Source organism: Trichosurus vulpecula, chromosome 5 (assembly GCF_011100635.1).
Source record: "Trichosurus vulpecula isolate mTriVul1 chromosome 5, mTriVul1.pri, whole genome shotgun sequence".
NCBI classification, from domain to species: domain Eukaryota; kingdom Metazoa; phylum Chordata; class Mammalia; order Diprotodontia; family Phalangeridae; genus Trichosurus; species Trichosurus vulpecula.
Genome location: NC_050577.1, coordinates 186,845,517 through 186,917,605, shown reverse-complemented (window position 1 = coordinate 186,917,605; position 72,089 = coordinate 186,845,517). Strand labels below are relative to the sequence as shown.

The window sequence follows — 72,089 nt, the reverse complement described above, 5'->3', positions numbered from 1 at the left end:
AAAATAAAATCAAAAAAAGCTTTATTTTTCTGAATATCAGATGCTCTTTAGCAAGCCTCCTTTGACCTCTAGGTGTTAACAGCCATTGAACTACAATGTAGACATACTTGAATGAATATGCAATGGCTCAGAAAGTATTGTCAGGGATGAAGTTTGTCCTGACCTTTTGACACAGATTCATTGAGTGTATGTATTTCCATGATGTCTGTGACAAAGACTTCAGCTACTTCACAGTACAACCTAGAATGACAGACTTCCCTAGGGACATACAATACGTGGAAAGTCAAGAAGCATTTATTAACTTCTTATTATGTGCCAGGCACTGTGCTAATACAAGATGTACTTAGAGGGACACCTAGGAAAAGCAATCCTCTGAAGTCATGACTGTTACAATGGTCCTACCAGACTGAAGAGCTTTCTTGTCATTTCGGAAAAATCAGATTTGTAGTTGTAGTGTAATCAGCCAAAATAAAATCCAGCTGGAAAGTTCTGATTCTGTTTACCTGAAAATTTGTCGCCTGCAAATTGAAATTACTAATGAAAATTAGCTATCTCCAGAACTTAGCTGCATTGACAGTATGAAAGCATGGCAAGGAAGTTAGGAAGATGTTTTCTGGCCCCTACTTGATTTCACTGACATGTTGGCAACAATTTGGCATGGGGAACGATGGTAACCCCTAAAAAGGGACCAAAACTTTCAGCTCATTTAAGCCAGATAAAAGACCAGACTCCTCAATGATCCCTGAATTTTGGGGTCTTGATTGAGTACCAACTCCCTGGCCATGAAGACTTCCTCTAGCAAGCACACATAAGTAATATACCAACCTGGCTTGAATACTTAATTCGCAGTTGCTCTTAGACATTATTTTCTTTGTTATAGAAATATATTGCTCTTCCTATGCATTGTGCTTTGTCTAGTCATTGGCATATAGGAACATAGATTTAGAACTGAGAGGGAACTAATACCCTATAGCCCAATCCCCTCATTTTACAGATGATGAAATTGGACCCTAGGGAAGTTAAATGATTTCCTCAGGGTTACATAGAGTTTGGAATTGAGCATAGGTCCTCTGAAACCAGTCATTGCTCAATCTACTGTAATACACTACCTGTTATTGTACCATATTGCTGTCCCTGACTATGGTACTACTAATCTGGCTTCCCTGGCTTATTTTTATCATGCATTCTAGGAATAGAAAGTGATCACAACAAAAACAATGGCTACCATTTGTAGAGTACTTTACAGTTTTTTTTTATTTTTCACACATTGAATTGATTCTCACAGCAACAATCTGTGGTAGACACATCAAAGGTTCTGTTAGTACTTCAATAGATCTGAAATCTCATCAACAGGAGGATTGCATCCAGTAGTAGAGACTTCAGCATAACTGCACCTTCTTGCCCTCTGTCCATAATCGACCATAATCCTCAACAAGAAGTCCATATAATATTCTGGTAGCCTTTTGTTTAAATCTTTTAATATTACAATTGTGACAATACACCAGTCAAAAAGTGCCTACTCAGTAGCAGGGACTGTGCTAGGTCCTAGGCACAAAGGGACAAAAATGAAAGCAGTTATCACTAAATGACCAATTAATCTCCATTTATAGTCATTACTCTCTTTGATTACACTTTATTTTGCATTACTCTCTATACAAAGTTCTTTATTTCTAATGTGCTTCAGATAATTCATCTATCTACTATGCATCTTTTCATTGTCCTCTATTACAACACATTTTATGGATGAGAAAACTGAGGCTCAGTGAAGTCAGGGGTTATAACCAAAATAGCACAAGATAGTAAATCTGATACTCAAAATTAAAAGCCACTATGCTGGTTTTGGGGTTGTTGTGAAAAAGTATTTTTCACGTTTTAAAGTTCTAAATAAATATAAGCTGGTACATGTGTATGAGTGACTGTAAGTTATGATAATAATGATGATGAGAGTAACAAGATAATAATAATAAAAAGAAGTAGAATAAGAAGATGATGAAGAAGATGAAGAAGTTGAAGAAGAAGAAGAGGAGGATGAAGAGGAAGATGAGGGGCAGGAGGAGGAGGAGAAACATATCGCTTCATAAGGCAATAGTAAAGACTAATGAAAATATTTGTCACTGGTTTGGTGATCATGGTGAAAGCAAAGAACAGCATTATGCACAAAGACAGAGGGGAAAGTAAAATAATGAAAGAAAATGAACAGATAAAGGAATTTCAGGGTTCATTAACATGGAAGTGGAATGCCTGAGAGTTATGGCAACTTTGTGAAGGTATGTCCATCTCTGTGTGTAGCTAAGGTATACTTGAGGAGTAGGTCATGAGATCTGAGTACATTGAAGAGGTAGGAAGTTACAGTATTCTAGAGGATACCACTACGTACATTGATGTTTCTTAGTATAAGAACATGAGTTGGGAAGAGAATGAAAGAGGAAGAGTGTACTATAGGTCAGTAGATCATAGCCATTCAGTAAATGAATTATGTGGTCAATTTCAATGGTGCAAACTTTTAATGTTGCAATGTTGCCAAGTGATGGTTGTAGAGGGAAATTATTTTTTTTAAAAAATATTTGCTTATTTCATTTATTTTTAGTTTATAAGATTCAGTTCCACAAGCTTTTGAGTTCCAAATTTTCTCCCCCTCCCTTCCCTCACCCCTCCCCTCTCCCCAAGATGGTATGCAATCCTATGTAGGCTCTACATATAAATTCACATTATGCATATTTTCACATTAGTTATATTACAAAGAAGAATTATAACCAATGGAATGAACTATGAGAAAGAAGAAACAAAACAAAAAAAGAGAGAAAGCAAATAGTATGCTTCAATCTGCATTCAAATTCAGGATTCTTTCTCTGGATACGAATAGCATTTTTCATCATGAATAAACGGAAATCATACGATTCCCTTAATAGATGCAGAAAAAACATTTGACCAAATACAACACCCATTCCTATTAAAAACACTAGAGATAATAGGAATACATGGAGTCTTTCTTAAAATGATAAGTAGCATCCATCTAAAACCATCAGCAAGCAATATATGTAATGGGGATGAGCTAGAAACATTTCCAATAAGTTCAAGTGTGAAATAAGGATGCCCATTATTACCACTGTTATTAAATATTGCAGTAAAAATATTAGCTTCAGCAATGAGAGAAGAAAATGAAATTGAAGGTATTAGAACAGGCAATGAAGAAACAAAGCAATCATTCTTTGGAGATGATAGGATGATATACTTAGAGAATCCTAGAGAATCAAGTGAAAAATAATCACTTGAAATAATAAACAACTTTAGCAAAGTTGCAGGATATAAAATAAACCCATCTAAATCATTGACATTTCTATAGATTACTATGAAAGCCCAACAGCAAGAGATGGTAAAAGGAAGTCTATTTAAATAACTGAAGGTGTTATAAAATATTTGGGAGTCTATCTGCCAAAACAAACACAGGATCTATATGAATACATTTATAAAACATTTTTCACATAAATAAAGTCAATTCTAAATAATTCTAAAACTATCGGTTGCTCATGGAAAGACTGAGCTAACATAATAAAAATGACAATTCTACCTAAATTAATTTACTTATTTAGTGACATACTGATCAAACTAGTAAAAATTATTCTATAGTTAGAAAAATAATAACAAAATTAATCTTGAAGAACAAAAGGTACAGAATATCAAGGGAATGAGATGGGAATTAATGAAATGAAATGCAAGTGAAGGTAGCCTAGTTTTACCAGATAAAAAAACCAGCATTATAAAGCAGCAATCATTGAAACTACTTGGTCCTGGCTAAGAAACAGAGTGATGTAGCAGTGGAATAGATTGGGAACACAAGACACAGTACTCAATGATTATATTAATCCACTGTTTGATAAACCCAAAGACTCCAGTTTCTGGGATGAGAACTCACTATCTGACATAAACTCCTTAGCAAACTGGAAAATAGCATGGCAGAAACTAGGCATAGACCAACATTAGGTCAAAATGGGTAAATGATTTAGGCTTAAAAGGTGATACTATAAGCAATTAGGAGAGCAAAGAATAGCTTACCTGTCAGATCTATGGAGAATGAAGAATTTCTTACCAAACAAGAGATAGAGAACATTATGAAATGCAAAATGAATATTTCAATTACACTAAATTAAAAAAATTTTACACAAATAAAGCCAATGAAACCAAGATTAAAAGGGAAGCAGAAAACTAGGAAACAATTTTTACAGTCAGTATCTCTGACAAAGTCCTCATTTCAAAAATATGTAGAGAACTGAATCAAATTTATAAGAATAGAAGTCATTCCCCAATTGATAAATGGTCAAAGGATATGAACAGGCTATTTTCAGAAGATTAAATTAAAGATATAGATAGTCATATGAAAAAATGCTCTAAATAACTACTGATTAGAGAAATGCAAATTAAAACAACTCTGAGGTACTACATCACAGCTACCAGATTGGCTAATATTACAAAACAGGAAAATTATAAATGTTGGAGAAGATGTGGGGAAATTGGAACACTAAGGGATTGGTGGTGGAGTTGTGAACTGATTCAACCATTCTGGGGAGAAATTTAGAACTATGCCCAAAGGACAACCAAGCTGTGCATACCCTTTGATCCAGCAATAATACACTACTATGTCTGTATCCCAAAGAGATCATAAAATAGGAAAATGACCCTCATGTACAAAAATATTTATAGCAGCTCTTTTTGTCATAGTAAAGAATTGGAAATTGAAGGGATGCTTACCAATTTGGGAATGGCTGAACAAGTTGTGGTACGTGAAGGTAATGAAATACTCTTGTTACATAAGAAATGATGAGCAGGCAAATTTCAGGAAAAAAAAAAAACATGGAAAGACTTATGTGAACTGTGTGACTGAAGCAAGTAGAACAAGGAGAACAATGTACACAGTAACAGCAACATTGTACGATGACCAATTTTAATAGACTTAGCTCTTCTCAGCATTGCAATGATATAAGACCATTCCAAAGGCCAAAGAAGGAATACGCTGTCCAATCCACAGAAAGAACTGTGGAGTCTCAGTGCAGATCAAAGTGTATTTTTGTTCTCTCTTTTATTTTCCTCTTTTCTTTCTTGTGGTTTTTCCTTTTGGTTCTGATTTTTCTTTACAATATGACTAATATGGAAATATGTTTAATATGATTGTACACATATAACCTAAATTAGACTACATGCCATTTTGGGGAAGGGGAAATGGGGAGGGGGAAAATTTAGAACTCAAAATCTTATAAAAGTGAATCTCAAACACAATCAATAAATTAAATTTTAAAAAGAAGTATGCTTCCCTGCCCCCAATTTAAGATGTGTGTCAGACAATCCCTAGCCTTCCTCTCCTCTGGTACAAATTCTAAAGTTGAGTGGTTGCTCTCCATTAATACTAGAGCAACCAGTTCTTCTCATTGTTGACCATCAGATCCAAAACAGAATTTCTCCTTTTTGGGTGCCCCACTTTTGAAAAATGAGATTGTCCTCAAGGTTAGCCAAGAAATTATAAGTTGCTCGGGTGTCGGTAGGGAATTCTACAAAACCTAATGCAATCAGCTACATTAAGAGAAGCAAAACCTCTAGGAAGAGGGAAATTATATCCTCACAGTTCTCTGCACTAATAAGGTTTTATTTGGAGCATCGTGCCTACTTCTGGCTACCACCAATTAAGAAAGATGTTGACAAACTGTAGATTGTCCAAAAGAGGACAGACAGGATGGTGGAGGACCTTGGGTACAGAAACTATTCATGGAAGTTGCCAAGAGACCAATTTAAGGTCTATGTCAAAAAGAAAAAAAAAAAACCTTCCTAAAAATTGGAGCCATCCAAAACTGAAATGGGCAGCCTGGAGAGGTGGTGCGTTGCCCCTCTTTAGAAATGTGCAAGCAAGGTTGGATGGCAACTTATTCGATATGTGGTGGTGGAGATTTTGTTCACATAGGGGTTGAGCAAGAAGGCTACTGGGACACCTGCCAACTCTCATATTTGGTTTGGAAAATAAAGATCCTATTATAATAAAAAATAAAGATAAGTCTCCCTATTTTGACCAAAATTTCCTATTAATTTTGAATATTGAAGGCTCTCTTGAATGTCTCCGCATTTTTACCCTGTGAATAACTCTTTGCTTAGCCCCAGAAGTAAAACCATTCTGCAATGGTGTATAAAGCATGTACTGAGCTGGGGGTAGTTTATCTACAGCTTTAGCTGGCGTTGTTAAAGAAACATTCTGAGACAAAGACTTGTCTAGGGTTCTCTAGCATCTCTTCTGTTATTGTAAGGGCAAGCAAAGTGGGCCTTTTACTGGTTTATTTTTGTGTGTGTTTGGGAGTGCTTCTCAGCAATAAGGCAGTCAAGTGCCTTTGATTGAGTCTTGCCTTTGTAGGAAGGCTCAAACCCTTTGCTATTTAGGTCACAAGAGATGTGAAGCCCTTGAGAGGTGTGAAGTACTCTGATCCTGAAGAAGTATGTATGTACTCTGAGATTAGCATTTTGTTTGGAGACTCACTCATTGGAATAGCATTGGTGTGGAGACTCTGGGTAGTCATTAAGTAGCCACACCCCCTGCTTTGAAAACCTATATGTTGGTACTTCTCTCTCTGGTAACTATGTATGTATAGTTTTGTTCAAACAGATAGAAACCTGTCTGTTGATTTGTGTTATTTTACTCTGTTTATAATTTCTGCTTGTATTTGCTCTGAAGTTCAGGTTGTTGACTTTTTCCCCTGAACTAAATAAATGATATGTGTATGTTTAATTAAAATGACATTGTAAACCCCTTAAAGTTGTTTTCCTTAGAAAAGCAGATCAAAGAACCTGTGCTAGTAGCCTAGTAGTCCCCCATCCCCTGCATGCTGGTGCTATTGACTTTACACAGCCACAGTAGTGGCAAGTAGCATTGTTGTTACAGTTATCTCTCTTTTTTATAGTCAAAGAAAAACAGTTTATTAAGATTCATCATATTGAGTAGACTCTTAAGGAATCTGAACATTGGTTATACTCTTAAGGAATATGAGCCTTCGTGGTACTTGTACTGACAAGAGGCCCAGATTGAATCTCAGCTAGATTGAATCTGAGCACCTTCATGGTGGCAAGATCAGACTTATATACAGAAAGATTGTGAGAGGGATCTATGTTGGCCAAGTAGTCTGGGGTGTTGAGAGGAAGGGTTTAGGGAAGAGCTTGATGGGATTGGGGTGACTGGTGAAATTGGGGTGAGGTCAGACTTCAAGAATGGTGTTAAGGGTGGGAAATAGCTGAAGGTTACCTAGAGATGACAGACAATAGAGGGCTAGTCTAGTTTAAAGGTAAGGGATTTGGGTATGAATATTTTGATAAGATCCAGGGGGGGATGTAGCCAGGGGCAATATTGAACAGACAATGGGAGGTAACAGACTTGAGTATGAAAAGTTTATGGTCTCAAGTGATTACCAGATCAAAAGATGCAAGGTGAGGTTCAAGGGGGTTCCCAGAGCCTATATCCCATCATTCCTCCCTCAAAAAAATGGGACTCAAATTCTTTTGGGGTAAGGGGTAAAGATCTCAGCTTCTGAAACTGCTTCCTCCTAGAAAGGGGTGTAGAGCTGTCCCTGCCTCAATGGGGCCCATTCAAGAGTTAATATAGTGGTCAATTGAGTTTTCAAAGTGTCAAAAATTTTAGCCTGGTCTGGCCTGCTGTAGAGGGAGTGAGCCAGGGCCTTGAGTAGCAATTAATGGCTACAGTCCCTCCCAGACCTTGGGTTTAATTGAATATTTTTTAAATCATATTTCATTTTCCCCAATTGCATGTAAAGTCAATTGGTAACATTCATTTTTAAAAATTTTGAGTGCCAAATTCTCTCCCTCCCTCCATCTCCCCTAGACAGTAAGCAATTCGAAATAGATTATGCAAATTATGCAATTATGCAAAACATATTACCATATTAGTAATGTTTTAAAAAAAACCCACACCCAAAGGAAAAAAAAAACAAAGTGAAAAATAACATGTTTAGATCTGCATTCAAACTCTACCAGTTCTTTGACAGGAGGTGGATAGCATTTTTCATCACAGGTCCTTTGGAATTACTTAGGATCATTGTATTGCTGAGAAGAGTATTGTTGTTACTGTGTTCGATGTTCTCCTGGTTCTGCACACTTCACTTTGCATCAATTCATGTAAGTCTTTCCAGGTTTTTCTGAAACCATCCTGCTTGCCATTTCTTTTTTTGTTAATTTCTTTTTTATTATTTAATATTTTGTTTTCAATTTTGCTTTCCACAAGATTTCGATTTACAAATTTTCTCCCCATTTCTACCCTCCCCCACCCCAAGATGGCATGTATTCTGATTGCCCCTTTCCCTAGTCTGCCCTCCAGTCTGTCACCCCACTCTCCTCCATCCCTTTCCACTTACTATCTTGTAGGACAAAATAGATTTCTATACACCATTGCCTGTATATCTTATTTCCAAGTTGCATGTGAAAACAACTTTTTTTAAACATTTGTTTTTAGAACTTTGAGTTCCAAATTCATCTCCTTCTTCCTGCCCCACCCACCCTCCTTGAGAAGGCAAGCAATTCAACAGAGGCCACACATGTATCATTATGCAAAATACTTTCATAATAGTCATATTGTGAAAGACTAACTATATTTCCCTCCATCCTATCCTGTCCCTTTTTATTCAGCTTTCTTCCTTGACCCTGTCCCTTTTCAAAAGTGTTTGCTTTTGACTACCTCCTCTCCCAATCTGCCCTCACTTCTATCACAACTCCTCCTTATCCCCCTCCCCATACTTTCCTGTAGGGTAAGATATCCAATTGAGTGTGTATGTTATTCCCTCCTTAAGCCAAATCTGAAGAGAGCAAGATTCACTCATTCCCTTTACCCTGCCCCCTCTTCACTTCCATCATAACGGGTTTTTGGCCACTTTTATGTGAGATAATTTACCCCATTCAATCTCTGCCTTTCTCTTTCTCCTAATATATTGCTCTCTCACCCCTTAATTTTGTTTTTTTTAGATATCATCCCTTCATTTTCAACTCACCCTGTGCTCTCTGTCTCTATATATATATATATATATATATATATATATTATATATATATATATATATATATATATATATATATATATATATATATATTCCCTTCAACTCCCCTAATACTGAGAAAGGTCTCATGGATTATACCCGTCATCTTTCTATGTAGAAATGTAAATAAAACAGTTCAACTTCAGTAAGTACCTTATGATTTCTCTTTCCTGTTTACCTTTCCATGCTTCTCTTGATCCATGTGTTTGAAAATCAAGTTTTCTATTCAGATCTGGTCTTTTCATCAAGGATGCTTGAAAGTACTCTATTGTATTGAAAATCCATATTTTTCCCTGGAGTATTACACTCAGTTTTTCTGGGTAAGTGATTCTTGGTTTCAATCCTAGGTCCTTTGACCTCTGGAATATTATATTCCCAGCCCATCAGTCCCTTAACGTAGAAGCTGCTAGATTTTGTGTTATCCTGATTGTCATTCCACAGTACTTGGATTGTTTCTTTCTGGCTCCTTGCATTATTTTCTCCTTGACCTGGGAATGCTGGAATTTGGCTGAAGTGTTCCTAGGAGTTTGCTATTTTGGATCTTTTTTTCAGGAAGCAATTGGTGAATTCGTTCCATTTTTATTTCACCCTCTGGTTCTAGAATATCAGGGCAGTTTTCCTTGATGATTTCTTGAAAGATGATGTCCAGGCTCTTTTTTTGATCATCGTTTTCAGGTAGTCTAATAATTTTTAAATTATCTCTCCTGGATATATTCTCCAGGTGAGGGGTCTTTCCAATGACATATTCTACATTGTTTTCCATTTTTTCATTCTTTTGGTTTTGTTTCATACTTTCTTGATTTATCATAAAGGCACTATCTTCCACTTGCTCTATTCTAATTTTTAAGGTAGTATTTTCTTCAGTGGTCTATTGGACCTCCTTTTCCATTTGGTTAATTCTGCCTTTTAAGGCATTCTTCTCCTCATTGGCTTTTTGGAGCTCTTTGACATTTGGGTTAGTCTATTTTTAACGTGTTATTTTCTTCAGTATTTTTTGGGTTTCCTTTAGCAAGTTGTTGACTGGTTTTTCATGATTTTCTTGCATCACTCTCATTTCTCTTACCAATTTTTCCTCTACATCTTTTACTTACTTTTCCCAATATTTTTTGAGCTCTTACTTAGCCTGAGATCAATTCATACTTTTATCGCAGGCTTTTGCTGTAGGCTCTTTGTCTTTGTTGACTTTTTCTGGCTGTATGTTTTGATCTTCTTTGTCACCATAGAAAGATTCTATAGTCTGAGTTCTTTTTCACTGCTTGCTCATTTTCCTAACCAATTCCTTTTCTTTTGAGCTTTTTATCAGGGTATGACTGCTTTCATAGTGGAGACTGCTTTGTCCCAAGCTTCAGGGGTTGTGTGCTCCTGTTTTCAGAGATACTTCTGTTCTGAGGTTGTATGATGCTCCTCTCCTGGCCTGGGCTCTGGTCTATGAGTACAAGCATTCCTTTCTGTCTCCATGGTCACCACAAGCTCTGCCAAACCAATGATCCTCCTCTGCCAAGAACTGCCAACCCACGACCCAGATCCATGCAGGGCAAAGCAAGAGAATCTTGCCTCAGTGCCAGCAAAGCCATCCCTGCAATCCTGCTCTGACCAGCTGCTTGATTCCTCCCATTGTGTGAACCAGGAGCTCTAGAAGCAGCTGCTACTGGAGTTCTGGAAGCAGCCACTGGAGCTTCCTGCTGCTTCTGCCACACCACCTCTACAGTCCCCTGGTCCAGGACCAGACCGGGCACTTCTCTCACCCAAATCCAGCAGTTTTCCCACTGACTTGTTATGTTGTCTTTGGAGTCTGTGGTTTGAGAAGTCTGTTAACTGAAACAGCTCAGTGATTCCTGGCCCTGAAGCCTGCTCTCCCCAGTCTCCTCTGGCATGGTCTGTCTTGCCATGGCCCATGCTGGGCTGCAGGCCACACCTAGCACAGTGTGATAGACCCTTCCCAGGTACCATCCAGGCTATCTTGGGGTGGAAACTTCTTTCCCTTCATTATTTCATGGGTTCTGTAGCTCTAGAATTTGATTAGAGTCATTTTTTACAGGTGTTTGGAGGGGTTTGGGTGAGAACTTAAGGGAGTTCCTGTTTTCAAGCTGCCATCTTGGCTCTGACCCACTTAATTGGATATTGAAGGTGATAGGGGAGCACTTTAGGATCTTGGAGGCAAGCTATGGCTGGGATGGCAGAAGTAGTTCACTCAGGAATTCTCTGATCCCAAACAATTGGCTCAATTGTCTCCCACACTTTTTGGGGAAAATGAGGAGGTCTTATGAACAGAGAGAAAAGGGAAATGGGAGGTTTAACTAGAGAAAATCAGCTCCCCAATTTCATCATCAGGTCCCTTCACAAGAAGTGGGCAGGGCAAGAGGAGAACATAAGGAGGGAGTGTTCAAACAACAGATCTTCAAGTAGGCAGGGGAGGAGGTATGTCTGTAGACATCCCTTAGTTCCTCCTTTAATGTTCATGACCCGACGTTTCAAGGGGTGGTTAGGGCCAGAGTAATTTGTTAAAACAGAGAACATATCCACAATAAAGTATGTGACTTTACCTTCAGCCTCAATTTTTTACACAGGGCTCAGCAAGAGAGGTGGAGAAAATGGGAACGCTGTCAAGCTCCAGGCTCCCTTATCATTCCCAATCTTAAGAAGATTGGAGGACACGGTACTGGGGGGTGGCTTCACCACTTTTCCAACCTTGGGGTCGATCCTTCCTCCATTTTCCCTCCTGGTCACATGTCCATGGTCCCAGAGGTGTCAGGTTTCCCCACTGCTCAAGTTGCCAGTAGCACCCTCAGGCCTTTTCCTGGCCATGGCAGCAGCCAAGAACTGAGCATATTCTCTGTTTCTAGCTGTTTCCCTGCATTCTCTTTTCTCTGTTGCAACTAGATCTCTGTTGTTAAAGACTTCAAAGGTCATCATCTCCAGTAATTGGGCCTGAGGTGTTTGGGGTCCCACTGCCAATTTCAGCAGTTTCCTCCTAATATCTGGGGCAGACCGATTAATAAAATACATGCTTAAGATTGCCATCCCTTCTATAGATTCAGGATCTAAATTCATATATTTCTTAATAGCTTCTAGCAACCAGTCTTGGAAAATGTCAGGGTTTTCCTTTTCTCCCTGAATAATTTCCTCTTTTTTTTTGAAAATTTATTTGCTTTTGAAATGCAGTTCTTAGGCCTTCTAATAGGCCGATTACCATATAATATCTCTTTCTCCTACCTTCACTCTTTCGATAGTCCCATCCAGGGTCACTAATGGGAACAGTAGCTGTTCCTGGGGGATATTTTGTGGGGTCATTGCTAGCAAAATGATCCCCAAATTTGTGGGCTTGTTCCCAGATTCTCCTCTTCTCCTCAGTGGTACAACAGGTGGAGAAGAGGATATGGAAATCACCCCCAAAATATCAAATTCTATGGACAGATTCCTAAAATCCTCAGTAAACTTAATGGCATCTTCTGAGTATCTTCCCAGTTTCTCTTTAACTTGAGTTAGATCTGAAATGAAGAACATGCACTCTAATTGTCCTTCTGGGCTAGGCAAATACTTACCTCAGGGGAAAAAGCCCCTAAGGTGATGTGGGCATGGGTTCTTGGGGAGGGAGATAGGAAGTTCCACTTCTTCTCAGGGGGATGGGGAGTGGTGGCTGATCTATATTGCACTGCAAGGCCAGGAGATCCAAGTGGCAAGGGATGGAAAAGGTCAGCTGGCCCCTAAGGAGGGGAAGGGGTCACAGAGTAAATTACCACAAAGACTTCTATGTGGGCTTGGCCTGAGGCTGGAACCTGAGTGAGGGTCTCCTCAGGGAGTAGGAGCCAAAGGGAGAGCTGTCTCAGCAAGAACCCCGGTTGGGACTGAGTAGGGGTCACCAGTGGAGGAGAGTTCTAGGGAGGTTGGGGAGCTGAAGGAGGGGCTGAGGGAAATTGGGGTGAGGATAGGAGCTGGGGATGTGGTGGTAATGGAGGCAGGGGAAGGGGGGTGAATCGCTGGGGGCCATAAGAAGGTGGTCATCAAAAGAGAAACTAAATTTTTCCCAATTTTGTAAAAGACAACCTAATTTTGGGAATTGAAAAGGATTGCCCCGTTATAGGTGTGGGGTCTAGAAGTCTCTTTCTCTGTAGAGGAGGATCTGGGAGTAAGCCTTGAAAAATAAACAACAGAAAAGAAGACAAAAAACCACAAAAGGTACTTGAAGTTTTCCTAATTCCCTAGCACCGAGAGAATTGAAAGAAATGGGCATACGCTTCTGAATGGGGCATCTATCCTTGTCCTCCATGTCTCAAAAGGAGTGCCCAGGTCCATGACCTTGAAAATAACCATTGGACAAAGAACCTGAGAGGGTCAAGCTTAGTATGAGATAGCCTCCTATGTAACTGACCTAATGGGACCTGAGAGGTCAGGACCGGAAAGTACCTCCAAGGTACTTGGGGATCTAGAAGGCAATAGGGTGAGGGGGAGGCTTACAGACCTTCCAGTCTTGGCTGGAGAAGAATTTGAGATTAGCAGTTTTTCCCAGTTTCAGGGAACCAAAATATTGAGGTTTAGGGGTGCTGGGGACTTGTATCAGTAAGGCAAAATGCATGACCTCAAAGATGACCTTGAACATGCTTGTGTAGTTCAGAATCCCAAAGTATAAGAGATTCTCGAGGTAGAAGGCAGGGGGAATATAATATTTATTTAGACAGCAGAGGATCAAATCACAGAACCAATAATTGTAATTGTATTCCAAAGGCAGTAATTCCACCTCACTGTAACAAGGAATTTATAACACAGTATTACAACAAAGAACCAAGTCATTCTGTAACCTCCTCTGCTGCTGGTGCTTTCCCTTAAACACTCACAAATACCAACTATCTGCTTGCCTGTATTCTCTCCTTCCTCATTTCTCTGGTCTCCACAGCTCTCTGGTCTCCACTCTCTGCTCTGCACTCTCTCTGCAGCTCTCTGAGTTCTGTAGCTTGCTAGTCTGCAGATTCTCAGCTCTATTGTCTCAGAGTCCTTACTTCTTCTTGGGCTGAATTCTGACCTCAATGGCTACTTTCTGGGCACATACACTCTTCTTAGCGCCTGCAGCCCTCATATCCAGTGAGTGAAAGGATGTAGGCCTGGGGCTTAGCACTTAGTAAGTAAAGGGTGTAGGCCTGACTCTAATCAAGCCTCCCTTAACTAGCCCCACTAAAACCTACTGAATGGGTGGGAAAGATCTTTAATCACTGATTGGTATCACAGGACCCCAAAATACCAACTAGCCAGGTCCTGCCCAAATGAATTAACCTAAGCCTTCTTACAGTCAAAGAAAAACAATATTTATTAAAGATTTGCCATGCTGAGTAGACTCTTAAGGAATCTGAACCTTTGTGAGGCTTGTATTGACAAGCAGCCAGATCGAATCTCAGCTAGACTGAGTCTGAGCCTTCTATCATCTCTTAAATCACATTTTCATATGGTTTTTCAGGTTCAGATAATCTGTAGTCATAAATTCTTTGCAAACCTGATCAGAATACTTGCTATTAATGACTTGTTCTTTGATGATCCAAGTTGAGAAATATTATCATATTTAATTTTCCTTTCTGCATCCACCTGAATGGCCAATGTTTAGACTTTTTTTCCTTTTTATCTGTTTTCCAATGGTTATTAGGTCACATGTATTTTTTGAAAGATATTTCAATTTCTTCTATTCCATGTTTATTTTCATTCCACTATTCCACATGGCTACTGTGTTATTAAAAAGCAAGTCTGAAAGAAAGGCAGGAAAAAATAAAAATCTCATTCAGGGAAATCAAGGTCTTTGAAGATCAGAAAACAAGGAACTGACTGACTCTAACTTATGACAAAAAGGAGAAAATGAATTTCACAATATAGTTGGAAACTAAAAGTTGTTACACTAAGTGTAGAAATTAAGAGAATTGCTCAGAAGAAAGATTTTCAAGGTTACTAGTTTAATCTGCCAGCATTATTAAGAAAGAAGAGTTTTGGAACAAATGGGAATAATGTCAAACTCATTTTAGGAAAAAAAATGAATATTAAAATGAATAACTAAATTTTTGCCAGTAGCCAAAATTTCAGACAGCTTTCATTTTGACTGTAGTCTTGTGTACATGGGTAGCCACATGTCGTGTTGCTATCTATTTTATTTCCAACTTACTTCACTACTTTAAGAACCTGTAATTTCATTAGCATAGACACACCCTCCAGCTACACAGATTGCAGTCCCTCCATAAATTATAAAATGTCTTTGGAAATTGCTGTGCTAAAAAATTCATCATCCTCTATCCAACCTTTTGTTGAACCTCTCCAGATTTAGCTAGGTCAATCCTTGGATGACAGGTATACAGTCCATCACCAGGTCTGTACTGGAAGCATTTCTAGAGCAGAATAACCTGTCAGCATTACAATCTGCTGGTAAGCTCTTCAAGAATCCAGGGTGACCTCTATGGCATGATAATGCATTGAAGTAGGACATTAATGGTGAATATTTACAACAACATTCCTAATTTAAATGCAGTAAAACTTAGTTTATCTGGCATTCTGTCGACTGGAAATCTCTATTAAGGTCCCTATGGAACCAGTGTAAAGATATTTGATGCACATGATGATAACTGTGAGACACTATAAAATCCTGAATTGAAATCAACATCACAAAGAATGGAATTATATTCAGAATGCTCTTGGTGTTATGTGTGTTTTATTGTATTTTAAATTGAACATTTTCAATCTATATTTAGTATATATGATAACTGTGTTTATGAGAAAATTTGATCATCTACCTACATCAATGAGATCAGAGATCCATAAAATTATCAAAGCAATACTCTGTGCTTAACTGGAGTACTATGTAGCAGTATTTGCAATGATTTGCTCTGGTCTTTAACTTGTTTCTGTATTCTTGGATACAAAATAAGAAAAGGTGATTTCTGTAGAAATAGGAAATAATGTGACTGATTTATTAAAATATGTATATTAGAACATTTGCTTCCAAAAGAATATTGTCGCTTTGTATGCTGTTAGTTTCATGCATAACACTTTTTTCCAGTGATACTTACTTGAATGTATTATTGGATATGATAAGTCATTGCTATGGGTAGTTTCTCCAAAAGTATAGATTGCAAGTCATTCAGAAAGACATTTTAATCTTGTTATTCTATTACTTAACCTCACCTTCCTTGCCTTCCTCACCCTTGACCTCCTCATTGTCCTCATCCTCTCATCCTCATCCTCCTTGTCCCCGTCCTCCTCCCCTCTCCTCCTCCTCCTTGTCCCTGTTGTCCTCCTCCCCCTTCCTCCTCCTCCTCCTCCTCCTCCCCCTTCCTCCTCCTCCTCCTCCTCCTCCTCCTTCTCTCCTCTTCTTCTTCCTCCTCCTCCTCCTCCTCCTCCTCCTCTTCTCTCTTCTTCTTCTTCTTCTTCTTCTTCTTCTTCTTCTTCTTCTTCTTCTTCTTCTTCTTCTTCTTCTTCTTCTTCTTCTTCTTCTTCTTCTTCTTCTTCTTCTTCTTCTTCTTCTTCTTCTTCTTCTTCTTCTTCTTCTTCTTCTTCTTCTTCTTTTCCCAGATATGTTATTTCATTGGTGTGGGGAGTTCTTGGTGAAGACACTCACACTACTAATCAATATCAACAATTATTTATCTATTTATGGTCATATATATGGCACCACTGGTTTATGACACAAGGTCACAAAGAGAAAAGATGAATAGTTTTATCAAAGAAAGTAATACTATAATGTTGAAGTGATACAGTGATGTACTGATGTACTGATGTAGTGATTCCCACCAGATATTTTTGAACTTCTCTGTAAAATCCAACATGCCCCCCCAAAAGGTACCCTCTCCAATGCCGAATTCCTTCACCCTCCCACTCTTCCTGCTTTTTAGCTTCCTTTTGGGTGTAGTCTTCCCAGATCAGAGTGTAAACTCCTTGAAGTAAAGAACTGTCTTGTTTTTATTCTTATTTTATTTCCAGGACTTAGCATAATGCCTAGCACATAGTATAGGCTTAATAAATATTTACTAAGATAATTAAGAATGATGCCCTTGTCTTCTTCTGCCCTTTAATATCATTAAGATTTCTGATTATAGAATTATAGATGTCAGACTTAAAAGCAACATTATATGTCATCTAATCCATGGATTCTTCCCTGTTCTCCCAAATCATTAAGTCTGTTCTTGCTTTACAACTCTCTCCCTTACCAATTTTGATATTATGGTACGCTCAAGATTACATTCTTAACTTGAATTCATTATTTCCTTGATTTTCAGCTGTTTCCAACTTGTCAAGCCATACCATCTACTTATGTGCTCCTGCTTCCCAACATCAGGGTGCTTCTAGAAGAATTCACAATATAATGTTAATCATTAAAATGCTGAGCTGTTTAAATGTAAGAGGTAGTGTTGAAAAGTGCATGGAGTAGTGGAACTCGAAATAAGAAATTACAGTCAGAAATGATTGGATACAGATTCCACCCCTGAACCTTACTAGGCATGGGACTGTGAACAATTCACTTGAACTCTTTGCATTTTAGGAACTCTCTAAGAGTAAAAGTTCTAGTTGAGTATCATTATGCATTAGTGGATTACATTCTCATACCAATAAATCATGATCAAAACTTATGTTAACTGAACTAGTACAAAGTAATCTTTTTATTTGTTGATCCCTTATCACACTTCCAACTGCTATTACTGAAAATACTTTCCTCTGGTCTCCAAATATGCCATAGTTTTCTTTCTTTTTTTAATTAATTATTTTTTTAGTTTACAGCACTCAGTTCCACAAGTTTTTGCATTCCAAATTTTCTCTCTCTTCCTCTCCTCTGCCCTCCACCCCCAAGATGGCATGTAATCTGACATAGGTTGTACACATACCTTTACATTAAACTTATTTCTGAAAAACAAGTTGCGAAGAGGAATTACAACCAATGAAATGAACTGAGAGAAATATATATAAAAAAAACAAAATTAAAATAAAATAAAAAGAGAGAGAGCAAATAGTTTGCTTCAATCTCCATTCAGATTCTGTAATTCTTTCCCTGGATGGGGATAGCCTTTTCCATCATGATCTTTTTGGAGTGGTCTTAGAACCTTGCATTATTCAAAAGAGCCAAATCTAGCAAAGTTAGTCATCCCAGAAGCAATGTGTCATGGTTGTGTACAATCTTCTCCTCCTCCTGCTCACTTCACTCATCATCAGATCAAATAAGACTCTCCAGGTTCTTATGCAGTCCGTCTGCTTCTCATTTCTTATAGAACACTAGTATTCCATTACACTCATATACCACAATTTGTTTAGCCATTCTTCAACTGATGCTCATCCCCTTGATTTCCAATTCTTTGCCACCACAGAAAGAGCTGCTATAAATATTTTTGTACATAAGGGTAATTTTCCCCCTTTTGTTGTCTCTTTGGGATACAACCCTAGAAGGGGTATTCCTGGGTCAAAGGATATGCACATTTTATAGCCTTTGGACATAGTTCCAAATTGCTCTCCAGAATGGTTGGATCAGTTCACAACTTTACCAACAGTGCAATAGTGTTCCAATTTTCCCACATCTTTTCCAGAATTTATCATTTTCCTGTATTAACATGTTAGCCAATCTGATAGGGGAGATTTGGTACTTGAGAGTTGTTTTGATTTACATTTCTCTAATCAGTAGTGATTTAGAGCATTTTTATGTGACTATAGATATCTTTAATGTCTTCCTCTGAAAAATGCCTGTTCATATCCTTTGACCCTTTATCAATTGGGGAATGACTTGTATTCTTATAAATTTGACTCAGTTCCCAGTATATTTTAGAGATGAAGCCTTTGTCAGAGACACTGGTTATAAAAATTCTTTCTCAATTTTTTGCTTCCCTCCTAATCTTGGTTGCATTGGCTTTGCTTGTACAAAACCTTTTCAATTTAATATAGTAAAATTATCCATTTTGCATTTTGTACTGTTCTCCATCTCTTGTTTAGTCATAAATTCTTCCCTTCTCCATACGTCTCACAGGTAAAGAATTCCCTTCTCTCCCCAATTGCTTATAGTATCAGCCTTTATATCCAAGTCATGATCCCATTTTATTTTTTTTTTTTTTTGGTATATGGAGTAAGATATTGGTCTATGCCCAATTTCTGCCATAATATTTTCCAGTTTCCCCAGCAGTTTTTGTGAAACAGTGAGTTCTTATACCAGAAGCAGGGTTTGTCAGAGATTACTATATTCATTAACTGTTGCGTTTTCTGTACCTAAGCTCTTCCACTGATCCATCACTCTATATCTTAGCAAGTACCAAGTAGTTTTGATGATTGCTGCTTTATAATACAGTTTAATATCTGGTATGGCTAGGCAACCTTCCTTAGCATTTATTTTCATTAATTCCTTTGATATTTTGAAACTTTTGTCATATGAGATGAATTTTGTTATTATTTCATCCAGCTCTGTAAAATACTTTTTTGGTGGTTAAATTGGTATGGCACTGAATAAATAAATTAATTAAGGTAAAATTTTCATTTTTATTATAGTAGCATGGCCTAACTATAAGCAACTGATGCTTTTCCAGTACCTTAGGTCTGATTTTTATTTGTGTGAAAAGTTTTATAATTGTGTTGATATAGGTCCTGGGTTTGTTTTGGAAGCTAGACTCCTAAATATTTTATAGTGTCTATGGTAACTTTAAATGGAATTTCTCTTTCTATCTCTTGCTATTGGACTTTCTTAGTAATATATAGAAATGCTGAGGATTTATGTGGGTTTATTTTATATCCTGCAACTTTCCTAAAGTTATTTATTATTGCAAGTAATTTTTTACTTGATTTTCTAGGATTCTCTAAGTAAATCATCATATCATCTGCAAAGAGTGATAACTTAGTTTCTTCTTTGACTATTCTAATTCCTTCAATATCTTTTTCTTCCCTTATTGCTAAAGCTAACATTTTTTGAATGAACATATATATATATATATATACATATATATGCATATATTATTTTTAGTTTATAACACTGCATGATTTTGAGTTCCAGATTTTCTCCCCCCCTTCTCCCCTCCTCCCCAAGATGACATGGAATCCAATATATCTTCTACATATAACTTTGCATTAAATTTGTTTACACAATAATTGAACAATAGGGGAGGATAATAGACATCCTTGTTTCACCATCGATCTTTTTGAAAATGCATCTTGCTTATTCCCATTACATGTAATATTTGTTGATCATTTTTAGATAGATGCTAGTAATGATTTTAAGGAAGAATCCACTTATTCCTATGCTTTCTAATGTTTTTAATAGGAATGGTGCTGTATTTTGTCAAAAGCTTTTTCTGCATCTATTGAGATCATCATATGGTTTCTGCTAGTTTTGTTGTTGATATCATCAATTATCTGATAGTTTTCCTAATATTGAACCAGTCTTGCATTCCTGGAATAAATCCTACCTGGTCATAGATTCTTGAGATAAGTTGCTGTAATCTTTTTGCTAATATTTTATTTAAAATTTTCCTTAGAGAAATTGGTCTATAATTTTCTTTCTCTGTTTTGACTCTTCCTAGTTTAGGTGTTACTACCATATTTATATCATAAAAACTGTTTAGTAGGACCCAGTCTTCACCTATTTTCCCAAATAGTCTATAAAGTATGGAAATAAATTGCTCTTTAAATGATTGATACAATTCACATGTAAATCCATCTGGCTTCAGAGATTTTTTCCTAGGGAATTAATTGATGGCTTGCTCAATTTCTTTTTCTGAGATGTGGTTATTTAGGTATTTACTTCCTCTTCTGTTGATCTTTGCAAGTTATGTTTTTGTAAATATTCATCCATTTCCCTAAGATTATCAAATTTATGGAAATACAATTGGGCAAAATAATTCCTAATTTTTCTTTTAATTTCCTCTTTGTTGGTGGTCAATTCACCCTTTTTATTTTTGATGCTGGTAATTTGGTTTTCTTCTTTCTTTTATTAATCAAATTGACCAAATTTTTATTGATTTTATTGGTTTTTTTTCATAAAACCAGCTCTTAGTTTTATTTATTAGTTCAATTGTTTTGTATATTTCAATTTTATTAATTTCACCTTTGATTTTCAGTATTTCCAATTTGGTATTTAATTAGGGACTTTCAAATTGTTCTTTTTCTAGCTTTTTCAGCTGCATGCCTAATTCATTGATCTCCTTTTTCTTTATTTTATTCATGTAAGTATTCAGAGATATAATACTTCCCCTAAGAACTGCTTTTGCTGCATCCCATAAATTTTGGCATGTTGTCTCATTTTTGTCATTCTTTTGAATGAAGTTATTGATTGTTTCTATGATTTGTTTTTTGACCCAATCTTTCTGCCTTTCTGCACCAGATTGTGAGGATTTTATGCCACAGTACATGGTCAATTTTTGTGTATGTGCCAACTACTGCTGAGAAAAAATATATTCCTTTCTATTTCCATTCAATTTTCTCCAGAGGTCTATCATATCTACCGTTTCTAAAATTCTGTTCACCTCCTTAACTTCTTTCTTCTTTATTTTGAGGTTAGATTTATCAAATTCAGAGATAGGGAGGTCGAGGTCCCCCAGTATAGATTTGCTGTCTGTTTCTTCCTGTAATTCTCTTGACTTCTCTAGGAATTTGGATGTTGTACCACTTGGTGCATATATGTTAAGTAACGATATTACTTCATTGTCTGTGATGCCTTTTAGCAGGTTATAGTTTCATACCTTATCTCTTTTAATTAGATCTATCTTTGCTTTTGCTTTGTCTGAGATTAGGATTGCTACCCCTGCTTTGCTTTTACTTTAGCTGAAGAATAATATATTCTACTCCAGCCTTTTACCTTTACCCTGTGTGTATCCCCCTGTTTCACATGTGTTCCTTGTAAACAACGTATTGTAGGATTATGGTTTTTAAACCATTCCACTATCCACCTCTGTTTTATTGGAGAGTTCATCCCATTCACATTCACAGTTATGATTGCTATCTCTGTCTTTTTCTCCATCCTATTTCCCTCACTGTTTATGATTTTTTTCTCCCTTCTTCCTACCCCTCCCCAAAAGAGTTTTGCTTTTGACCACTGCTTACCTCAATTTTCCCTCCCTGTCATCGCTCCTTTCTTATCTTACCCTTTTCTCTTACTACTTCTTCCCTCCCTTCTTATCACCCACCCTTTCTTTCCACTTTCCCCTCCTACTGCCTATAGGACAAGTTTGATTTCCATACTTATCAGAGTATGTTATTCCCTACTTGAAACATATCTGATGAGAGTAAGGCTCAAAGACTGCTCTTCTCCCTCCCTTCTTTCCCTCTACTATAATACATTTTTGTGCCTCTTCATGTGATGTAATTTACCCCTTTCTACCTTCTCCTTATCTCATCTCCCAGATCAATCCATTTGCACCTTTAATTATTTTTTATCACTACATCAGTTAATTTATACTCATACCCTCTGTCTATGAATATCCCTTTTAATTTTCATAATAGCTATGCCATTCTCAATGTTAACATATATAGGGACCATTAGGTGGCACACTGGATAGAACACTTGCCCTGAAGTCAGGGGGAACTGAGTTCAGATCTTATCTCAAACACTTGCTAGTTGTGTGACCCCGGACAAGTCACAAAACTCTGATTGCCCTTTACCACCAAAAAAAGGGAGAAAAAGAATCTTTACCCCCCATAACACTTGAAATTACAATCTATTGTTATATATTTTGAATCCTCTCTTACTTTGTGCTATGAACATGACATGCTTTTTTCCTTACTTTGTATTTAGTTTTAATATTTAAGTTTACGATGTGTTTTGTTCCTTTTCTCTATTCTGTATTTGTGTTCTGGTCTTTGAGTATAAAATAAAATTTGATTAAAAAGTTTAACATATATGCACATATATAACATGTGCGCGCACACACACACACACACACACACACACACACATATAAAACATAAATAAAAGTATAATCCTATTTAAGGATGTAAACAATTTAACAATTTGGACTTTTTGAATAATAAGGCTTCCCCCCCACCCTGTTTACCTTTTTATGTCTCTCTCGAGTTTTGTATTTGAAGGTCAAATTTTCCATTGAGCTCTTGCCTTTTCATCAGGAAGATCTGGAGTTCCCTTATTTCATTGAATGTCCATCTATTTGCCTGAAAAATTATGCTCAGTTTTTCTGGGTAATTGATCTTTGATTTTAGTCCAAGCTCCTTTGCCTTTTGGAATATTATATTCCAATCCTGCTGATCTTTTAATGTAGAAGCTGCAAGGTGCTGTGTGATCCTGACTGTAGTCCTGTGATATTTGAATTGTTTCTTTCTGGCTGCTTGCAGTATTTTATCCTTCAGCAGATAATTCTGGAATTTGGTTACTATATCTCCTGGAGTTCTCAGTTTGGGATCTCTTTCAGGGGGTGATCGATGGATTCTATTTTTTTCCAATCACATCTTTTTTTTATTGAATTACAGATTTTCTCCCCATTTCTACCCTCTCCACCACTCCAAGGTGCCATATTGTGATTTCCCTGCTCCCCAGTCAGCCCTCCCTTCTGTCACCCCACTCCCCCCATCCCCTTTTCCCTTACTTTCTTGTAGGGCAAGATAGATGTTTATGCCCCATTGCCTGTATATCTTATTTCCTAGTTGCATGTAAAATTTTTTTGAACATCTTCTTTTAAAACTTTGAATTCCAAATTCTCTCTCCTCTTCCCTTCCCTCCTACCCTCCCTAGAAAGGCAAGCAATTAAACATAGATCACCCATGTATCATTATGTAAAACACTTTCCACCATGCTTATGTTGTGAAAGGCTAACTATATTTCCTTCCATTCTATCCTGTTTCCCTTTATCCAATTTGCTCCCTTGACCTGTCCCTTTTTGAAAGTGTTTGTTTTTGATTACCTCCTCCCCCTATCAGCCCTCCCTTCTATCATCCCCCCTTTTGATCTCCTTCCTCTTTCTTTCCTGTGGGGTAACATACTCAATTGAGTGTTTATGTTATTCCCTCCTCAGGTCAAATCCCATAAGAGCAAGATTCACTTGTTCCCCCTCATCTGCACCCTCTTCCCTCCCAACAGAACTGCTTTTTCTTGCCACTTGTATGCGAGATAATTTGCCCCATTCTATCTCTCCCTTTCTCCCTCTCTCAATATATTCCTCTGTCACCCCTTAATTTGATTTTATTTATTTTAGATATCATCCCTTCATATTCAACTCACCCTGTGCCCTCTGTCTATATATACTATAATACTGAGGTCTCATGAATTACACACATCACCTTTCAATGTAGGAATGTAAACAAAACAGTTCAACTTGAGTAAGTCCCTTGTGATTTCTCTTTCTTGTTTACTTTTTCATGCTTCTCTTGATTCTTGTGTTTGAAAGTCAAATTTTCTACACAGCTCTGGTCTTTTCACTGAGAAAACTTGAAAGTCCTCTCCTTTTTTTTTTAAATTTAAATTTATTTATTTAACATATTTGGTTTTCAGCATTGATTTTCACAACAGTTTGAATTACAAATTTTCTCCCCATTTCTACCCTCCCCCCCCACTCCAAGATGGCTTATATTCTGGTTGCCTTGTTCCCCAGTCAGCCCTCCCTTCTATCACCCCCCCTCCCCTCTCATCCCCTTTTCCCTTCCTTTCTTGTAGGGCAAGATAAATTTCTACGCCCCATTGCCTGTGTATCTTATTTTTTAGTTGCATGCAAAAACTTTTTTTTTGTTTTTGAACATCTGATTTTAAAACTTTGAGTTCCAAATTCTCTCCCCTCTTCCCTTCCCACCCACCCTCCCTAAGTAGTCGAGCAATTCAACCTAGGCCACACATGTATCTTTATGTATAACCCTTCCACAATACTCATGTTGTGAAAGGCTAACTACATTTTGCGCCCTCCCAACCCATCCCGCTTTATTCAATTTTCTCCCTTAGCTCTGTCCACTTTCCAAAGTGTTTGTTTTGATTACCTCCATCCCCATCTGCCCTCCCCTCCATCATCCCCCCCGCTTTTATTTTTTTTTATCTTCCTCCATCTTCTTTCCTGTGGGGTAAGATACCCAACTGAGTATGTATGGTATTCCCCCTCAGACCAAATTTCATGAGAGCAAGGTTCACTCATTCCCCCCTCACCTGCCCTCTCCCCTCCTCCCACAGAACTGCTTCCTCTTGCCACCTTTATGCAAGATAATCCACCCCATTCTATCTCTCCCTATCTCCCTCTCTCACTATATTGCTCTCTCATCCCTTAATTTCATTTTATTTCTTTTAGATATCTTCTCTTCATCTTCAACTCACCCTGTGTGTCTGCTCTCTCTCTTTTACATATATATATATATATATATATGTATATATATATATATATATGTATATGTATATATATACACATACACACATATATATACACATACATATAAACACATATATATATAAAACACACACATATATATATACACATACATACACATACATACATATACACATACATACATACATACATACTACATTCACCTATATATGTAACATAAACATATAGATATAAATATATATATATATATACACATATACATATATATGCATATTCCCTTCAACTGCCCTAATACTGAGGTCTCATGAATCATACACATCATCTTTCCATGTAGGAATGTAAACAAAACAGTTCAACTTTAGGAAGTCCCTTGCAATTTCCGTTTCTTGATTACCTTTTCATGCTTCTCTTGATTCTTGTGTTTGAAAGTCAAATTTTCTATTCAGTTCTGGGCTTTTCACTGAGAAAGCTTGAAAGTCCTCTATTTTATTGAAAATCCATATTTTGCCTTGGAACATGATACTCAGTTTTGCTGGGTAGGTGATTCTAGGTTTTAATCCTAGCTCCATTAACCTCTGGAATATCATATTCCAAGCCCTTAGATCCCTTAACATAGAAGCTGCTAATCTTTTTTTTTTTCCTTTATTTATTTTTAGTTTACCACACACGGTTCTACATAGTTTTGAGTTCCAGTTTTTCTCCCCTCCCTCCCCCCTCCCTCCCCAAGACGGCATGAAGTCTCATATAATTGTCATGTATAACTTCGCATTGAATTAATTTATGCTCTAGTCAAGTCGTGGAGAAGAATTTTGACCAATGGAATGAATCATGAGAAAGAAGAAACAGAACCAAACAAAACAAAACAAAAAAAAGAAAAACCCAAAACCAAAAACAAAAGAGAAGCAGAAAAGGCGAGCATGTAGTGTGCCTCAGTCTGTATTCAAACTTCGCAGTTCTTTCTCTGAATGAAGATAGCATTCTCCATCGTGAGTCCCCTGGAGTTGTCCTTGCCCCTTTAGGTTGCTGAGAGAAGCGCAGTATGTCAGGGTTGGTCCTCACGGAATCCACATATCTGTGGCTGTGCACAACGTTCTCCTGGCTCTGCTCCGCTCACTCAGCATTATGTCGTGTAGGTTTTTCCAGGTTGTTATGAAGTCTGCATCATCCCCATTTCTTATGGCACAATAGTATTCCATCACCTTCATATACCACAGCTTGTTCAGCCATTCCCCAATTGATGGGCATCCCTTTGATTTCCAATTCTTGGCTACCACAAAGAGAGCTGCTATAAATATTCTTGTACATATGGGTCCTTTTCCCACTTGCGTGATTTCTTTGGGATACAACCCTAGAAGTGGTATTACTGGGTCAAAGGGTATGAACATTTCTATAGCCCTTTGGGCATAGTTCCAAACTGCTCTCCAAAATGGCTGGATCAGCTCGCAACTCCACCAGCAATGCAACAATGTTCCAATTTCCCCACATCCTTTCCAGCATTTATCATTCTCCTGATTTGTTATTTTAGCCAATCTGACAGGAGAGATGTGGTATCTAAGAGTTGTTTTGATTTGCATTTCTCTAATCAGCAGCAATCCAGAGCATTTTTCCATATGCCTGTAGATAGCTTTAATTTCTTCCTCTGAAAACTGCCTGTTCATATCCTTTGACCATTTCTCAATTGGGGAATGGCTTGTATTCCTATATATTTGGCTTAGCTCCCTGTATATTTTAGAAATGAGGCCTTTATCAGAGATACTAGTTGCAAAGATTTTCTCCCAATTTTCTGCTTCCCTCCTAATTCTTGTTGCATTGGCTTTTTTTGTACAAAAACATTTCAATTTGACATAATCAAAATTATCCATTTTGCATTTTGTAATGCTCTCTATCTCTTGTTGGGTCATGAATTCTTTACTTTTCCACAAATCTGATAAGTAAACTATTCCTTGCTTTCCCAAATTACTTAGACTATCAACTTTTACTCCTAAATCATGAACCCATTTTGACTTTATTTTGGTATATGGTGTAAGATATTGGTCTATGCCCAGTTTTTGCCCTACCATTTTCCAATTTTCCCAACAGTTTTTGTGAAATAGTGAATTATTAGCCCAGAAACTGGAGAAGCTGCTAATCTTGTGTTATTCCGATTGTGTTTCCACAATACTCAAATTGTTTCTTTCTGGCTGCTTGCAGTATTTTCTCCTTGATCTGGGAGCTCTGGAATTTGGGGACAATATTCCTAGGAGATTTCTTTTTGGGATCTATTTGAGGAGGTGATCAGTGGATTCTTTCAATTTCTATTTTGCCCTGTGGCTCTAGAATATCAGGGCAGTTCTCCTTGATAATTTCTTGAAAGATGATATCTAGGCTCTTTTTTTGATCATGGCTTTCAGGTAGTCCAATAATTTTTAAATTCTCTCTCCTGGATCTATTTTCCAGGTCAGTGGTTTTTCCAAAGGGGTATTTCACATTGTCTTCCATTTTTTCATTCCTTTGGTTCTGTTTTATAATACCTTGTTTTCTTATAAAGTCACTAGTTTCCACTTGCTCCAGTCTAATTTTTAAGGTAGTATTCTCTTCAGTCATCTTTTGGACCTCCTTTTCCATTTGGCTAATTCTGCCTTTCAAGGCATTCTTCTCCTCATTGGCTTTTTGAAGCTCTTTTGCCATTTGAGTTAGTCTATTTTTTAAGGTGTTGTTTTCTTCAATTTTTTTTGTGTCTCCTTTAGCAATTCATTGACTTGTTTTCCATGGTTTACTCACATCATTCTCATTTCTCTTCCCAATTTTTCCTCTACTTCTATAACTTGCTTTTCCAAATCCTTTTTTAGCTCTCCCATGCCCTGAGACTAGTTCATGTTGTTCTTGGAAGCTTTTGATGTAGGTTCTTTGACTTTGTTGACTTCTTCTGGCTGTACATTTTGGTCTTCTTTGTCACCAAAAATGTTCTATAGTCTGAGTGATTTTACACTGATTGTTTATGTTCTCAGAGAAGTACTTCACTCTTGAGCTTCTCATCAGGGTCTGACTACCTTCAGAGTGGTGAGTGCTTTGTCCCAAGCTTCAGGGGTCTTGCACTGATACTTTCAGAGCTACGTCTACACCGCAAGCTCTGCCACACCAGCACTCCTCCTCCCCCAAGAACTCCCAACCAAGACCTGGAACCAGATCCAAGCAGGATAAAGCAAGAGAACTCTTCCTCTGTGCTAGTAAAGTGTTCCCTGTACTCCTGCTTCTGATCTGCAGCTTGATTCCTCCCACAGGGTGAGAATAGCCCCAGATGCATCTGCAGCTGGAGCTCTGGAAGTAGCCACTGGAACTTCCTGCTGCTGTTGCTGCACCACCTCCTCCACCCGGGGACTGGGCCCAGACTACACACTTCTCTCACCCAGAGCCAGCAGTTTTCCCACTGACCTCCTAAGTTGTCTTTGGCATTTGTTGGTTGAGAAGTCTGGCAACTGCCTCAGCTCAGTGATTCATCGCCCTAAGACCTCCTCTGTCTAATCTGTTCCTTGCCTGGTCATTCCTGGAATGGTCCACACTGAGCTGCACTCTGCTCGCAGTATGGTACATTAGACCCTTTTCAGCAACCATCCAGGCAGTCCTAGACTGGAGACCTGCTTCCCTCTGTTAGTTTATGGATTCTGTAGCTCTAATATTTGTTCACAGCTGTTTTTACACATGTTTGGAGAGATTTGGGGGAGAGCTTAAGTGATTCCTTGTTTTCCAACCACCATCTTGGCTCTGCCCTCTTCAAGAGCTCAGCTCTTTTTCTATGTGCTGATAGCTTTTCCCAAAAAATGGGAACAGGTACAGGCCAGATTAGTTGAGGGTCAAGTAATCACTGAGGTATATATTTTAAAATTACCTCCCAAAATATGTTTATAATATTCTCCTATTATATATATTTTTCCTGACAGAAAACATGCCAATAACAAAGTCTTCTTATATTTAAGAGATATACAAGAAATTCACTAATACAATATTTAGTAGGGAATCTATTTAGATACTGTTATTTTTATTTACTAATAAGCATGTTCACATGGTTAAAAGAAGCCGATGTACTTGTTTTCCTGGGAATGTGAATTGTTCCTCTTTAAACAAAAAAGAAAGATCTCTCACAAATGACAACAACAACAACCAAACAAATAAGCACAGTGATTTTAAGGTTCTTTTGAGGTGTTGGTGGGAGAATTGAGGGATATGGTCTTACTTTTTTATTACTCAGTTGGGAAAAAACCCAGAAAGATGAAAAAAACTCATTATGAAAGTTTGTAACATTGTGATCAAAATAATTTTTTAAAATTAGGTCTATTATATAAGGCTTTGTGTGGGCTAATAAACAAATGTCCAAATTAGCATCTTTATAAAGCTTTGTTGTTGTTGTCATCATTGTCGTCATCGTCGTCGTCGTCATTGTTGTGTGTGTGTGTGAGTGAGAGAGAGAGAGAGAGAGAGAGAGAGAGAGTGAAAGAGACAGAGAGACAGAGAGAGAGAGTGACAGAGACAGAGACAGATAAAGACACACAGAAAGAGACAGAGAAACATCTGTTAATTATTCAGTTCAGATGTGTTTTATTTCTCTAGGATATTTGAAGTCTGTATTTGTAGTATTGGAATTTGTGATTAATTTCAGAAATATAGTGAGCTTCTAATATTTATAGATAAACTATTGGCCAGAAAGTGAGTAAGACCTCGAATCAAGTCACATATGTGACAAATCCTGACTATGTAATCCTGGGCAAGCCATTTAATTTCTCAGTGATCCTATGCAACTTTTTAAAGCTATACATTACATAAGAGGCACTAATCTATGTTGAAAGAGGAAATTAACTAAATTAATTTCAATTAATTAAATATCAATTTAATATTGCTAATTAAATCACAAGTTTAAAGGTGTCATATGCAGATTGCTTGATGGAAAACTGTGAATCAATGATCTCCCCTTCTGCATAACACAATCTTTTCATAGGTAAATACATTTTTTCCACACCTACTCTCTAATGCAAAGCTTTGCACAAAATAACTGCTAAGCAAATGATAATTTTCATAGAATTAAATTCAATTGAACTGCAGGAAGTCTAAGTCATTAGAATGAAAGTTTTAGTAGTCAACATGTCAAAAAGCATTTGTTAAGTACATAGTATGTGCCAGGAACAGTGCCAGGCTTTAGGTGGGAGGGTAAATGGGTCTTCAGTTTATTTTTCTTTATTGTTCACTGAGGAAAAATAAGAAAAATAAGAACTCAAACAAAGTTTACAACATTTGGCTAGAAAGGATTGGGAAATAAAATGTTTATTGACTCTGTATGTTTTCTCAGTACTATTTTAACTGAATTCTGAGAGGCACTCTGCCACAATCTGGTCAGCAGAGAAGTTAGTTATTCTGAAGAAACTAAAGATAAATTGAAGATTTTGAGTTTTGTAATAATAATAATGTTTTAGTACAGGACAACAAACCATTTATAACATATAAAATTATTAGCTTCTTAGACATAGATACAGGCACTTAATTGTAATATGTAGGTGAATTCTCCAGGTAGCCATGTAGTTGATTTTCACTATGGAATCCAATGAAGGGGCAGAGCTGACTTTGACTTTTCCTAAAGAAAATCTACTTTGTAAATGATGCAAACTTTTAGTGTAAGCATTATTGTAAACTCCAAAGTGGCTTGCTGGTTCATATGTTCTTTTTTTCAGCTTTTTCTGAAGAGTTTTGTTTTCCTTAAGGACTTTCTTTTTTTAATAAATTTATTTATTTTTAGTTTTCAACAATCACATCCGTAGGGTTTTGAGTTCTTAATTTTCTCTGCTTCCCTCCCTTAGCCCCTCAACAAGACAGCATACAGTCTAATATAGATTATACATATATATTCATATAATATATATTTTCACATTAGTCATGTTGTAAAGAAGGGAGGGAACCACAAGAAAGAAGAAACAAAACAAAACATTAAAAGAAAAAAGAAGAGAGTAAATAGTATGCTTCAATCTACATTCAGACTTCATAGATCTTTCTCTGGAAGTGGGCAGCATTTTCCATCATGAGTCTTTTGGAGTTGTCTTAGATCCCGCATTGCTGAAAAAAAGCCAGGTTGATGAAAGTTAGTCATCACACAATGTGGCTGTTACTCTACAATGTTCTGGTTCTGCTCACTTCACTCAGCATCAGTTCATATAAGTCTTTCCAGGTTTTTCTGAAGTCCGCCTGCTCATCATTTCTTATATCATAACAATATTCCATTACATTCATATAGCACAACTTATTCAGCCATTCCATAATTGATGGGCATCCCTCAGTTTCCAGTTTTTGGCCACCACACAAAGAGCTGCTATAAGTATTTTTGTACATGTTGGTACTTTCCCATTTTTGTGATCTCTGGGATACAGACCTAGAAGTGATATTGCGGGGTCAAAGGGTATGCACATTTTTATAGCCCTTTGGGCATAGTTCCAAATTGCTCTCCAGAATCATTGCATCAGTTCACAAATCCACTAACAATGCATTAGTGTTCTAATTTCCCCACATCTCCAACATTGATAGTTTTCCTGTTTTGTCATATTGGCCCATTTAACTTTTGTGATGGAGTACCTCCAAGCTGTTTTGATTTGCATTTCCCTTCTAATCTTGGTTGTACTGGGTTTGTTTTGCAAAACAAAAACAAAAACTTTTTAATTTAATATAATCAAAATCACCCATTTTGCATTTTAAATGTTCTCTGTGTATTGTTTGGTCATAAATTCTTCCCTTCTCCATAGACTTGACAGGTAAACTATGCCTTGCTCTCCTAGTTTGCCTATAGTATTAGTCTTTATATCTAACTCATTCACCCATTTTGACTTTATCTTGGTATAGTGTGTAAGATGTTGATCTATGCCTAGTTTCTGCCATACTGTTTTACATTAGTTCTTGCTAAATAGTGAGTTCTTATCACAGAAACTGGAGGTTTTGGATTTATCAAATAGTAGATTACTATAGTCATAGATTATTGTGTCTTGTGTACCTAACCTATTCCACTGATCCACCACTCAATTTCTCAGCCAGTGCCAGGTAGTTTTTATGATTGATGTTTTATAATACAATTTTAGATCTGGTATGGCTAGGTCACCTTCCCTAGCATTTCTTTTCTTAAGTCGCTTGATACTATGGACCTTTAATTCCTCCAGATGAATTTTGTTATTGTTTGTTCCAGCTCTATAAAATAATTTTTGATAATTTGACTGGTATAGCACTGAATAAGTAAATTAATTTGGGTAGAATTGTCATTTTTATTATATTAACTCAGCCTACCCATGAGCAACTGATATTTTTCCAATTATTTAGATCTGACTTTCTTTATGTGAGAAGTGTTTTGTGATTGTGTTTATATAGTTCCTGTGTTGGTTTTGGCAGATAGACTGCAAAATATTTCATAATGTTTCCAGTAAGTTTGAATGGAATTTCTCTTTCTATGTCTTGCTGTTAGTAATATATATATAAATGTCTATGATTTATGTGGGTTTATTTAATATCCTGCAACTTTGCTAAAGTTGTTTATTATTTCTAGTAATGTTTTTACTTGATTCTCTAGGATTCTTTAAGTATATCATCATATCATTTTCAAAGAGTGACAGCTTTCTTTCTTCTTTGCTTATTCTAATCCCTTCAGTTTTTTTTTTCTTCTCTTGTTGCTAAAGCTAACATTTCTAGTACCATATTGAATAACAGTGGTGATAATGGACGTTCTTGTTTCACCCCCAATCTTATTGGAAATGTTTCTAGCTTGTCTCCATTACATATAATGCTTGCTGATGGTTTTAGATAGATGCTACTTAACATTTTAAGGAAGACTCCATTAATTTCTGTGCTCTCTTGTCTTTTTTATAGGAATCGGTATTGTATTTTGACAAAAGCTTTTTCAGCATCTTATTGAGAGGATCATATGCTTTGTTAGTTTGTTGTTGATATGATTGATTATGTTGATAGTTTTCTTAACATTGAACCAGCCCTGCTTTTCTGGTATAAATCCTACTTGGTCACAGGGTATTATCATTGAGATAACTTGTAATCTCTTTGCTCTTATTTTATTTAAATTTTTGCATCTGTATTCATTGGGGATATTGAACTAAAATTTTCTTTCTCTGTTTTGACTCTTCTTGGTTTAGGTAGTAGTATCATCTTTGTATCACACACACAAAAGTTGGTATGGCTCCTTCTTCACCTATTTTCCCAGTCTGTATATTATTGGAATTAATACTTCTTTAAATATAGAATGCACTGCTAAATCCATCTAACCCTGGAGATTTTTTCTTAGTGAGTTCATCGATGGCTTGTTCAATTTCTTTTTTTTTTCTGAAATGGGATTATTTAAGTATTTCATTTCCTCTTCTGTTAATCTGGACAATTTATATTTCCTCTTCATTGGTGTTGAATTCATCCTTTTCATTTCTTATGTTGTGAATTTGGTTTTCTCCTTTTAAAATCAAATTAAATAAAGGTTTGCTTTTTTCATAAAACCAGCTCTTAGTTTTATTTATTAGTTGAATTTTCCCTAATTTCAATTTTTTAATCTTTTTGTTTTCAGAATTTCTCAATTGTTATTTATTTGGGGTTCTAATTTGTTTTTTTTTTCTAGCCTTTTTTTTAGTTGTATGCTCTATTTTATTCATGTAAGCATTCAGAGATACAAAACTTACCCTAAGAACTGCTTCATCGCATCCCATAAGCTTTTGTATGTCTTCTCATTACTGTCATTCTCTTGGATGAGGTTATTGATTGTTTCTGGATTTTGTTGTTTCACTCACTCACTCATTATGTAGGATTAAATTATTTAGTTTCCTATTAATTTTTAATTTATCTTTCCATACTCTTTTATCTTGTGCAATTTTTTGATTGCATCGTGATCTGAAAAGAATGTATTTAATATTTCTGCCTTTCTGCATTGAATTGTGAGGTTTTTTCATGCCATAATACATGGCCAATTTTTGTGTAGGTGCCATGTACCACTGAAGAAAAATGTATATTCCTTTCTATCCCCACGGAATTTTTTCCCCAGATGTCTACCATATCTAACTTTTCTAAAATTCTATTCATTTCCTTGACTTCTTTCTTGTTTATTTTGTGCTTAGATTTATCTAGCTCAGAGAGCGGGAGGTTGAGGTCCTCCACTAGTATAATTTTTTTGTTCATTTCTTCCTGTAACTCTCTTAACTTCTGCTTTAAGAACTTGGATACTATACCATTTGGTGCATATATGTTTAATGATGATATTACTTCATTGTCTATTGTGCCTTTTAGCAGGATATAGTGTCCTTCCTTATCTCATTTAATTACATGTATTTTGCTTTTGCTTTATCTGAGATCAGGATTGCTATCCCCATTTTTTTTTTTTTACTTCAGCTGAAGCATAATATATTCTGCTCCAGTCATTTACTTTTACTCTGTGTGTATCCCTCTTCTTCACATGTGCTTCTTGTAAACAACATATTGTAGGATTATAGTTTTTAAGTCACTCTGCTATCTGTTTCTGTTTATGGGAGACTTCATTCAATTCACTTTCACAGTTATGATTACTAACTGTGTCTTTCTCACCATTCTGTTTCCCCATCTGTTTGTGTTTTTTTCTCTTTTTTACCCTTTTCTCCCTCCCTAGAGTTTTACTTTCAACCTCTACATCCCTCGACATAACCTCCTTCCTATTACCCTCTCCCCTCAGACTTTTATATATAATGGACTCCTAAGGGCAGAGCCAAGATGGTGGCTTGATAACAGAGACTTGCTTGAGCTCTCCCCCAAATCCCTCCAAACATGTGTAAAATGACTCTAAAGAAATTCTAGAGCTACAGAATCCATGAAATGACAGAGTGAAATAAGTCTCCAGCCCAAGATAGCCTGGACGGTCACTGGGAAGGGTCTATGGCACTGTGCTGGGAGCCTAGCACAGTCCAGGTTGGGCCATGCCTGAAGAGACCAGACATGAAGAGATCAGAAAGAGCAGGCCTCAGGGCCCTGAATCACGGAGCTGTGGCAGTCTCCAGACTTCTCAACCCACAAACACCAAAGAAAACATCACAGGTCAGTGGGAAAATTGTTTGACCTGGGTGACAGAAGTCTGTCATCTGGCCCCAGCCCCAGGGTGATGGAAGTGACTGCAGTTGTGGTGGTGGTGGCTGCTTCCAGAGCCCCAGGCCCAGAGAGAGTGGAAGGAAACAGGTGGCTGATCAGAGAAGGAGTGCAGGGATCTCTTTTTTTTACTTTTTAAAAAGTGTTTTATTGATGCCTTTTATTTTTACATCACAGTTATTTCTAGGTCTATACCACTGTCCTGCCCTCTCCACTACTGAACCATTCTTTGTACCAAAGAAAAATGAGTGAACAAAACTACCTGATCATCTGATCATTGCTCTGACATTATACTTTTGTATATCTCCCCATCACTTATGACAAAGTGGGACTACTATGTTCCCTTATCTGTTCTCTAGTACCATTCTTTTTTGTTTTCTCAGTCCCTCAGAGTTCAGGTTCCTTCTTGTGACTTTTCTCCTTTCTATTGTAGCAGGAATTATTACTTTCATATACCAGTTTACTTTTGCTCCACCTAGTTTGGGGTTTTTTGTTGTTAGCACAAAGAGTCCTGCTGAAATGATTTTGTTTTCATCTTTGAATTTCTTGGGGTATACATCTATTAGAGGGATTTATTGGCTCAAAAGGTATAAACAGTGAAGTCACATATTTGCATAATTCCAAATGGACAGCCAAATTGGATGGATGGATCATTCAGCTTTACCAACAGTGTATGAGTATTCCTTTCTCACCAGAACTCCTCCAGCACTGATTATCCTCATTTTTGTTTTCTTGGTCAATTTTCAGGGTGAGAGGTGAAGACTCAGAGTTGTTTTAATTTGCATTTCTCTTATTATTATTGATTTGGAGCAAGTTTCCAAATGGCAATTAATGTAATTTATAATTTGCAGTTCTTTCAAAAACTGTTCCTATCTTTTGACTACTTATCTTTGAGGAGTGGCTCTTGGTTATTCCTTTTTCGTATCCTTGAGTGTCAAGATAGTGATAGAAACATAACTGGTATTTCATAAATTGTTCCTGTTGATTCAATTCAGCAAATTTTTATGAAAATAATTCCAATATTAAACTATATAGAGAGGAAAACTATCAGGGCCAAATATTGACCTTTTAAAACTAAGTGTGAAAGTACTATTATCCTTGCTGAAATTGAAAGTTGAATCTTATTTCAAGACTGTTCTCTTCCTTCTATTTAGGAAACTGGTGGAGTTTGATAGTCTTGTCTATGGAGTCCCAAATCTCATGCTTGTGTGTACTTGGATTCATCAGGTGTGATCTTTCTCAGTTTACCCACACAGAGCAAAATGAGTGTGATAAACCACAGACTCCAGCCAATAGCTGCTGCAATCCAACCTTCTTCATCCATTCCATGCTTACAGCACTGGTCAACCTTAGAGCAGAAATCTACATTAGAGCACTGTGCTATGAATTCTGAGTCTGACATAGGAGAAGGAATTGATGAGGAGTTGTGTGTTTCTGCTAAGCAAGTTGTGTAGAAGGACAGAGACAAGAGGATAAGGCTGATGGGGACATAGATTACAAAGGAAAGCTGCTTCATGGTGTAGATGGGAGGCATCTATCTAGACTGGCCTAGTACCACTTGTCCTCTGGAAACCTTGAAAATGACTCTCCAAGGATCTCTTTCCTGGCATTAAGGCAGCATTCTTTTGCTTTTCCCTGTTTGGATCTGGGTCACAGTCATAGTTGGCATTTCTTTGTGGGAACACTGGTGTGACAGAGCTTGTGGTGACTGTGGATGAGGGAGTCCTCTTGGTTGTTACCCAACAGAAAGGAGGGCTTGCACTCTCAGACCAGAGCACAAACCAGGAGAAGAGTATCATACCATCTCAGAATAGGAGTAGCTCTGAAAACAATAATGCAAAACCCCTGAAACTTGAAACAAAGCACTATCCAGCCTGGAAGCTGTCATACCCTGACAAAGGGCCCAAAGGTTGAGTAATTGTCTGGGAAAATGAGCAGGCTGCATAAAAGGACTCAAACTATAGAATCTTTCTTTAGTGACAAAGAAGATCAAATCATACAACAAGAAGAGGTCAACAAATTCAAAGATTCTACATTAAAAGCTTCCAAGAAAAATGTGAATTGGTCTCAGGCCATGGAAGAGCTCAAAAAGGATTTGGAAAAGCAAGTAAGAGAAGTAGAGGAAAAACTGGGATGATACATGAGAGTGATGCAAGAAAATCATGAAAAACAAGTCAATGACTAGTGAAAGGAGACAGAAAAGTATGGGGAAAGGAATAAGGGGTGGGAGGGATGATAGAAGAGAGGGTACATTGGGGGTGGAGGTAGTCAAAAGCAAACACTTTCAAAAAGGGACAGCATCCCCTTAAATAAAAGGGGACAGGATAGAAGGGAGGGAAATATAGTTAGTCTTTCACAATATGATTATTATAGAACTATTTTGCATTACAATACGTGTATAACTTATGTTGAATTGCTTGCCTTCTCAAGGAGGGTAGGTGGTGGGGGAAGAAGGGAGAGAATTTGAAACTCAAAGTTCTAAAAACAAATGTTAAAAAAAGTTGTTTTCACATGCACCTGGGAAATAAGATTTACAGGCAATGTGTTATAGAAATCTATCTTGCCCTACAAGAAAGTAAGGGGGAAAGGGAAGAGGATAGTCGAGTGAGGTGATAGAAGGGAGGGCAGACTGGAGAAATGAGCAATCAGAATACATGCCATCTTTGTGGGGGGGGGGAAGGATAGAGATGGGGAGAAAATTTATAACTCAAAATCTTGTGGACATGAATGTTGAAAACAAAAATAAATTTGAAAAAATACATAAAGGGCTCCTTTCTCCCTCTGTAATACCTTTCTTGTGTAATTCAGTGATAAAATTAATTAATTTTCAATTAATCAAAAAAAAATCCTTTATGTAGAATAACACAAAGTTCAAAAGGGAAATTGAAATTTGAAATGTTTGCTAGAGGAACAAAGGAAAGAAAAGAAAACAAAAATCAAGAAGTGATGTAATTGATAGTCAAATAGCAGAGAAAAATGAAATGGCTATTTTTGTTGTTGTATGAAAAATCACAGACACTGAGGGACAAGGAGATAAATTGACCAAGTTCACACACATGGTAAACATTTGTGGCACAATTAGAACTTAGACTCAAGTCAGACAGTACTCTTTCGACTGTTCTATTCCCAAGGAAAAATGACTTTTATGAAAGAAAGAAAGAAAGAAAGAAAGAAAGAAAGAAAGAAAGAAAGAAAGAAAGAAAGAGAATTGAGAAGTTATCTAAAAATCCAATCACTCCTTTTACTCTATTAAAGACATTGGAATCACATGGGACATTATATCATTGTCTTGGATGTGCTTGTTGACATAATATAAATGGCACTAAACAGAACCTAGGGCAACAAGTATATAGAAGGGATACTCACTGGGAAAAAAGAAAAATAAATGAAAAAAAAAACTTCTTGTCATGGTGTTGAGGGTCTGATATACAAGCCACTGAATAGAGAGAAAGGACCAAATCTCTGAAAAATTAAAAAAAAAATCAGACCTTGTTATTACTGGGGAGAAAATGTCAACCAAGAAAAAAATGTATCACTATCAAGCTATTTGCCACTTTTTAAAAATTTTATCATTTTTATTTAATATTTTAGCTTTCAACACTGATTTCCACAAGATTTTGAGTTACAAACTTTCTCCCCATTTCTACCCTCCCCCCCCTCCATATATTCATGGCATATATTCTGATTGTCTCATTCCCCAGTCAGCCCTTCCTTCTGTCACCCCACTCCCTCTGCCATCACCTTTCCCCTTACTTTCTCATAGGGCAGGATAGATTTCTATGTCCCATTCCCTATATATCTTGTTTCCTAGCTGCATGCAAAAACAACTTTTTTTGAGCATCTGCTTTTAAAACTTTGAGTTCCAAATTCTCTCCCCTCTTTCCTTCCCACCCACCCTTCCTAGGAAGGCAAGCAATTCAACATAGGTCACACATGTATCATTATGCGAAACACTTCCACAGTACTCATGCTGTGAAAGGCTAACTATATTTCCTTCCATCCTATCCTGTCTGCCTTTATTCAATTTTCTCCCTTGACCCTGTCTGTTTTCAAAAGTGTTTGCTTTTGATTATTTCTTTCCCCTATCTGCCCTCCCTCCTATTGTCCGCCCTTTCTTATACCTTTCCCCCTACTTTCATGTGGGATAAGATGCCCAATTGAGTGTATATGTTATTCTTTCCTCAAGTCAAATCCGATGAGAGTAAGATTCACTCATTCCTCCTCACCTGCCCCCTCTTCCCCTCCAATAAACTACTTTTCCTTGGTACTTTTATGTGAGATAATTTACCTCATTCTATCTCTCCCTTTCTCCCTCTCTCAACATATTCCTCTCTCATCCCTTAATTTCCTTTCATTTTTTTAGATATCATCCCTTCATATTCAACTCACCCTGTGCCCTCCATTTATGTATGTGTATGTTCCCTTCAGCTACCCTAATACTGAGGAAGGTCTCATGGATTACACACATAATCTTTCCATGTAGTAATGTAAACAAAACAGTTCAACTTTAGCAAGTCACTTATGATTTCTCTTTCTTGTTTATCTTTTCATGCTTCTCTTGATTCTTGTGTTTGAAAGTCAAATTTTCTATTCAGCTCTGGTCCTTTCATTGAGAAAGCTTGAAAGTCCTCTATTTTATTGAAAATCCATATTTTCCCTTGGAGCATTATACTCAGTTTTGCTGGGTAGGTGATTCTTGGTTTTAATCCTAACTCATTTGATCTGCAGAATATCATATTCCAAGACCTTCAATCCCTTAAAGTAGAAGCTGCTAGATCTTGTATTATCCTGATTGTGTTTCCACAATACTCAAATTGTTTCTTTCTGGCTGCATGCAATACTTTCTTCTCGACCTGGCAATTCTGGAATTTGGTAACAATATTCCTAGAAGTTTTCTTTTGGGGATCTTTTTCAAGAGGGGATCATTGGATTCTTTCAATTTCTGTTTTACCCTCTTTTTCTGGAAATATCAGGGCAGTTTTCCTTGATAATTTCTTGAAAGATGATATCTAGGCTCTTTTTTTGATCATGGCTTTCCAGAAGTCCAATAAGTTTTAAATTATCTCTCCTGGATCTATGTCAGCGGTTTTTCTAATGAGATAATTCACATTGGCTTCTATTTTTCCTTCCTGTGGTTCTGTTTTATAATATCTTGATTTCTCATAAAGTCACTAGCTTCCACTTGCTCCAATCTCATTTTTAAGCTAGTATTTTCTTCAGTGGTCTTTTGAAACTTTTTGTGATTCTCTCTGATTCTAAAGGAAAACCACCTTTTTTTGTAAATGATACAGTTATTTATTTATTTTTGCCAGTTAGAACAAGCAGTTTATATATCTTGCCATGGTGATTTTTTTTTCCATTGATGGCTTGTTAAATTTCTTTTTCTGAAATGGAACTATTTAAATATTTCATTGCCTCTTCTATTAATCTGGGCAATTTATATTTTTATAAATATTCATCTATTCCACTAAGATTGTAAAATTCATTGGCAACAGTTGAGCAAAAAAGTGTTCCTAATTATTGTTTTAATCTCCTCTTCATTGGTGGTGAACTTTTTTTTGATACTGTTAATTTGGTTGTCTTCTTTCTTTTTTTATTCAAATAAACCAAAGATTTATCTATTTTTTTTCATAAAACCAGCTCTTGATTTAATTTATGTAACAACAATGTAGCAAGCAGCTGCTATGGAGGTGTAAGGTTAATAACACCAGCACACAAAAGGGCTGCTAGCGTAGGTTCTTTGATCTGATTTTCTAAGTAAAGCAACTTTAAGGGTTTTACAATCTGACTTTAATTAAACATATCTATATCATTCACTTAGTTCAGGTGGAAAAGTCAGCTCCCTGAACTTCAGAGAAAACAAAAACAGAATTTAGAAGCAGAAATTATAAACAGAACAAAATAACCCAAATCAATAGACAGGCTTCTATCTGTCTGACCATAGCAATACATACAGAGTTACCAGAGATAGAAGCATCAACATCTGGGTTTTTTCAAAGCCTGGGCTCCTTATTAGCTACCCAGAGTTTCCACACCAACACTCTTCCAGTGAATGAGCCCCCAACAAAATACTAACCTCAGAGTATATGTACATTTCTTCATGGTCAGAGCATTTCACACCTCTCAAGGGTTTCACAACTCTGGTGACCTAATTACCAAAAGGGTGTGGGCCTTTCTAGAAACAAAGGCAAGACTCAATCAAAGGCATTCAATTTCCTGCTGAGAAGCACTCCAAAACAAAAGACAACAGAAAGTTCCACTTGGTTTGCCCTTACGATTTATTTGTTCAACAATTTTCTTAATTTCAATTTTATTAGTCTCTCTTTTGGTTTTCAGAATTTCTAAATTGATATTCAGTTGGGGAGTTTAAATTTGTTCTTTTTCTAGATTTTTTAGTTGTTCACCCAATTTATTGATCTCTTCTTTCTCTATTTTATTCATGTAAGTATTAAGAGATTTAAAACTTCACTAAGATCCACTTTTGCTGCACCTAGTAAGTTTTGGTATGCTGTCTCATTATTGTCATTCTCTTAGATGATGTTATTGATTGTTTCTGTGATTTGGTGTTTGACCCACTAATTCTGTGGGATTGGATTATTTAGTATCCAATTATTTTTTCTCTTTGTCCATGGGCCTTTATTACATGCAATTTTTATTGCATCATGATCTGAAAAGGATGCATTTAATATTTCTGACTTTCTTCACTGGATTGTGAAATTTTATGCCCTTGTAAATGGTCAGTTTTTGTGTAAGTGCCATGTACTGCTGAGAAAAAGGTATATTCCTTTCTATCTCCATTCAATTTTCTCCAGAGGTCTATCACATCTACCTTTATAAAATTATATTTACCTCTTTAACTTCTTTTTTGTTTATTTTGAGGTTAGATTTATCAAGTTGAGAGAGGGGGATGTTGAGGTCCCCTGCTAGTATTGTTTTGCTGTCTATTTCTTCCTGTAACTACCTTACCTTCTCCTCTAAAAATCTGGGTGCCATACCACTTGGTGTATATATGTTTAGTAATGATATTGCTTCATTTTCTATGGTACCTTTTAGCCAGATATGGTTTCCTTCCTTATTTCTTTTGATTACATCTATTTTCACTTTTGCTTTATCTGAGATTAGGATTGCTATCAGTGTTTTTTTTTTTTACTTCAGCTGAAGCATAATATATTCTACTCCAGCCTTTTATCTTTACTCTGTGTGTATACCTCTGTTTCAAATGTGTTTCTTGTAAACAACATATTGTAGGATTATGGTTTATAACCCATTCTGCTATCCATTTCCATTTTCTGGGAGAGTTCATCCCATTCACATTCACGGTTATGGTTACTATTTGTGTCTTTCCCTTTCTTTCTGTCCTCTCCCCCCATCCTCGTTTATGCATTTATTTCTCCCTTCCCCTCCTCAAAAGAGTTTTGCTTTTGACCATAGCCTCCTTGGATTGGATTGTGAGATTTTAATGCCCTAGTACATGATCAATTTTTGTGTAGGTGTCAGGTACCACTGAGAAAAAGTATATTCCTTTCTGTCCTCATGGAATTTTCTCCCAGGGTCTACCATATCTACCTTTTCTAAAATTCTATTCACCTCCTTAACTTCTTTCTTGTTTATTTTGTAGTTAGATTTATCTAGTACAGAGAGGGGGAGGTTGAGCTCCCCCACTAATATAGTTTTGCTGTCTATTTCTCCCTGTAACTACTTTCACTTCTCCTCTAAGAATTAGGATGCTATACCACTTGGTGCATATACACTTAGTAATATTACTGCATTGTCTATGGTGCCTTTTAGTAGGATGTAGTTTCCATCCTTATCTCTTTTAATTAGATCCATTTCGGCTTTTGCTTTGTTTGAAATCAGGATTGATATCCCCACTTTTTCTTTTTTTTTTTTTTCACTTCAGCTGAAGCATCATATATTCTACTCCAGCCTTTTATCTTTACTCTGTATGTATCCCTCTGTTTCAAATGTGTTTCTTGTAAACAACGTATTGTAGGATTATGGTTTATAATCCATTCTGCTATCCATTTCCATTTTATGGGAGAGTTCATCCAATTCACAGTCACAGTTATGATTACTATCTGTGTCTTTCTTTCCATCCTCTTCTCCCTCCCCCATTCATGCTTTTCTTTTCACTTTCTCCCTTTCTTTCTTCACTAGAGTTTTGCTTTTGACTTCTATTAGCCTCCTCCATTTTTCTTTCCCTTACTACTTATTTCCTCCCTTTTACCCATCTCTCCCTTTTCTAGGATTATGATTGTTAATTCACTCTGATTTCCTCTTTTGCTGTATGGGAGAATTTATCTCATTCACATTCACAGTTATGATTACTGACAGACTCCTAATAAACCTGCCCCCAGTCCCAATATTCTATCTTCCTTATGGGCCCCACTGAAGAGTAGGCATGTCCTAATTTAACCACACAATCTGACTTTAACCATACCCCAGGACACCAGATTCAACATAGCCCCTGCCCCTAGCTAGCCACTGCCCCCAGATCCAATTCATATTTTTGAATGGGCATGTCCTTGTACTCTCCCATAATCACATCATCAACTTAGCCCATGATTGGACCACAATACCTAAGTGCACAGGACCACAATAGCTAGCCAAGCAGAAAGCAATGTGACCAGGAAGTGTGACAACCAAACCATAGAAGGGATCCCTCCTCTATTACCTAATGCCTTGACAAACTCTCCTGCCTTTTTTATATTCCTTTCTGTTGTGTAGTAAGCTTCATCACACTATAAATTTGCTGTGTTGTCTTAGTAAATTGCTGGTTCCTTTGGAACTTACCTTACTTCTAAGGGGCATTAATCCTCAATAAGTGGTCTAACTCTGAATTCTTTGACAAGGTCCCACCACAACACAAAGCATGAAAGCACAATTACTGTGTCTTCTCTCCATCCAATTCCCACCCCCCCACACACACACACTCCATTTATAATTTTCTCTCTCCTTCTACCATTTCCTTCCTCACTAGTGTTTTGCTTCTGACCACTCTCTCCCTCAGTCTGCCCTGGCTTCTATTAGCCTCCTTCCATTTTCTTTCTCTTTTCTCTGACTACTTCCACTCTCCCTTCTGTGCTCCTTTCTATCCATCCTTTTCCTTTTCTTTCCCCTTTCTCCTCCAACTTTCTATAGAGTAAGATAGATTTCTATACCCAACTAAATGTGTTTGTTATTCTGTCTTTGAGTCAAACACAATGAGAATAAAGTTCAAACGATGTTCACGCGCTCCCTTATTTGACTCTATATTAATAAGTCTTTTGTGCCTCTTTATGTAATACCCTATTCTGTCTCCCCCCTTCCTCATCTCCCAGTATAATACTTTTTTTCTCTCTTGATTAGTTTTAAAAATATTATCACATTAAAGTCAATTTACACCCACACCCTCTATGTATACCCTTTTCAAATGTCCTAATAAGGATACAGTTTTCAAGAGTTATCCCATGTAGGGATATAAAGAATTTAACCTCATTGAATAATACATTTTTTTTCTGTCCCTTTTCATCTTTTTATGCTTCCCTTGAATCTTGTGTTTGAAGATCAAATTTTCTTTCCAGCTCTATTCTTTTCATCGGAAATGATCAAAAGTACTCTTCTTCATTGAATATCCATCTTTTCCCTTGAAAGATAATGCTCAGTTTTGCTGAGTAGGTGATTATTAGTTGTAATCCAAGCTCCTTTGACTTTTTTGGAATACCATATTCCAAGTCCTCCAATCCTTTAATGTAATCCTGGCTGTGGCTCTTTGATATTTGAATTGTTTCTTCCTGGCTACTTGTGGTATTTTCTCCTTAACATGACAGTTCTGGAATTTGGCTGTGATATACCTTGGAGTTTTCATTTTGGGAGGTGATTGGTGGATTTTTTTCAGTGACTATTTTACCCTTTGTTCTAGGATATCAGGATAGTTTGCCTTGATGATTTCTTGAAAGATGCTGTTCTGGCTTTTTTTTTCTCACATAATAGCTTTCAGATAATCCAATAATTGTTAAATTATCTCTCCTGGATCTATTTACTAGCTCAGTTCTTTTTCCAATGACATATGCCAGATTGTCTTCCATTTTTTTTCATTCTTTTGGTTTTATTTTGTTGTTTCTTGATTTATCATAAAGTCATTAGCTTCCACTTGTTCTATTCTAATTTTTAAGGAATAATTTTCTTCTCTGAGCTATTGGATCTCCTTGTACATTTGGACAATTCTATTTTTTCAGTCATTCTTCTCCTCATTGGTTTCTTGGACCTCTTTTATCATTTGGCCTAGTTTGTTTTTTAAGTTGTTATTTTTTCAGTATTTTTATGCCTCCTTTACCAAGGTATTGACTCATTTTTAATGATTTTCTTGCATCACTCTCATTTTTCTTCCCAAATTGTCTTCCACCTCTTACATGGTTTTCAAAATCCTTTTCATCATTTTTATGATTTATTTTTAACCCACTCATTTTGTGGTTAGATTATTCCATTTAGAATTCATTTTAGTTTCTGCTTCCACAAGCATTTATTGGATATAATTTTTATTTAATTTTATCTAAAAAGGATACATTTAACATTTCTGCTTTTCTGCATTTGGTTTTGAGGTTTTTATGCCATAATATGTGCTCAGTTTTTGGAAGGTGTCATTTACAGCTGAGTGACAAAAGTATACACCTTTCAATTCCCATTTCTTTTTTTTACAGAATGCTATTATATCTAATTATTTTTCTAAAAGTATATTCATATTCTTTTTTCTTATTCAAATTATGATCAGATTCATCTAGCTCTGAGAAGGGAAAGTTTAGGTCCTCTATTAGTATAATTTTGCTCTCTATTTACTTTTTTTGGAGGGGAGAAGGCAAGGCATTTGGGATTAAGTGACTTGTCCAAGATTACACAGCTAGTAAGTGTCAAGTGTCTGAGGTCAGATTTGAACTCAGGTCTTCCTGACTCCAGGGCCAGTGCTCTATTCATTGTGCCACCTAGATGCCCCTATTTATTTGCTCTTGAAATTAATTTAATCTTTCTGTTATAAATGTGTTTGCTATACCATTTGGTCAATATGTGTTTAATATTAATATTACTTCATCATATATGATTCTTTTTAGCAAGATGTAGATTCCCAGATGACTCTACATGGTGCCTTTTGCCATTAGCAAGAAAAGTGACCACTTCTTGCAAGACTGAAAAAGAACATATTGTAAGGTAATTTCAAGAGGTTATAAAATAAGAACATACTGTGAAATGATGAGGAAGAGAGGAGAGGGAGGTTAAAATATAATGACCTTAATTTTGTCCATTAAATACCACATTAAAATTTCAGCTGAAATCCTAATAATACAGGGGCTTTTTGCCAGGCTTAAGAAGAAGGAGAAAATTTGGAATAGCCACTGTAGAGACTGGGACAGGCACTGATTAGGGAAAGGGAAAATGATTGCCTTGCTGGAGTGAAGGCCCAGTTGAAATTACGATAAACTTGTCATGTACCTATTGAGCATGTTTGAATGTCTTCTCACAAGTCTTTTCAGCTGCATATAAATATAGGTGAAAAAGACTTTTAAAAAATTTAAAACAAAACAAAGCTATATGTATATATTAACATTTGGAGAAAAATGCTTTAAAAATTTCAATTTTTTCTGCAGTGCTGAAAATATTATATATGCTAGGATTTTTTCTCCTTCAATACAATGGAAAGTAGTGACCAGAATACATTTAATAGTAAAAACATAAAATAATACAATTACGAAATAAAAGTTGAGAGAAATTTAAGCAACTTGCAATGATAATATTATTTCATGCTGTCATATTTTAAATGAATTAATGACTAAAGCATTTATTAAGTGCTCACTATGCACAAAGCACTGTGCTAAGGGTGGGAGATACAAATAGAAAAGTAAGACAGTTCCTGATCTCAAAAAACTCATTTTCTCATAAGGGAGACAACACATATGGATGATAGAATGTAATAATCAACATTGTGTGCAATAAACAAGTATCAGAAATATACTTATGAAAAATAGGTACAAAGAAAGGATATTGAATTTATTAGACATAGTAGTAAAAAATCTAGGAATATCAATGACAGGAAAAATATTATACAGGTTAATATCATAAATTAAAAACTCAAAATATCAGCTGTCCCTTTTTGGAATGGTGTTGTGAATGTGAATGAGCAGGCTTCCAGGGCTGTTGCCTCAGCACTTAATATTTCATTTTGTTTTGTTTTCCTGTGGTCATTGTGAAAGGTATATTATGCTTCTATAGGTGGAAGCAAAGCTCTTAAAAAGAGGAAAAATCTGAATAGAGGATCTGAGAAGAGATATATTATTTATATTATTGCTGAAATTAGAAGGATCTGTATTCACTAATCTTCTACCCTACATACTACTAGAAGCATAAAATAACCATTGCTAGACTTGTGATCATGAATTAGACCTCCATTAGAATGTTAAGTACTTATAGGTAATAACTTCTTTTTGAGTTCTGTCTTTTTATCTTCAGCATTTAATATTAAGTCTGGTACATAGAACTGGCTTAATAAATATTTATTGACTGACTGATTATTTGTACTCACAGACTGTTAAAAATACAAAGTAGCTGCTATTAAAAATTATATGGCATTTGAAAAAATAGTGAGTTTTCAGTGGAACATAACAGAGCCATCAGATAGTCAAACAAAGTTTAATGAAACATTAAAGTTTAATAAACCTTTAGAATTTTTTAATGGACAAAATCTTCTCTTGTGATTAAGGAAATGTCCATTTTGTGGGAAACACATTTAGGTCCACAAATTTTAACATGCCTTGTGGTGAATTGCACCTGAAAATGACACTTAAATATGTGAGGAACAAGAAATAAGAGATATAATAACAAATCTGGGGGATGATTTTCCCAAAAATAAAGAAAAGAAGAAATTGTCAGAAGCATATAACATTTAACATGCAAAAATAATATAATCATAAAGTAAAACTGAAGGAAATTTAAACAATTTACAGTGATATCAATATTATTTTGTGCAATTATATTTTAAATTAATGAATGACTAAAGCATGTATTAAGTGCTTTGGAACACCCGCAAATGTGCAAAGCACTCATCTGAGTGAAAGATACAAATAGAAAAGTAAGATAGTGCCTGATCTCGAAGGGCTCAATATAATAATGCTATCATTTATACAGCACTTTAAAGTTGAAAAGTGCTTTACATATGTTATCTCATTTTATTCTCACAACACTGGGAAGTAGGGGGCATTGCTATTCCCATTTTATAAATGAGAAAATCAAGGGAGGCTAAGAGATTTTCCAATGGCCAAAAAACCAATGCAGGCAGGATTCAAACTCAGGTAAAGAGACAATTATGACAAAAAGTTTACCTGAATGATGTGTGATTATAATAATAAACATACACTCTGAAGAAGGAAGGGAGGAATACAAATTCTTTATAAAAGCAAGGGAATATAATGGAAAAATATTGTATGCACTGTTAGACTATATTTATGTATAGTTTAGTTTCACTGAATTGATTTTTTCCTTACTTAAAATTTTTTCTCACAAGGGTCATCTTGAAGGTTAGGGAAACAGGTTGGACTACATTAAGATGAATCCTTGAACCCAAGATATTTTAGACCAGAACTCCATAGGTACACACAAGCATCACAAGCATAATGGATAGGACAAAGATAGTGATAAAACAAAGGTAACTGATTAGAAGCATCCAGACAGGTCGAAGAGGATGCAGGAAGTGAGAGAAAAAGAGAGAGAGGAGGGGAGAGAGAGAGAGGGAGAGAGAGAGAGAGAGAGAGAGAGAGAGAGAGAGAGAGAGAGAGAGGGAGAGAGACAGAGAGACAGACACAGACACAGAGACAGAGAGAGACAGAGAGATGGAGAGAGAGAGACAGACACAGACACAGAGACAGAGAGACAGATACCAAGAGACAGAGAGACAGACAGGGACCAAGAGAGAAATAAAGTAGTGCCATTAAAACCTTGACACCTATCTGCCAAACATCCCAATTATATTTCATAGCTTTATACAATTGAAAACCTTACCAAAAAGACACCTTTTAGAACTTTCACATTGATTCCCTTTTTGTTGCCCTCCCAATATTTGTTTCCCTTTCTTTATCTTCTAATATATTTTTTTCTGAGACTCATATATATTTATTTAATCTTTAGCTGCTCATCATTCTCTTCCCTTAGGAAATTGCCTTGTCCTGAACATTTCATAGAAATCCAGCATTTTAACTTCTAACCCTAGGAGTCCTTGCCACAGCCAAGTAAAATTCCACCTGATACATCTTTAGAGTTCTGGCTTTTGGCTGATGAGTTACTGACCTCACCCCTAAGTAGATGTCAAATTTAATATATTTATAGTTAGAATATTAAAACTGTTGAATTTGCCACTCCTAATTGGGTCCTAAGCAAGAGGGAAAAAGAAGCAATTCTCAGCATGCCCTCTGTAAGCTGTCATAAACAGAAATTTGAGGTAGAACTAAATTCTCAAAGGCTTGACAGCCTATGATTAGGATGTTTTAATTTAGTGGACATACCAAACTCCTTTTGACATCTAAATGGTTGAGTGCCATAAATAATCTATTTTTGCACAATTCAGATTTAGAAGGAACAAAAACAGCCTAAGGTAGCATTTGAAAGAAATAGAGTCACTAGAGGGGCTGATTATAACAGTACACTGAATGCAATTTCAAATTGTATAATTTTAAAAAATGATTCTTGTAACAAAGGAGATTTTAGAAATTAATGTTTCTGCAACATGAATCATCTAGCAAAAAGTGAGTACTATTAATGTACTATCATGATATAGCATCCCTTCTATTTAAATTCCTATATTGTGAAATACATTATTTGATGACAATATGTTAAACTATTTTTAACCCACAGGATAACAAAATCAGAAAAGAACTCAGAGGCTGTGTGCACTTTGCAGCTATAAAAGAATTGCTACCACAATGTGCTGGATAAATGGCTTCATAACCTTTTGCTGAAGATGTTTAGTCAAAGTCTTTCAATATTACCAGAAATATTCCATTGCATTTGAAGATAGCTCTAGTTCTCAGGAAAGTTTTTCCCTTCCAGTATCAAGCCTAAACCTGTCTCTTTGAAGCTTTGAATTACTTTTCCCTACTTTTGCAAACTGGGTACAAACAGAAATAAGTATAATTCCTAATCCATATGAAATCACTTGAAACGTCTGAGGCAAGTTACCATTTCTCCCCCCCTCTGAACAAATCTCTTTTCTAGACCAATATTCCTAAATCCTTCAGTCAATTTAATATGATATTATACAACCCTCATTTTCCTCTACTATCTTGGACTTCAAATTTATCAATGCACTTACCACCTTCATAGTCCTCAGCACTATGTCTTTCTTAATGTAGACTAAATTTCATTATCTTCTTAATAGCCATATTAAGTTCCTGAATTTGAATGAGTCAGCATTCCACTGAAATTCTCAGATCTTTCTAATATGAACTACTGCCTAGTCACTTTCCTGCATCCTGTAATCATGAAGGTGTTTTTCTTTAACAGAGAGTACAACTTAGTAGTTTAACTGCTTAAATTACATTTGATTAAATTTGACCACAAATTCTTTTCCTCATCATCTTCAGGCTATCATCAGCAATTGCTTCTTAAACATCTAAGACTGGATGCCCAATAGATATCTCAAACTTAACAAGTCCAATGCTGAAATCATCATTTGCCTCCCCAAGTCCTCCTTGCTGCCAAACGTCCTCATCACTACCAAAAGTGCCATCATCTTCCCAGTTAACCAGGTTGGCAATCTTGGTATCATTCTCAACTCCTCACTGTCATTCTCTTTATGTATCAAAGTGTTGCCAAGTCATATTGTTCCTACCTTCACAACAGCTCTTGTATAAGCCTTTTTGTCCTCATCAACAGAACTTCCAAGAGCTAGGAGAAAACAGCCAATGTACATGTAAGATGGATAATATGGAGGTTAGGAGAAAAATAAGAAGAATGATAGTTATTATGCCAAGGGATGAGGGGAGACACAATTAAAGAAAGAAGCTGGTAATATAAATAATTTCCTTAAATTTCCACTAAAAAAAGCAAGATAAAATATATGTTCTAATGCAAGGAGACAAATTGGACTTAATCACAGAGAAATCATGGGATGAGATCTTTGGAGTGTTAATCTCGAAGCTTACATGTTAATCAAATGAAACAGGTTATGTGTGGCGATCTGGAGTAGAATTATATGTTAAACTATTGTCATTCAGTCATTTTCAGTTGTGTCCAACTCTTCATGATCCCATTTTGGTTTTTCTTGGCAAAGACACTGGAATGCTTTGCCATTTCCTTCTCCAGCTCATTTTGCAGAAAAGGAAGTTGAGAAAAAACATGTTTAAGTGCCTTGTTAAAGGTCACGAGTTGGTAAAAGATCTGTGATCAGTTTTAAACTCAGAAAGATAATTCCTTATGACTCCAGGCCATCTACTCTATCCACTGTACCACCTAGCTATCCATTAAGTAATTATACTTATGTAAGATAACTCCAGGAACCATATCAGGGAAATGGTATGACAGATATTTGAGTAAAGATAAGAGGAGGCAGAAATAAAACTGATAGTCATTGAATTATACTATAAACCATCTGGACAGAAAAAGGAATAGATGAAATGCTTGGGAAATTCTGTCATTTTTACCTTCATAACCTCTTTTGTATAATCCTCCTTTCCTTCTACTCTTATACTACTTTGGTGCAGGTCATTGCCCCATTACCTCACTTGTGGATTAATGCAGTAGCCTCCTGGCTGGTGTCCTTTCCACATATTCCCTCCACTGTTGTGCACCCTCTAATTAGCTTTCAAATTAATATTTTTTTAAAATAGTGTTTTATTTTTCTCCAATTACATGTCAACACAATTTTTAGTATTCATTTTACAAGATTTTGAATAAAAAATTTTTATTCTTTCCTCCCTCCCTCTCTCTCTTCGCCTCTTCCTTAAATGGTAAGAAATTTGATATAGGTTGCACATGTGTTCATGTAAAACATATTTCCATCAAAAGGAAAAAAAAAACAGAAAAAGACAAAAGTAATTTAAAAAATATGCTTCAATCTCCATTCAAAATCCATCAGTTCTTTATCAGGATGTGGATAGCATTTTCCTTCATGAGTCCTTTGTATTTGTCTTGGATGTTGCTGAGAAAACTTCAGTACTTCTTTTTTTTTTTTTTGCTTGATTATATATATTTATTTAATATATTTAGTGTTCAGCACTGATTTTCACAAAAGTTTGAATTACAAATGTTTTCCCCATTTCTACCCTCCCCCCACTCCAAGATGGCGTATATTCTGGTTACCCAGTTCCCCAGTCAGCCCTCCCATCTGTCACCCCACTCCCCTCCCATCACCCTTTCCCTTCTTCTCTTGGAGGGCAAGGTAAATTTCTATGCCCCATTGCCTGTGTATCTTATTTCCTAGTTGCATGAAAAAACTTTTTTGTTGTTGTTGTTTTTTAACATCTGTTTTTAAAACTTTGAGTTCCAAATTCTCTCCCCTCTTCCCTCCCCACCCACCCTCCCTAAGAAGGCAAGCAATTCAACACAGGCCACATGCATATCATTATGTAACACCCTTCCACAATACTCATGTTGTGAAAGATTAACCCTGTTTTGCTCCTTCCTAACCTATCCCACTTTATTGAATTTTCTCCCTTGACCCTGTCCCTTTTTGGAAGTGTTTGTTTTTGATTATGTCCTCCCCCAATCTGCCCTCCCTTCTATCATCCCCCATTTTTTATCTTCTTCCTCCTTCTTTCCTGTGGGATAAGATACCCAATTGAGTATGTGTGGTATTCCCTCCTCAGGTCAAATCCGATGAGAGAAAAATTCACTCATTCCCCCTCAACTGCCCCCTCTTCCCTTCCTAAAGTACCACTTTTTCTTGCCACTTTTATGCAAGATAATTTACCCCATTCTATCTCTCCCTTTCTCCCTCTCTCAATATATTCCTCTCTTATCCCTTAAATTGATTTTATGTTTTAGATATCATCCCTTCATATTCAACTCACCATGTGCCCTTTGTGTGTTTGTGTATATATATATATATATATATATATATATATATATATATATATATATATATATATATACATATATATATACACACATATATATATACACAGATATACATACATAGAAACACACATATGTATATATATATATATGTATACACATATATGTATATGCATATTCCTTTCAGCTACTATGATATTGAGGTCTCATGAATCATACCCATCATCTTTCTATGTAGGAATATAAACAAAACAGTTCAACTTTAGTAAGTCCCTTATGATTTCTCTTTCTTGTTTACCTTTTCATGCTTCTCTTGATTGTTGTGTTTGAAAGTCAAATTGTCTATTCAGCTCTGGTCTTTTCACTGAGAAAGCTTGAAAGTCCTCCATTTTATTGACACTCCATATTTTGCCTTGGAGCATGATACTCAGTTTTGCTGGGTAGGTGATTCTTGGTTTTAATCCTAGCTCCATTGACCTCCAGAATATTGTATTCCAAGCCCTTCGATCTCTTAATGTAGAAGCTGCCAGACCTTGGGTTATTCTGATTGTGTTTCCACAATACTCAAATTGTTTCTTTCTGGCTGCTTGAAGTATTTTCTCCTTGATCTGGGAGCTCTGGAATTTGACAACAATATTCCTAGGAGATTTCTTTTTGGGATCTATTTGAGGAGGCAATCTGTGGATTCTTTCAATTTTTATTTTGCCCTGTGGCTCTAGAATATCAGGGCAGTTCTCCTTGATAATTTCTTGAAAGATGATATCTAGGCTCTTTTTTTGATCATGGCTTTCAGGTAGTCCAACAACTTTTAAATTATCTCTCCTGGATCTATTTTCTAGGTCAGTGGTTTTTCTAATGAGATATTGATATTGTCTTCCACTTTTTCATTCCCTTGGTTCTGTTTTATAACATCTTCATTTCTCATAAAGTTACTAGCTTCCACTAGCTCCATTCTAATTTTTAAGGTAGTATTTTCTTCAGTGGTCTTTTGGATCTCCTTTTCCATTTGGCTAATTCTGCCTTTCAAGGCATTCTTCTCCTCATTGGCTTTTTGGAGCTCTTTTGATATTTGAGTTAGTCTATTTTTTAAGGTGTTGTTTTCTTCATTATATTTTTCAGTATTTTGGGGGGTCTCCTTTAGCAAGTCATTGACTTCTTTTTCATGGTTTTCTTGCCTCATTCTCATTTCTCATCCCAATTTTCCCTCTACTTCTCTAACTTGCTTTTCCAAATCCTTTTTGAGCTCTTCCATGGCCTGAGACCAGTTCATGTTTCTCTTGGAGGTTTTTGGTGTAGGCCCTTGGACTTTGTTGACTTCTTCAGGGCATATGTTTTGGTCTTCTTTGTCACCAACGAAGTATTCCAAAGTCTGAGACTGAATCTGGGTGTGTTTTCGCTGCTTGGCCATGTTCCCATCCAACTTACTTGACCCTTGAGTTTTTTGTCGGGGTATGACTGCTTGTAGAGCAAAGAGTACCTTGTTCCAAGCTTGAGGGGAGGAGCCATTGATTCCAGAGCTATTTCTATACAGCCAGCTCTGCCACCCCAGCACTCCTCCTTCCTCAAGAACCAACAACCCAGACCTGACACAAATCTTCAGCAGGCTCTGCACTCGTGCTCTGATCCGCCACTTAATTCCTCCCACCACATGGGCCTGGGGCCGGAAGTAACTGTAGCTGTAGTTCTGTAGCTGCACCTCCCCCACGGCCCCTGGGGCGGTGGCCGAACCATGAACTCTGTGCCCCGCAGCTTTTCCCACTATCCTTCTCTCTTTTCTTTGGTTTTTGTAGGTTGAGAAGTCTGGTAACTGCCACAGCTCACTGATTCAGGGCACTAGGGCCTGTCCTGCCCAGCTCCTAGTCTGGTTGGTCCTGCTGCCTCCCACGCTGAGCTCTGCTTTCCTCCACTCCATACATGATAGACCTCATCCAGTGACCATGCAGGCTGTCCTCGGCTGGATCCCTGCTTCTGTCCCCTATTTTGTGGGTTCTGCAGTTCTAGAATTTGTTCAGGGCCATTTTTTATAGTTTTTTGGAAGGACGTGGTGGGGAGCTCATGCAAGTCCCTGCTTTCCAGCTGCCATCTTGAAAATTTGAGTTCTTAATAAATGACCATCACACAATGTTGCTGATACTGTGTACATGTTTTCCCGGTTCTGCTCACTTCACTTTGCATCAGTTCATACAAGTCTTTCTTTTTTTTTCCTGAAATCTACCAGTTCATCATTTCCGATCACACAATAGTATTCTATTACATTTATATACCACAACTTGTTCCATTCCCCAATTGCTGGTTATTTCCTCAATTTCCATTATTTTGTCATCACAAAAAGGATTGCTACAAATATTTTTTGCACATATAGGTCCTTTTCCCATGTTATGATCTTTTTGGGCTACATGTCTAGTAGTGTTATTGCTGGATCATAGAAGGTGCACATTTTGGTTACCCTGGGGGCACAGTTCCAAATTGCTCTCCAGAATGGTTGTATCAGTTCACAGCAGTGCATTAGTGCCCAATTCTCCCACATCCTTCACAACATTTAGTATTTTCCTTTCTTTGTCACATTATTCAATCTGATAGTTGGAAGGTGGTACCACAGAATTGTTTTAATCAAATTAATCTTTTGAGGGGGTGGAGCCAAGATGGTGGAGTGAAAGCAGGGACACTCCTGAGCTCTCTCACAATTTTTTTCAGATACCTTTATAAAAATGAAACTGAACAAATTTGAGAGTGGCAGAATCCATTAAGAGACAGAGAGATTGTGGCAGATTTAAAGTCCAGGAGTGTTTGAAGTTTGATGGGAAGGATCTGTTTCATGGGGCTGGGAGAAAATGGAGCATGCAGGTCTATATCCAACCATAGCAGAGTGGGAGCAGCCCTGGTGGACTGAATCACTGGTGGCAGTGGCAATTCCCAAACCCCTCAGTGCAGGATGGAAATCTGTCATACATGGGTGAAAGAGAAGCAGCAGCAGCTACCCCTGGGGCTATCAGCGCACAGACTAAATGTTTGAAAATCACCTACTTGAACTTACAGGAGCCAAACTGGAAGAGTAAATCATAAGTTTTGTTATCCCACCCACCCCCATTGACTTGGAAAACTCAGAGAACATCATCCCAGGAAAAATCCTGGAATAGGAGAGCCTGAAGTAGGGGTACAGCAATTTTTTAGCTCAGGAAGCTAGAGAGATCAATGGGATGGATCCTTCTTGCTGTGGCTGAAGGGGACCAGTGTGAGATGGGAGGTGTCCCAGGAAACCCCACCTCAGCAGACTAGCAGGAGATCCTGAGCCCCAGACGAGTTGGAGCCAGCAAGCACCAACACCAAGACCCCAGGCTTGCCTTAGCACAGCCAGGGAAATTGGCAGACACCAGTGCAGATGGTGGCTCAAGCTACCTAGGCTTTAGTGAAACTATAGGGGAAGAGGAGACTTCCAGCAGCCAGACCACTCCTCCCTCATAACTCACACTGTAAACTTCAGTGTAATCATGGGGAAACTCAGAAAGACATCACCTGGCTTCTACCTTGGCATGCACCAGCCAGCTCCAACCAGCACCAGGTGAGTTGGAGCATTATATAGCTTCTAGCTGACAGCACCAGAGGCCACAGCACATAAAGCCATTAACCAGGGCCCCAGTTCCCAGCACAAGAAGCTCAGGACAGAGCTCCTGTGTCCCAGAAGCAGAGATCCACTATAAAACACAAGAAAAAGCCAATCACAATGCAAACTAGAAAAGCAAAGACCATAGAATCTTAATATGGGGACAGGGGAGATCTTTTGATCCCCTACAAATTCAGAAGAGGACAGCATTGACACTATACCCATATCTGAAACCTCAAAAGGGAATATGAACTGGTCTGAAGCCCAAAAAAGATTCTTGCAAGAGCTCAAGGAGGATTTTAAGAGCCAAATTAGAGGACTAAAAGAAAAAAAAACGGCCAGTTATTTTAAAAATCCAAAGGATGAAATAGAAGAAAAAAATCACTGATGAGAACAAATCTTTGAAAAGTAAAACTGGCCAAATGGGTAAGAAGGTACAAAATCTAACTGGAGAAAATAAGTCCTTGAAAAGTAAAATGGGGGGGGGGGGGCTGATTGGGAGGTGGAAGCAAGATGGCAGCTGGAAAGCAGGGATTTGCCTATGGTCTCTCCCAGGTCCCTCCCAGCACCTGTAAAATTGGCTCTGAACAAATTCTAGAGCTTCAGAACCCATGAAATAGCAGAGGGAAGCAGGGAAATAGCCCAGGACAACCTGAATGGTCTCTGGGAAGGGTCTATTGCACAGAGCTGGGAGTAGAGCAGAGCACAGCCCATCCTGCGACCAACCAGACTGGAAGCTGGGTAGAAGAGGCCACAGGGCCCTGAACCACTGAACTGTGGCAGTTACCAGACTCCTTAACCCACAAATGCCAAAGACAACAGAGCAGGTTAATGGAAAATCTTCTGCATCTGAGTGAGAGGAGTGCACGGTCAGCCCCAGGCTTGGGGGTGGCAGAGGTTGGGTAGCTCTGCAGCTGCTTCCAGAGTTGCAACAGGGCTTCCTTCCAGTCCCAGGCCCACCCAGTGGAAGGAAGTAAGCTTCAGATCAGAGCAGGAGTACAGAGCCTGCTTTGCCCTGTATAAATCTGGGTTGCAGTCCTGGTAGGTGGTTCTTGGGGGAGGAGGAGTGCTGCTGTGGCAGAGCTTGCTTTTTAGAAGTAGCTTTGAAAACAGCAGCACAAGGCCCCTAAAGTTTGAGACAAAATACTCCCTACTCTAAAAGCAGTCACACCTTTAAAAAACAAATAATTGGCTGGGGACATGAACAGACAGTGAAAACAGGCTCAGATTCAGACTCAGACTATAGATTCTTTTTGGTGACAAAAAAGATCAAAACATACAGCTAGAAGAAGTCAACAAAGTCCAAGAGCCTATATCAAAAGCCTTAAAGAAAAATATGAATTAGTCTCAGGCCATGGAAGAGCTCAAAAGGGATTTGGAAAACAAGTTACAGAAGTAGAGGAAAAATTGGGAAGAGAAATGAGAGTTATGCAAGAAAATCATGAAAAACAAGTCAATGACTTGCTAAAGGAGACCCAAAAAATACTGAAGAAAATAATACCTTAAAAATAGACTAACTCAAATGGCAAAAGAGATCCAAAAGCCAATGAAGAGAAGAATACCTTGAAAGGCAGAATTAGCCAAATGGAGAAGGAGGTACAAAAGACCACTGAAGAAAATACTACCTTAAAAATTAGACTAGAGCAAATGGAAGCTAGTGACTTTTTGAGAAATCAAGATATTATAAAGGAATGAAAAAAATGGAAGACAATGTGAAATATCTCATAGGGAAAAACCACTGGCCTGGAGAATAGATCCAGGAGAGATAATTTAAAAATTATTGGACTACCTGAAAGCCATGATCAAAAAAAAGAGCCTAGACATCATCTTTCAAGAAATTATCAAGGAAAATTGCCCTGATATCCTAGAACCAGAGAGTAAAATAGAAATTGAAAGAATCCAATGATCCCCTCTTGAAAAATATCCCAAAAAGAAAACTCCTAGGAATATTGTAAACAAGAAAAAGAAAAAGAAAAAGAAATTGCATAAGGGACTTAACTAAAGTTGAACTGTTTTGTTTACATTCCTACATGGAATGATGATGTCTGTAATTCATGAGACCTTTCTCAGTATTACGGTAGTTGAAGGGAATATACATATATATAGACAGAGGGCATAGAGTGAGTTGAAAATGAAGGGATGATATCTAAAAAAATCCAATTAAGGAATGAGAGAAGAATAAATTGAGAGAGGGAGAAAGGGAGAGATAGAATGGGGTAAAATATCTCATGTAAAAGTGGTAAGAAAAAAGCAGTTCTATTGGAAGAGAAGAGGGGCAGGTGAGGGGGAATAAGTGAATCTTGATCTCATCAGATTTGATTTGAGGAGGGAATAACATAGACACCCAATTGAGCATTTTACCTCACAGGAAAGTAGGGGGAAGGTGATGAAAAAGGGGGGATGATCAAAGGGAGGGCAGATAGGGTGAGGAGGTAATCAAAAGCAAACATTTTGAAAAGGGACAGGGTCAAGGAAGAAAACTGAATAATGGCGGACAGGATAGGATGGAGGTAAATATAGTTAGACTTTCACAACATGAGTATTGTGGAAGTGTTTTACATAATGATACATGTATGGCTTATGTTGAATTGCTTGCCTTCTTAGGGAGGGTAGGTGGGGAGGGAAGAGGGGAGAGAATTTGGTACTTAAAGTTTTAAAAGCAGATGTTCAAAAAAAGTTGTTTTTGCATGCAACTGGGAAATAATATATGCAGGCAATTGGGCATAGAAATCTATCTTGCCCTACAACAAAGTAAGGGGAAAGGGGATGGGGGGAATTGGGGTGACAGATGGGATGTCTGAATTGGGAATGGGGCAATCAGAATATATGGCATCTTGGAGTGGAGGGGAGGGTAAAAATGGGCATAAAATTTGTTTCTCAAAACCTTTTGAAAATCAATACTGAAGACCAAAATAAAATTAAATAACAAAATATGGAATTAAAAAAAAACTTAAATTAAACATCAGAGGAAACTTAAAAAAAGTAAAAGAAAAGTGAAATTAGCTAAATGGGAAAGGAGGTACAGAAGCTAATTGAAGAAAACAATTCATTGCGAATTAAAATTGGGCAATGACTCTATGAGGCACCAAGAATCAGTCAAACAAAATCTAAAGAATGAAAAATAGAAGAAAATGTAAAATGTCTTATTGGAAAAATAACTCACCTGGAAAATAGATCCAGGAGAGATGATCTAAAAAATATTTGTGTACCCAAAAGCCCTGATAAAAAAAAAAAAAAACAGCCTGGATACTATCTTCCAAGAAGTTATCAGGGAAAACTGCCCCAAGGTCCTAGAATCAGAGCATAAAATAGTCATCAAAACAATCCACCAATCACTTCCTGAAAGAGATCACAAATTGAAAACTGCAAGGAATATTGTAGCTAAATTCCAGAATATCAAGTCAAGAAGAAAAAACTGTAAACAGCCAGAAAGAAACAATGCATATCTCGTGGAACTACAGTCAGGATCACACAGTACCTTGCAGCTTCTAAATTAAAAGGGCAGAGGGATTGGAATATAATATTCTGTAAGGCAAAGGAACTTGGATTACAACCAAGGATCAATGACCCAGGAAAATTGAGCATAATTTTTCAGACAAAGAGATGGACATTCAATGTAATAAGGGAATTCCAGACCTTCCTGATAAAACGGCCAGAGATCAATGGAAAATTTGATCTCAAAATACAAGACCTAAGAGAGGCATAAAAAAGTAAACAGGGAAAAAAAAAGAACAAAAAACCATGTTATTCAAAAAGGGCAAATTGTTTATATCCCTATATGGGAGGATGATACTTGTTAATCTTGAAAATGATATATTTATTATGATATTTAAAAGGGATATACATAGACAGAGGGTATGGATATAAATTAACATGTGTGATAATAAAAAACCTACCTGAGGGATGCAGAGGGATTGTAATAGGAGAAGAGGAAAGGAGGAGGCAGAAAAGGATAAATTACACCACATGAAGAAGCACAAAAACATATTATAGTAGAGGAAAAGAAGGGAGGGAGAAGGACATTGTTTGGGCTATACTCTCATTGGGTTTGGTTAAAGGAAGGAATAACATACTCTGTTAAGTATAGAAACCTAACTTGCCCTATAGGTAGTAGGATGGCAAAGGGGAAAGAAAGGGGAAAGTGGTTAGAAGAGAGGGAAGAAGTAGTAAGGGAAGAGGGTAAGACAAGGAAGGGGGTGGATAGGGAGGGAAAATTAAGGGAGGATGTAGTCAAAAGCAAAACTCTTTTGAGGAGTGGAAGGGAGAAGGGAGAAATAAAAGTACAGATTGAGGGAGAATAGGATGGAGAGAAAGACACATATAGTAATCATAACTATGAATGTGAACGGGATGAAATCTTCCATAAAATGGAGGCAGATAGCAGAATGGATTTAAAAAAAATAATCCTACAATATGTTGTGTACAAGAAACACATTTGAACCAGAGGGATACATACAGGCTAAAGGAAAAAGGCTGAAGTAGAATATATTAGCCTTCAGCTGAAGTAGAAAAAAGGGGGGGCACGGGTAGCAATTCTAATCTCAGACAAAGCAAAAGCAAAGATGGATCTACTTAAAAGAAATAAGGAAGGAAACTCTGTCTTGCTAAAAGGCACCATAGACAATGAAGTAATATCATTACTTAACATATATGCAGCAAGTGGTATAGTGTCCAAATTCTTAGAAGAGATATTAAGGGAGATACAGGAAGAAATAGATAGCAAAACTATACTCGTGGGGTCCCTCAACCTTCCTGTCTCTGAAAATCATAAATCTAACCTCAAAATAAACAAGAAAGAAGTTAAGGAGGTAAATAGAATTTTAGAGAAGGTAGATATGATAGAACTCTGGAGAAAATTGAATGGGGATAGAAAAGAATAAACCTTTGCCTCAGCAGTACATGGGACATACACAAAAAGTAACCGTATACTAGGGCATAAAAACCTCACAATCCAGGGCAGAAAGGCAGAAATAGTCAATGCGATACAACACCCATTCCTATTAAAAACACTAGAAAGCATTGGAATAAATGGAGCCTTCCTTAAAATGATTTATAGCATCTACCTAAAACCATCAGTAAGCATCATATGTAGTGTGGATAAGCTAGATGCATTTCCAATAAGATTGGAGTAAAAAGAAGATGTCCATTATCACCCCTATTATTCAATTTGATACTAGAAATGTTAGCTTTAGCTAGAAAAGTAAAAGAAACTGAAGGAATTAGAATAGGCAAAGAAGAAACAAAGTTATCACTGTTTGCAGATGATATGATGATTTACTTAGAGAATCAAGTAAAAATTACTTGAAATAATAAATAACTTTAGCAAAGTTGCAGGATATAAAATAAATCCACATTAATCCTTGGAATTTTTATATATTACTAACAAAGTCCAACAGCAGATATAGAAAGAGACATTCTGTTTAAAGTTACTGTAGACAATATGAAATATTTGGGAGTTTACCTGCCAAGGCAATCCCAGGACCTATATGAACACAATTACAAAACACTTTTGACACTAATAAAGTTGGATCTAAATAATAGGAAAAACATCAGTTGCTCATGGTTAGGCTGAGCTAATATAATAAAAGTGACAATTTTACCTAAATTAATTTACTTATTTAGTGCCATACCAATCAAACTACCAAAAATATTTTATAGAGCTAGATAAAATAATAACAAATTTCATCTGGAAGAACAAAAGGTCCAGAATATCGGAGAATTAATGAAAAGAAATGTTAGGGAAGGTGGCCTAGCCATCCCAGATATTAAACTGTATTATAAAGCAGCAATCATCAAAACTACTTTGTACTGGCTAAGAAGTAGCATGGTGGATCAGTGGAATAGGTTAGGTACACAAGCTGCAGTAGTCAGCCACTATAGTAATCTACTCTTTGATAAACCCAAAATGTCCAGCTTCTCAGATAAGAATTCACTATTTGACAAAAACTTAGTATGGCAGACAAAAAATAGCATGGCAGAAACTGGGCATAGAACAATATTTTACACTATATACAAAAAAAAAATGAAAATGGGTTCACAATTGGTTAATGGTCAAAGGATATGAAAGGGCAGTTTTCAGAGGAAGAAATTAAAGATTTCTGCCGTCATATAAAAAATTGCCCTCATTTACTATTGATTTTAGAAATTCAAATTAAAACAACTCTTAGGTATAACATTTCTCATGTCAGATTGGCTAAAATGACAAAAGAGGAAAATGATAAATGCTGGAGAAAACGTGAGAAAATTGGAACACTATTGCATTGTTGGTGGAGTTGTGAACTGATACAACCATTCTGGAGAGCAACTTGGAACTGTCCCCAAAGGACTATAAAAATGCACATACCCTTTGACCCAGAAATAATTCTTCTCTGTCTGTATCCCAAAGAGAACATAAAAGTGGGAAAAAGGTTCCACATCTGCAAAAATATTTATAGCAGCTCTTTACGTGGTGGCCAAGAGCTGGAAATTGAAGGGATGCACATCATTTGGGGAATTTCTGAACAAGTTGTGGTATATTAATGTAATAGAGTACTATTGTGCTATATGAAATGATGAGCAGGAAGACTTTGGGAACACCTTGAAAGACTTATATGATCTGATACTGAGTGAAGTGAGCAGAACCAGGAGGACACTGTACACAGTAACAGCCACACTGTGTGAGGACTGATTTTGATAGTCTTATCCCTTCTCAGCAATTCGAGGACCTAAAGCTTTTCCAAAGGACTAATGATGGAAAATGCCATCCACATCCAGAGAAAGAACTATGGAGTGAAGAAAATTAAATAATTAAATATTTTGTTCTTTTCTTTTGTGTCCTTTTCTTTCTCTGGTTCCTCCCATTCCTTACAATTCTTCTATGCAACATGAATAACGTGAATATGTCTTTAATAAGAAAGTATGTTTAGAGCACATATCAGTTTGCAAGCGCTCTTGGGGAGAGAGGGGGGAGGGAGGGGACAAAATTTAAAAGTTATGGAAATGAATATTGAAAACTGAAAATAAGTAAATTAAATGTTAAAAAAAATCTTCTTAAAGCACATATCTATCCATATTACACACACACGAATACACACATGCACACACACACTCATCCATTTAATAAGTTCCAGTGGCTCCCTCCGTGAACAAACATACAACCTGCTCTTTGGCTTTTAACATCTTTCATTACACATCTTACCTTAACAGGCTTCTTAGACCTTATTGTCCTTCCTATACTTAGTGATCTAATGGCAATGGTTTCCTGACTGCTTCTCACACAAAACACTCAGTCTCCCAGTTCTGGGAATTTTTACTGGTTGTTCCCCTGCTTCCTTTACTCTCCACTCTATCTCCATGTTTTAATGGCTTTTTTCCTCTCAAGTGCAGTTTTATTTTCTGCAAAGTATCTTCCCCAGTTCACCTTAATCACAATGCCTTCCCTCTGAGCTTATTGCTAATTCATCCTGAAAATACCTTTTGTGCACAAAGTCATATGGATATCTTCTTCCCTATTGGGCTGTAACTTCTTTGAGAGTAATGACAATTTTTTTCCTTTCTTTGTATCCCCAGTGCTGAATGCGGTGGCAAGTACATAGTCAGTACTTAACAAATGCTCATTCAGTTGACTTGCATTGAAATAAAACATATCTAGCACAGAGTGGTGATGTAATGGTAATGAAAGGACTTCAATTATTCAGAGATGTCAGAAGTGGAGCCATGTTGTCAGAGTAGCAGGAAACAACACTGCTGACTCTTCACCACATCTTCCCCCCACCCCCACCAATAAAGCACTACAAAATGACGAGAAAATGCACCAGATAGAAATCTAAGAAAAAGGCACAATGAATCATTTCTTTCCAGCCAAGGTTAGCATGAGAAGGAACACAGGGAGGTCTACAGCTTATGTGGATATGGTCTGGCCAGGAGGTTGCCTCTTGGAGCACTCCAGAGCTCAGATGGAGATTGTTCTGGGTGAGAAGTGGTCACAAACCAATAATAGGACATACTTTTATGAAGCAGAAAGAGTTGCCTAGACTGGTGGAGGCCTAGATTGCATAGAAAAGATAAATAACATTTCTCCTTTATTCTGTAATATCTTCATTTCATTTGATCTTCCTTTTTTCTAAAGCATTTCTCAAAGAAATTGGACTTATCTGGAACCCTTTCACACAACAACCATTTCTGTAAGTCATTCATCAATTTTCCATTTTTTTTTTTGGTGTCAGTAGGTTAATCAAGAAAGACAGGTTGAGTTAGTTTTATTGTATAAATAGTTAAAAATAAGGGTGGAGCCAAGGTGGTGGCTGGAAAGCAGGGACTAGCATGAGCTCCCCTCCAAGTCCCTCCAAAAACCTATAAAAAATGGCTCTGAACCAATTCTAGAACTGCAGAACCCAAAAAATAGCAGAGGGAAGCAGGGATCCAGCCTAGGACAGCCTGGATGGTTGCTGGGTGAGGTCTATCCTGCACAGAGCTGGGAGCAGAGTGGAGTAGAGCAGAGTAGAGCCCAGCATGAGCTGCGTGGACCAACCAGACCAGGAGCAGGGTGGAAAGGGCCCTAGAGCCCTGAATCAGTGAGCTGCAGCAGTTACCAGACTTCTCAACCCACAAACACCAAAGACAACAGAGAAGGTTAGTGGAAAAAGCTGCTGGGGGCAGGGTGATAGAGTTCGAGGTACAGCCACCACCCAGGGGGCAGCAGAGGTGGGGCAGCTACAGAACTACAGCTTCAGTTGCTTCCAGTCCCAGGCCCACCTGGTGGGAGGAATTAAGTGGCAGATCAGAGCAGGAGTGCAGAGCCTGCTGAAGATCTGAGTCCAGTCCGGGTTGGGGGGTCTTGGGGAAGGAGGAATGCTGGTGTGGCAGAGCTGGCACAACCCCCCAAGCTTGGAACAAAGTACTCTTTACTCTACAAGCAGTCATACCCCGCTGAAAAACTCAAGGGTCAAGTAAGTTGGCTGGGAGCATGGCCAGGCAGTGAAAACGCACCCAGATATATATGGAGAGAGAAACTGAGAGAGAGAGAGAGGGATAGAGAGAGACAGAGGGGGCGGGGCACAGGGTGAGTTGAAGATGAAGGGATGATATCTAAAAGAAATAAAATCGAGTTAAGGGATGAAAGGAATACATCGAGAGAAGGAGAAAGGGAGAGATAGAATGGGGTAAATTGTCTGGCATAAAAGTGGCAAGAAAAAGCAGTTCTGTAGGAAGAGAAAGAAGGCAGGTGAGGGGGAATGAGTGAATCTTGCTCTCATCAGACTTGACCTAAGGAGGGAATACCATACACAGTCAATTGGGTATCTTACCCCACAGGAAAGAAGGAGGAAGAAGATAAAAAGGGGGGATGATAGAAGGAAGGGCAGATGGGGGAGGAGGTAATCAAAAACAAACACTTTCAAAAAGGGACAGGGTCAAGGGAGAAATTTCAATAAAGGGGGATAGGTTAGGAAGGAGCAAAATATAGTTAGTCTTTCACAACACGAGTATTGTGGAAGGGTTTTACATAATGATACGCATGTGGCCTATGTTGAATTCCTTGACTTCTTGGGGAGGGTGGGTGGGAAGGGAAGAGGGGAGAGAATTTGCAACTCAAAGTTTTAAAAACAGATGTTCAAAAACAAAAAAAAAAAGTTTTTGCATGCAACTAGAAAATAAGATACACAGGCAATGGGGTGTAGAAATTTATCTTGCCCTACAAGAAAGGAAGGGAAAAGGGGATGGGAGGGGAGTGGGGTGACAGAAGGGAGGGCTGAATGGGGAACAGGGCAACCAGAATATACGCCATCTTGGAGTGGGCAGGAGGGTAGAAATGGGGAGAAAATTCGTAATTCAAACTCTCGTGAAAATCAATGCTGAAAACTAAATAAATTAAATAAAATTTTAAAAAGATCAGAAAAAATAGTTAAAATAATTTTTGTTCTTTGTGTTTTGAATTTGGTATTAATCTAAACCAGAATTTCTTTAAAAAGCATTCATGGAATTTAAAAAAAATTTCTATAAAATTGTTTTTTTTTTCTTTTTAAAAAAATCTTTGAAATACAGACTTAATAGTGGTATTGCTGTATCAAAGGGTATGTGCAACTTTATAGACCTTTGGGAATAGTTCAAAATTGTTCTCTAGAATGGTTGGATCAGTTCACCACTCCACCAACAGTGTATTAACGTCCCAATTTTCCTACCACCTGTCCAAAATTTGCCTGTGTCCTTTTATGTCATATTAATCAATCTTGTAGGTGTAACGTAGTATGTCAGAGTTGTTTAACTTTCATTTGTCTAATCAATGGTGCATTAGGAGTCAATATTGCATAGTAGAAGCAGAGACGTGCTTGAGCTCTCCCAACAAACCCCACCAAATACAAGTGAAATATAACTGTCAACAAACTCTGAAGCTACAGAACCTACAAAATGAGAGAGTGAAATAAAACCCCTGTACAAGACAACCAGGAAAATTCACAGGAAGGGTCCATTGCACCAGGCTGGGAGTGGAGCATAATCCAGCAAGGCCCATGCCAACATAGACAGGGCTGGAGCAGGCCTCAGGGCACTGAATCACTGGCAGCTGTGGTGAATGCCAGAATTCCTAACCAAGAAGCATGAAAGACAATTTAACAAGTCAGAAGGAAAACTCTTTCAGGCCTGGGTGAGAGAAGAGCATGGTCTGGCTCTAACAACATGGCTGGTGGTGGTAGGGGAGGAGGCAGCAGCAGTGGCAGATCCTTCTGGAGCTCTAGACCCACAGACAGTGGGGGGATCAAGCAGCTGATGAAAGCCAGATTGCAAGGTTCTCTTTGCTGGCAAGGAGACAGGATTCTCTTGATTTTTCCAACTTCAACCTGTGTGGCAGTCCTAGGTAGTAATACTGGGGTGAGGAGGAGTGCTGATGTGGCAGAGCTTGTGGGGGCTGTGGAGAGGAAATGCTCCTCAAAGTTCCAAGGCAGAAAAGAGTGCTTAGAGTTGCTCACAGAACAGGGCACAGGCCAGGAGATGAGTAAAAACCTCTCCTTGGATCATACCATCACAGAATAACTGAAAAATTACAGGTGCACAGAAATAGCTCTGAAGATAGCTGAGCAAAACCCCTGAAGGTTGGGACAGAGCCTTCCCCACTCTAGAAGCAGTCATACCTTGACAGAGAACTCAAAAGTCAAGTAATTGTCTGGGAAAATGAGCAGACAGCATAAAAAACTCAGCCTATGGAATCTTACTTTGGTGACAAAGTAGATCAAAACATACAACCAGAAGAAGACAACGAAAAGTCAAAGATATTACATCAAAAGCCTTCAAGAAAAATATGTATTTGTCAGAGTCCAACAAAGGGTTCAAAAAATATTTTGAAAATCAAATAAGAGAAGTAGAGGAAAAATTGGGAGGAGAAATGAGAGTGATACAAGAAAATCATGAAAAATGAGGAAAAAGCTTGCTAAAGGAGACCCAAAAATACTGAAGAAAATATCACTTTGAAAAATAGACTAACACAAATGGCAAAAGAGGTCTGAAAAGCTAATAAAGAGAATGAATTAAAAAGCAGAATTGAGCAAATGGAAAGGGAGGTCCAAAAGCTCACTGAAGAAAACAATTCCTTAAAAATTAGAATGGAACAAATGGAAGCTAATGACTTTATGAGAAATCAAGAAATTATAAAACAGAACCAAAATAATGAAAAAATAGAAGACAATGGGAAATATCTCATTGGAAAAAAACGCTGACCTGGGAAATAGATCCAGAAGAGATAATTTAAAATTTATTGGACTATTTGAAAGCCATGATAAACAAAAAAGCCTAGACATCATCTTTGAAGAAATTATCAAGGAACACTGCCCTGATATTCTAGAACCAGAGAGTAAAATAGAAATGGAAAGAATCCTCTGATTGCCTCTTGAAAAGGATCCCAAAAGGAAAACTCCTAGGAATATTGCAGTCAATTTCCAGAGTTCCCAGCTTTAATGGCGAGCAAACTGGGACTTCTTGCTGTTTTTTTTTCTATTGGGGTGCTTCTCAGCACTAAGGCAATCAAGTACCTTTGACTGAATTTTGCCTTTGTTTGAATGAAGAGTCTTTGATTGAATTGAGAGTCTTTGATGACCTGATTAAGTCACAAGAAAGCATAATTCACATGAGTATGAATCACATGGTTATGATGCCCTCTGACCCTGAAGAAGTGTATATATACTCTGAAGTTAGTATTTAGCTCTCATTGGAAGAGTGTTCATATAATTTGGCCATACAAGACTCTAAGTAGACATTAAGGAACCTCCTGGGTTTGAAAACCCAGATGTTGGTGCTTCTCTCTCTGATAACTATGTATGTTTTGCTATGGACAGACAATTAGAAGCCCTGTCTGCTGATTTTTGTTATTCATATAAGCATGTTTAATTAAAGTGAGATTGTAAACCCCTTAAAGTTGCTTTCCTTAAAAAAGCAGATTAAGAACCTCTGCTAGCAGCCCTCCTGTCTGTGGGTGTTATCTATTTATTTATTTATTTATGTGCACCTCCACAGCAGCTGCAAGCAGCATGATTGTTACACCAGGTTAAGGAGAAAAATATTGCAGGCAGCCAGAAAGAAACAGTTCGAGTATTTTGGAAAGACAGTGAGGATAACACAAGATCTAGCAGCTTCTATATTAAGCGATCTAAGGGCTTGGAATATGATATTGCAGAGGTCAAAGGAGATAAGATTAAAACCAAAAATCACATACTCATCAATACTGAGTTTAACACTCCAGGGCAAAAAAGGACATTCAATGAAAAAGAGGATTTTTAAGCATTCTTCATGAAAAGACCAGAGCTGAAGTGAAAATCTCACTTTCAAATACAGGAATCAGAAGAAGCATGAAAAGGTAAACAGGAAAGAGAAATCATAAGAGATTTATTAAAGTTGAATTGTTTACATTCTCACATGGAAAGATGATATTTGTAACTGATGAGACCTTTCTCAGTATTAGGGTAGTTAAAGAGAATATGTACATATGCATATAGACAGACAGACAGGCAGACAGACAGATAGAGGACACAGGATGAGTTGAATATGCGGGGATGATATCTAAAAATATTATTAAGGGGTGAGAGAGGAATATATTGGGTGAAAGATAAAGGGAGAGATAGAATGGGGTAAATTATCTCGCATAAAAGAGCCAAGAAAAAGCCATAATATTTGAAGGGAAGAGGGGGTAGGTGAAAGAGAATGAGTAAACCTTATTGTCATTGGATTTGACTAAGGAGGGAATAACATACACAGTCAATTGTGTATCTTACCTATAGGAAAGTAGGTGAAGAGGTAATGGGGTGGGATAATAGAAGAGTGGGCAGATTGAGGGAGGGGTAGTCAGAAGCAGACACTTTTGAAAAGGGATGGGGTCGAAGGAGACAATAGAATGAATGTGGGGTGGGGTAGGATAGAAGGAAATAAGGTTTGTCTTTCACAACAAGACTGCTATGGAGGTGTTTTGCATAATGACACATGTATAACCCATATTGACTTGCTTGCCTTCTCAATGAGGGTTGGTGAGGTGGGAAGAGGGGAGAGAATTTGGAAATCAATATTTTAAAAACAAGTGTTAAAAATTGTTTTTACATGCAACTGGGAAATAGGATATACAGATAATGTGGTGTAGATATCAATCTTGCCCCACAAGAAAGCAAGAAGGAAGGGTATGGGGAGGTGATAGAAGGGAGGGAGGACCGGGGGAAAGGGCAATCAGAATGCATGCCATCTTGGAGTGGAGGGAGGGGAAACATGGAGAGAAAATTTGGAATTCAAAATCTTGTGGAAATAAATGTTGAAAACTAAAAATAAATAGATGTAAATGTTAAAAATAGTGATTTACAGCATTTTTCATGGCGTTGTGGATAGCTTTGGCTTCTTCATCTGAAAACTACCAGTTTATACCCTTTGACCATCTATCAATTAGGGAATTATGGTTATTCTTATGAATTCAATTCTTTTTTTATATTTGTGAGAAATGAAGTCTACATCAGTGTAACTGGCTGTAAAAATTTTTCCCCAGTTTTCTTCTTCCTTTCTCAACTTGTCGGCAACTATTTTGCTTGTGCAAAAGCATTTTAATTTAATGTAATCAAAATTATCCATTTTAGATTCCATAATACTCCTTATCTCTCATTTCATCATAAATTCTTTCCTTATCTATAGGTCTGGCTGGTAAATTGTTTCATGCTTCCCTAATTTACTTACAATAGCACCCTTTATGCCTAAAATGCCTAAATAATGTAATCTATTCTCCCATCTGATTCCATTTTATGGGTGAGTTCATCCGATTCCCATTCATAGTTAAGGTTATAAAGTGAGTATTTCCCTTGATATCCTACTTTCCCCCATTTCTTCTTCTTCTTCTTCTTCTTCTCTTCTTCTTCTTCTTCTTCTTCTTCTTCTTCTTCTTCTTCTTCTTCTTCTTCTTCTTCTTCTCTTCTTCTTCTTCTTCTTCTTCTTCTTCTTCTTCGTCTTCTTCTTCTTCTTCTTCTTCTTCTCTCTCTCTCTCTCTCTCTCTCTCTCTCTCTCTCTCTCTCTCTCTCTCTCTTTCTCTCTCTGTCCCCCTCTCTCTTTCTCCTTGTCCCTCCTCAAAAGTGTTTTGCTTCTGGCCACTTTCTCCCCCCAATAATCTCCTCCTTGCATTAACTCCCCTCCTCATTTATCCCCTCCCTTAATACTTACCTGTGGAGCAAGATCAATTTATATACTTTATTGAATATGTATGTTATTCCTTCTTTGAGCCAATGCCAAAGAAAGTAAGGCTCAAATGTTGGCCTCCACTGCTTTATTTCTCCCTCCACTATAAAAGCTCTTTTGTGCCTCTTTTATATGAGATAATTTATCCTATTTTACTCCTCCCTTTTCCCATCTTCCAGTGCATCCCTCTTTCTTATCCCTTAATATTGTCTTTTTAAAGATAATTATCCTATCATATTAAACTCACAATGGTACCCTCTATGTACACTCTTTTTAAGTGTCCTAATAATGATAAAGTTCTTAGAAGTCACAAGCATCATGTTCTCATGTAGAAATATAAATGGTTTTTAACTTTATTTAATTGTAAGGTCAATGGGGAATAAGATCTTCCTGGC

At 37.2% G+C, this 72,089-nt stretch overlaps 1 protein-coding gene across 1 annotated transcript; it reads right to left on the bottom strand.

The window, feature by feature from the left end:
• Positions 1-36,600: 36,600 nt before the first annotated feature.
• On the bottom strand, positions 36,601-36,918 carry LOC118851132 (transmembrane protein 213-like). The gene has a single exon (XM_036760668.1). It carries the CDS (start codon positions 36,916-36,918, stop codon positions 36,601-36,603), a length of 318 nt encoding a protein of 105 aa, XP_036616563.1.
• Between the last annotated feature and the right edge of the window lie 35,171 nt (positions 36,919-72,089).

Excerpts from the sequence above, each read along its gene's own strand:
- LOC118851132 (XM_036760668.1), bottom strand. The coding sequence starts at position 36,918 with ATGAAGCAGCTTTCCTTTGTAATCTATGTCCCCATCAGCCTTATCCTC.